The sequence below is a fragment of the Odontesthes bonariensis genome, chromosome 17 (genome assembly GCF_027942865.1).
Source record: "Odontesthes bonariensis isolate fOdoBon6 chromosome 17, fOdoBon6.hap1, whole genome shotgun sequence".
Lineage (NCBI taxonomy): Eukaryota > Metazoa > Chordata > Actinopteri > Atheriniformes > Atherinopsidae > Odontesthes > Odontesthes bonariensis.
The window spans coordinates 19,950,681-20,016,479 of NC_134522.1; the positions used below are offsets into that span (position 1 = coordinate 19,950,681).

Consider the following 65,799-nt stretch of genomic DNA (forward strand, 5'->3'; position numbering starts at 1 on the left):
TGTAGATATGATGTAGACACATGTATGCATTTTGTGAATATACAATAGTCCAGAGTATGGGGCCTTCCTCTAGAAAATTTTGCATTTCTTAAATCCAATTTCTGGTGGTGGGGACATAATTTGCCACTCCACCACCACCTAAGGTTGAGGGACACCTCATTTTTGTGGGGGGTCTGGGGGTCCTCCCCCAGAAAATTTTGTATTTCTTAGATGCAATTTCCTGCATTTTAACCAAATTCTGGGGTGAATAATGGCAAATCCCATCTGATTCACAGCCCTCTGATTTTTTTTAATGTAAACCATACTGGCAAGATTGAGAATTGATTTTTTTTATGCAAGTCACTCAAGTTTCTGGTGACTTCAACATCATCACAGGCCCAGGCAGACATTGCCACAGTAAGATGTTTTATTATTACAGATCCTGAAATTTCAGGATCTGTAAGTTGTAGTGCATTTTGTATAAAATATTAACTGATGAAGTTTTGAAAGTGCACACTGCAACAAGTGTGAAAAGTGTGAACAATAAAAGTGGAAATGTACAATTTTTTGAAAAATGTAGGCGGATGACTACTTAGCATTACCAACAAGCATTTGTTAGCTCTGCCCAGTTCCCACAAAAATAAAACACCAGTAGTCAAAAGATTAAGGTCCAGCAAACAATTATTAAAAATAAAGAAATAAACTGTCACATGAAAAACACTTTTCCACGGCTCACTTTTTCCTGGGCTCCTACAAACTATTAAGTTTGTAGCTTTGAGCCTATTAACTAGCCAAATCTTGTATGAATGAGCCAAATGCATGGCCGTCAGTTTTCTTTTCCTGCCCGAGTCGGACATGATGACTCCGAACCAAAGACCGGTCACCTCGTCAGCTGTTTTCCCGCTATCACCGCTTAGCAACCAACCTAGCAACAAACAACAAGCCAGGCATAGCGCTACAGAAGGTGAGCCAATCACAGATAGCAAGGCTGTCCCCACCAATGACACGCCGTCTTTGAGAGAGGGAACTGCGGAGGGGAAATTAACCCTTTGTTTCGCCCGTGCTCTGCTGTGGTCCATGAGTTTAAGCATTCGGAAATTATAGAACGAGAGTGAAAAAAATCAACACAGAAAGAAAAAAATATCTAGCGTGAGATTTCTTTGTTAAGTGTGAGAGCGCGACACTAAGTCTGAAAGAGTGAGTGTCACGGCAGATGCGTGAGAGTTGGCAACCCTGGATGCAGCTTCCTCAGGGCAACCCTGACAAAAAAGCCACACTGATTTGTTTTGGGTTTTTTTTGCAGTTTCTCTCATTTCCACGGTCTGACCTGGGGGTGCACTGGTTGTGAAGATTGGCAGCTGTCTTGAATGTTTTCAACCCTTCCCAGATCTATGGGCAGCAACAATTGCTTGTCTAATATCACGGCTGATGTTTTTCCTCCTTGGCATGGTGGTAACGCACACCTGAATCCTGCACAACCAGCAAACTTCCAAAAACTTCTGCTTTTATAGAGGTGCTCACACTCGCTGATGATCAGTTAATCAAGGGTAGTAGATTAGGAGATCCTGGCTGCTACTTAACCACCTATTTCCAATGGAAACAACAAGAGTGTACTTAGTCGTTTGCACACTCCTCCTGCATTTTGGCCTATAACAATATCATGGTGTAATATGTTTAGAGTTGTTGTTCATCCTAGATTGCCTTTCAAACGACTATGTCTTGTATGTGGACATCTAGTGTAGTCTACATCCATCCGCCCTGTCAAACTGAGCTGTCAGATTTATTCCCGGCCTTATCCAAATCACATAGGTGGGACGTTCTGGACTCCCCTGGAAGCCTCCATTTTCCACACCCTGAAGTAGAGAGGCATGTCTGAACTGACTGGAGTTTAAATACAACACTCTTATATGAGTATAAATCCCATATTTAGACTGATAAAAGGGGAGAAAAAGTGGAAAGGTGAAAGCACCAGAATATACAGCAGAAAAGGAATATAGTCATTATAAAGAATGAAATATGTCAGAGTAATTTACATTCTGTTATAGGACTGGATCGTAATGATTGATAATTCGATGTATGTATCAATTAAATTTTACAGCTGGCAAATAAGGAACAAACTCAACTATTTTGTGCAGGCTTGTTTTAATCTTAATAGAAATAGCTTTTGTTAATCATTTGTAAGTTATTTTTTTAATTTGCATAGTTACTGTGTTAAGGGCTTTGAAATAAACTAAGTGGATATAAACATAGAGTATCTGCCTTTCAAATGATGTTGTGTAACAAAAATGAAAAGGCCCCAATGTGGACAACAACTGCTGTATCTTTGCCGGATGCTGAGAGGTTGGTTTTAAATTTCCGTTTATCTCGCTCTCTTTTTTAAAGTTCTTATGTTATTTCTTGTTTATGTGAGATGGAGAGAATTTTTGGGGTTTTGCCATGAATATATTCCAGTGTAGAGTTTTGCGTTTAGTTATTATATCAATGCAAGCTCAAACATCAATTACATTTCCACACCATCCATCCATCCATTTTCTATACTTACTTTATCCAATTCCAGGATGGCTGGAGTTTCTCCCAGCTGTCATTAGGTGAGAGGCAGGGTACGCCCTGGACAGGTTGCTCGCCCATCGCAGGACTAACACAGAGACGAACGTAACAAATAACCATACACACTCACACTCCCCACTACAAAAGGTCAATTTAGAGCAACCAATCATCCAACGCCTAAGAGTCACCTCACATGCCTGTTTTTGGATGGCTCCCATCTCTGCTTGGGTCTCTCTGTGTTGAGTTTGCATGTTCACTCTGTGCGTGCGTGGGTTCTCTCTGGGTACGCCGGTTTCCTCAAAGCATGCGCATTAGGTTATTCAGATATTCTAAATTGACTGTATGGATGAGAGGTGAGTGTGCGTGTTTGTTTGCCTCTGTGTTGGCTCTACGATGGACTGGCGATCTGTCCGGGTTGTACCTTGCCTCTCACCCAATGGCAGCTGGGATAGGCTCCAGTTTTTGTTCTGACTTTGCTCTGCTGTTGGCTTTTGGATTGGAGACATATCCAACATGGTCGTAAAAATTTTATTCTATCTTGTCGGATGTCAGTGTTGCATGAATATATGTCTAATTCTGCCTCTTTTATGCACACATGCATCTTGATGTTTATCTGCTGGAGGAAGATATTGTACATATTTGTCATTTTTGCTTGAAATGCTCATAAGGGGATTCTGATTTAAGGTTGCTCTCTGTTTGTCTGCGCACCCCTAGAGTGTGACCCAGTATATGATCAACAGTGATAAGACATATATTTGATGTTCGACGTTTTGTGCTTCTGTACTTAGACAAGTAAAAATAACTGCACAATATCCCTGACTCCAGCCTTTGCCAACTGCTCATTTTGTTGGCTCTATGTATTTGTGGTTCGACTTAACTGCGCACCAGGTATTTGGGATTTTGCTGAAATGCTTTCTGGGTCTCTGACAGTGACTCTGAGTTTGTCCTCCTCCCCTTCTCCCATTCAAGTCAAATGTGTTTATATAACAGGACAACCACTCAGTGATCTGCAGAGAACAAAGGACACAAAACCAGAAAAAGATAAAGGACGTAACAAGTGCAGCACAAATTTTCAAGCCCAAATGAGCTCCAGTGAGTTCATGTGTGTGTTAGTGCATTATGTGTTTCATCTGTCTCTTCCTGCCTGTGTTTGAACACAGATGGTGGTCACAAGGCAGATGAGAGCTGTTCAAAGCTGACTCATATCAAAGGGCCTCTGGGTCTTTGTAGTGCGGTGTTTGCAACAGGTGACATTTTGGGCTGAAAATCGTTTATGACTTTGAAAGCTCGCCCTGAGCTGAACTTTTCCTCGATGCAGCAGGTAAGCAGAGGACATATCAGGACAGGGGAGCGACAGAGCGACACTCTCACATTATGCTCTTCAGTTACCGCTACATAAGGATGCTTCAGCCCAAAACCAAATGTTTTGAAGGATTACTGTAAATTCAGGAGGGAAAAATTCAGAATACTTCCCCACAGAACATCTGAATGAAGTCATGATAGTTGTTTTCTTCTCGTTTTGTAGAGGAGGACGAGGTAAATAACCATTCAAAAGGGAAGGTCCAGGTGAGTGATGTTTACTGTGTGTCCTGTGGATGCGTACTCACATCTCTACACCTATAACTTTTGTAATTTAAACATTTTAATTTAACGTAAGGGCTGACATCCATCTTGAGCTTTGTCTTTAACTCGAGCTTCACTTGCAGTCATTCAATGTACTTTGTCTGGTAGAACTTTTAGCACCTTTTTGAACATCACTTACAAAAGACTGACCGCAAAATGAAAAGTATGACTACAAATAACTGAAAAACAACCAGTAGAATTTAATTATTAACAGAAAGATAGCAAATAAAAGATATTCTCTGACTTAGATCTAGTCATAATAATTGAATATATACATGTATATAATTTAAATCCCATTATGACTTTCCTTTGTCTCCCATGAGATGGAGGACCCCCTGTCAGACTGCAGCCCCCTCATCAGTGCAGCCTCCTCTGGTAAGCTCCGCCTGCTCCGCCTGCTGGTGGAAGGTGGCGCTAAGGTGAACGGGTGCAACCCCAGAGGAGAGACGGCTCTCCTGGCTGCCTGCAAAGCCATGAGAGGAGAGCCGGCTGGGCCTGAGACTGTGAAACTCCTCACATACCTCCTCCAGAACAAGGTCGGTCTGCAGTGACAAGCATCTGTACTGCACGCATGTTTAATGGTCTACTGATTTAGGTGTATTTGCAATGCATTAAAACAACTCTATGACAGCCATAAGAGGGATATACTTATAATGCATAATAATAATGCACATGCATTTATATTGCATAACTATTTTTCTCATTTGTTTTGAATGGATTTTCCTTTAATACGTCCCCAATTCCCAAAAATTTGGGATGCTATGTAAAATGTAAATGCAAATGGAATGCAATGATTTGCAAATTTCACAAACCAATATTTTGTTCAACAATAGAATATGGAAAAGATGTCAAATGTTGTTTGAAATGATGTGATTTTTTCATTAAAAACATTTTCACATTAAAAATTCAATGGCAGCTGTGTGTCCTTATAAGGTGGGCAGAATAACATTCCTTCATGCAAAATGAAGAAGTTTCAAAGACTCTGTAGACATCTCAGTGCTTAAGAGACACATCAGAAAATCAACATCTGCTATGATCTTCGGGCACTCAGGTATCACTGCGTTAAAAGCAGGCCTGATTTTGTCCTAAAAAAAAAAATCACTGCACGGGGCCCAGGAACACTTCCAGAAATCATTGTCTGTGATCACAGTTTGTCCTTCAGTCCACAAATAGAATTAAAGCTCTATCATGCAAAGAAAAAGCCATTTGTGAACATGATCCAGAGACGCCACCTGTTACAACAGCATGTCTTCCTGGTAGAAGAGTTTGGGCCATTTCCCTTCCAGAAGAGCAATTTTATCACTTAATTTTTAATATATTTTGTTCAAATCAGGCAGATCCTAATGCCCAAGACCGGACTGGCCGTACTGCTCTGATGTACGCCTGTATGCAGCGAGCAGGGGCTCCGGTGGCCTCCACCCTCTTGGCTGCGGGAGCCGACCCCAGCATGGAGGACTTCTCTGGGGCCTCTGCTTTGGTCTACGCCATCAATGCGCAGCACCAGCCCACAGTGCAGGTCAGTCAGAAGGAAAAGGAATCCAAAAAACACAAAACTTGCTATGTTTTGCGGTGACAATGATAACTGGAGTTATATGTGTAAATCAAAAATGTGAATTAAAAAGCATATTTCCCTCTGAAATGTGGAATATGGAAAACATGGAATCTTTCCCAAAGGTCACCATGAAAACCATCAAAGTGCATCACTACCTAACAAGTCTCTGACTGTATCAATATGAGGCACCTTCAAAGCCTCAACAAGAGGTCAGCTCTGATCAATAACTCATCTACCTCAGGTGTTAATGGATGCCTGTCGGGCCAAAGGTCGGGACATCATCATCATCGCTACGGAGACGGGTGTGAATGGAGGCCGAGTGACCAGGCGTTACCTGAATGTTCCCCCGTCTCCGGACACCTCGCCAGTGTCTTGCATGTCCCCATCCGACATCGTCCTCAAGACAGGCTCACCAAACTCACCGGAGGGAGAAAACATCTTCAACTTCAGAGGAGCAGGTGAGCAAGGATTTATTTTACTGCAAACCTGAGGAAATGACGATTTTCCTCCGCTGTTTAGTTCACAATGTGTTTGACTAAAAAAAAAAAAAAGTACTTGATATAGGCAGCTACAATATGTCCATGTTACGGGGCTGAGGAAATAAAATGTTGCGGAAACTCACATATGTGATTGTGTTTTGGAAAAATGCACGTGAACCATCTGTGTCACCTGGATGCAGTTATCGGAGCCATCAAAGGTCCCCTCAGCATACCAGAGAGCTGAGATTAACAAAAGCAAGTGTAGACAGAAGACAGCAAATGCTATGTGGTTGAAATCATTAGTTCTAAAGTTCATTCCAGAGAAGAGACGACGAAAATGTGCGGTCGTGGTGAGATGAGGCCACGTGTAGACGGTGGCCGCAATGAAAGAAGCTACATCTTTTGCACAGGAACTGATGCAGAATTCATACCGGGGAGAAAACATAAATTAAGTCAGGTGGTTGCTGGTGAATAGATTTGAGGGTAAGAAATGGTTAAATGGCTGTAAAAGGTTAAATTGGTATAAATAGAAATGACTTCATGCCAGTCAACAGCAAAGGTAGATCCATGGACAAAGGAGAGCAAATCCACTTGTAAAACCTAACAAGTGAAACGGGGCAAAGTAGGGTTTTCTTTTTTTTTTTTTTGCATATCAGGACATAAAAGAAATACAATTAACTCGTCTTTACCAGGTCGTAAAATTCACCCTCAAATGAGCAGCAATTTGCCATGACTTGAGAATTGCCCGACTTGGATGCATATGTGGGATTTTAAACCAATAAACTGTCTCATTCACTTCTTTTATTAGGCAAACATGGAAGTGGAAGCAGCAGCAACAGCCAACACCACTTCTGTGAGCCGACTGCACAGAGCCAGGGTAGCCCTCCAGCTCCTAGACGGAGGGTATCATCTGAGCCTTGGCTCGCCATTCACAACCTGGCCTGTCTGAACAGAGCTTATGAAGAGAGCATGAGGGAGAGCGTCCTGAAGGAGGAGGGAGACGGACGGGATTTAAACTGCAAAGGAGGAGGGAAAGAGGGGGAAGACGAGGAGCAATACTTTCATCGCTCCAGGGTCGACGAGAGTAAGGAAGGCATGGCTCACAGGAGGGATGGCATATATGGAGGAGAGAATTACAACAGCTGCCTCGGGGATCTCACTCCGGAGGCCTCTCAGGCAGACCTCTCACTCCCTGAGATGAGCTCATCTCGTGCTAAGTCAAGCAGCGCTGTCCTCAAGAGGTCTACAGCACCTGGAGGGCCAGCTTTGGACAAAAGGCTCCCACACTCACAGCTCCGCAGGAATACCCTGCCCCTTGTCACGGTGGTCCCCCCTCTCCTTCACCTCCCACCCTTAGTGACCCAATCAGACTCTCACCTCCAGCTGCCAACCAAAGCTTCACCCTCTAAGAGCAGAGCCACCCCGTTTCTGCCTCACCCACCCACCTCCTCTCCCCCTTGCTCTCCATCTAAAGCATCAATAAGACCAGCGTTACTCCCTCCACTAGCCCCCGCTTCCTCTGCCACCTCCCTGGTGGCTCCTCCCGCCTCCTGTCACCGCGATAGAAGCAGGAAGTCGCTGCGTCGTCACTCGGCGCAGCTCGAACGGATCGGAGCTCAGAGGAACCATTTAGACTCCTGAGACTTTATTCTGTCTGAGCTAAAGTTATCCATTCTTTTTTTTAACCCTCCAGTGACACATAAGGATTCTTAGTAAACATCTTTTTTAGAATATTTTTTTTTCCCAATTTCCTTTAGAAAATAACAATGTTTTGTTTTTCCCACGGATGTTTGGGCTGATGCTTTATGGTAAAAGTGGCACATTAAAAAAAAGTGACAAGTGATAACTAGCATAACTTCTATTTCCTACTTACATTACATAGAGGTGGCTTAGTTTAGGTGTTCCTCTACAAATTCTTAGCCAAACTAAAGAGCATGACATTAATGGATTCACATTGTGAATTGAACAAAAATATATATATTTTCACCATATTTTTTCCTTTTGGATGTTTGGGACAAATTCTGAGTTAACTTTTTAAAACAGACTAAATAGAAGACTGACAGCGCCACCAGCTCACTTCGGTCCATATTCTCTGGATGAAGTGATGAACTCCAGTATTCTGTAAAACACAGCATTTTCCATGCGACTCAACATGTCGGTTTAATTTTGCAAGAAATTGCTTCTTTTTTTTTTTTAGGACAATTAGTAAAAAAAAAAAAAAAAAAAGTGAATATTCATGGCAAAAGGAGTGAAGTCATTTTATTTGTTTTTAATATGTATCTACAACAAGGGGGACACAGGCATAAAACGACTGACAAGTTGATGAAAATTAAAACAAAAAAATAATAAAATACATTAGTTATCAATGCAGATTTCCCACCTTTTTTTTTTTTTCCCCAAGAAGCAACATTTTTTATTTTTTTTTTGTCTAAAGAAACTTTACAATATAAAGAAACATACGAAGGAACCTCTTATTTTACTACACGAGACATTTAGGATCTGAAACTACCCTAACATGAGATACAAAGCAACTCCCCAAGGACAGACTGCCTCATATTCAATACTGCTTTGTCATCAAGAGGGAAAAAATGAGGAACTGAACAGAAAAATCTTTTACTTCCAACCCCCTCCCCTCCCCGCCCCCAAAAGTCCTCTTAACCCTCCCTTCCCCTGAATGTTACAGTATTATACATCAGCACAATAGAAATACAGAAATGATCGACGCTGTGACGGAGAAGAAGTTGGACTGGATTTCTTACGACAGTATTTCATAGCACAGGGGAGGAAACGCGCGTCCCTGCACTCTCTGGACCGCTTCTTTGCAACAAATCTGTCCCACGTGTCCTCTTTCCCGCTCTCTTCCCCAAACATTTCTCCTGCCCCGTTTTAAATAGATTAAAAATAATAATAATAATAATAATAATAAAAAAAATCCTTCATAGTTAAGCGTGTACTCTGGTCCCCGGTGTGTTGGGTGGAGAGCCAGTGTCCCGTGTGTCAAAAAGAAGCCGAACTGCGTTGGCGTGTCTGAGGCAAAGAGGAAGGAGTTTTATTCTAAGAAAAAAAAAAAAAACATCTTCTTCCATTTCGATTGTTGCAAATTCTGTCAAAAAAATATTTTCTTTTTTTTTTTTTTTTTTTTCCCAGACCTCCCTCAAAAACAAAATCGAGGGAGAGTCCTATCAAGGTGAATCGTCACGCAAATGCGTGCGACAGCGGGTTATCCGACACTTAACCACGGTTTCCTCCCTCGTCACGCTGAAACCCCCTCGACACAAAAACTCAGATGAAGTGTAAAGCCCCACGTCGGTCTGTGATGAGGTGAAACAGCGTAATTGTCTATAGCAGCTCCAGTTTCTCACGTTTCATATTATTTCTGAGTTAAAGACACACCATCTCTGAACAATTACACACAGTTGCCCACATCGGCATGTTTCTGATCAACCGTTAAGTTGTGATTTTGAAATATCAAAACATGTCAATGATATCAAAATGCATTTTACAGTATTTACAAAAAGAATGAGTCAGAAGATGGACAGTTGTACAAAAAAAAGAAGAAGAAGGGGAAAAAAAGGGAAAATAAATTTCAGAGGGGCGGTGGGTGTGTGACTGAGTGTCTGTGTGTGAATCCTGGCCGGATGGAGAGTGGAGAAAAAATTTAGGAGGACAGAGGAGGGGACGCCACTGGTTACCGTCAACGGAGCAATGCCTTACTGCTTCCTGACCTGCCGTTCTCCAACACGAAAACACAAAGGATCCAAGAGCGACCATAAAGAGGAACCACAGCGAACATGAGAAGTAAAAGTCTGCAATCTGAACCGACAGACGTGGAAAAGAAAAACTCCAATAAAGCACAAACATACATCACAGTGTGTTGAAAACTTATCAGCCAAAAAAAACAAAAAAAAAAAAAACAAGTGTCCACTATGGGTCAGAAGTAAGATGGTAACAAAACCTATTTATACGAAGGCGTGAAGATTGACCTAAGTGGGAAGCGTTATTGGGAGCAGCATGAGTGGGGTCCAAATGGTTGTTACTGGTGATGACTTCAGCACCCTCGGCGCTCGGATGAAGGGATCTAATGATCCACGACAGATGCTGATGAGCGGATCTGCTCATTTACACCGTTGCTACTGATTTCGTAGTTGATAAAAACCCGGGATAACACTTTTTAAAAATGTAACAATGATTCATCAACAAATTAAAAGAGCATAAATAAATAGAGCTGTGCATTTCACTGCAGGGAGGCTACTAAAGCAGGAGATGCTTCTGCTGGTGAACAGGAAGTTTAAAATTTAGATCTTTTAAAAAGCTTTCCTCTGTCAGAGATAGAAAAAAAAGCCCCAAATAGAACCAATCAGTACCATGATGGACAAACTCTTACCTGCAGGGGGCAGTGTGCTAACACAAAACCACGTCACACAGCAAATGATTTCTGACTTGTGTGCACATATACTGTCATTATGATAATGTGCCCGTGAAAACAGAAATTACAACCTAATCTGAAAATGATCATACCAATATCATTAACAACAATAATACAATAATAAAAATAGCAATGATACAATACATACACAAAAGAAAAAAAAAAGAAAAAAAAAAGAAAAAAAAATGGAAAAACATATTCACTGGTCATCACAACACCTCTGTTACAAATGTACACACACGAAAAACAACGTGGGGGGGGGGGGGAAAGGTGCCATTTCATCCGACCCTCTACTGAGTCCGTCAGTACAGCAACAACAAGAAAAAAAAAAAGAAAAAAACGACATGATGATTTTTTTTTTTTTTTTTTTTTTTAAACAGAAAAATCCAATGTTGTGGTTGAGAAGCTTCCAGGCAGCTGCAAAGAGAGCCGACACTGCGTCTGTGAGGGAGGGCTGTGTTTCTCAGTCTCCTCTCTCCCTCTGCATGTCCTCCTTCCCCTCGCTCACTGTCTCGACCCCGACAGGAAGCCAGAGAGGCTGGGGCCGGAGTCGGAGAGAAGGCTCTTCCTGTTGCTCTGCGACTGCTTCCTATTCACACCGGCAGCCATTTTGCATGCTCCAGGAGGGCCCGTCTTAATCAGAGTCCCAGCATGCTCTAGGGCGGTCCCGGAAGGCTGCGTGGCCGTACAGTTCCCGGGTGAGAAGAGGAAAGACAGTGGCGGGTTGGGTGGTCGTGGATCCCGTTGAGTGAGAGGGCAGAAGGTGAGTGTGTGTGCGTGTGTGTGTGTGTGTGTGTATATATGTGTGTGCACGGAGGGGAGGTGGTCCAATCCAAGGTGAAGTAAGGATTGAATTGAAGAAATAAAAAAAATTTAAAATTAAAATCAGGTACAGGGTGTAAAAAAAAAAAATAAAAATAAAAAAATAGGGGGAGGGAACAACGAAAAAAAAATAAAAAAAATAAAATCACACACTCATCGTCATGTTGGGTGAATACTGAAAAGAGAGAGAGGGGGAAGGGGGAGGAGGGCACAGATGAGTGGATATGTCACCGACAACATTTAAACACCAGAGGGCGCTCAAACCCAGCCCTGCAGAGCTAGAGGAGGCGCAGGCTTCAGGTTCCAGCCAGGCTCCAACACACCAGCCTCAAACAATCAGCTCTGGGATGATAATTCTGTTTTCTTTCTCATGGTGACGGCCGGAATGTCCCAGTTTTTTTCAGGTACAGGCAGAAAAAATGTATCCAAAAAAAACAAACAAAAAAAAACAAAAACGTACAGAGTTGGCACGTCATGCTCAGATTTACAGAGCAGATACAGCAGGCAAGCTGTCGGAATATTGAGAGATTTAAATGTGTTTTATTCAGATGATCCCAGCCCTGCAGCTGATTAGTTGAAATCGGTTATTGGAGCCCAGCTGTGACTCCAGCCTGCACGGCCCGTGGCTCTCCAGGCCGAGGGCAGGAGACCGTCACAGATTGACAAAATGCAAGAAGCAGTACCCCTTCACACATATATTATTATGTTCACTTTGTTTGAATTAGAAAAAAAATAATCCCCAAACATCTAAGCAATTAGATATAACAAAGCTCAGTCGACATTTATACCAATCAGCCCTGATCACATCACCGATACAGAAGGCACAAAATGAAATCAAGTGATTAGTAAGCGGCCACAATGCAAGCAGAACACAAGCTATGGTAAATATCGTCTACAGACATTCTTTTTTCCTGTTTGAACGATGATTTTGCTTTTGCCTGCTACAAAAGACTGAAGCACGCTTTTGCTTTTCAAATTTACAGTGCTGTGTCCCAGGTTAAAACGTATAGTATCATATACGAGTACAAAGACATGGAGATTCCAGCTAAAGCCACTGTTTTTAATCACATCTCTGCTTAATTCCTTGGGCCAAAAACATATTAACAGCTTAGCACTAAACTAAGTTTCCTATCTTGTGTCATAAAATGTGGTAATAAAATGTGTTTCTTTATCAAATGACCACCTGTGAACTTCCTCTTTATTTTGTCCTGCTATACCCACTCTTTGCATAGTGTTCTCATCTACATGGGTCTAATTCAACGAGGTCTGACCATCGTTGGATTGGGTCTTTTTTTTTTGGTGACGACCTCTGTTCAAAAATGCTTTTCAACTACTGCACGAGCATCTAGGGATGTCTTTAAAGACATAAAACATTAAAAACATTACTGTCCTAAACTGCAGCATCAGTTAGAAAGTAACGCTGCTGCCTCTCAACTAATAACGAGTTAAACTGATTAACATGGCAAAAAAAACAGCAGAATTACCATCAAATGCAATTAGGGACAGGACACAGATTTTTCCAGGACATTAATCAATGGTCTGAGGTCAATAGTGAATATTTAGTCTAACCCTCTGCTTGCATTCTTCCACTGGTTTATGTCAGGACAGCAAGGAGAACTGTTAAGGGTTGTGAGAGGTCATTAACACACTCTACTTACACTTTCGCTTTGGAATGGGTTCAAGAAGTTGCCGCCCATTTCGCCATCGTCCCGCGGCGTTCCTGGAGGGTTGTTCATGCCCCCCATATTGTTAGGAGAGCTCTGGGGAGAAAAGGGGCAAAGCAGAGTGATGATGGACTGCAACACAATGGCGGCGAGGACAGGATGTTAGTCAGATTCTTAATATTAGTTAGTTTTTGCACTCTGCAACCAAATTTTGTTACACACACAAAAAAAAGAAAGATGTTTACTCACCTTTGGCAACCCGTCCATATCCCCAGACCCTGCAGAAGCAAAACGAAGAAAAAAAAGTTTCTTTAAATTGGCTTTAATTCAAAAGAAAACAATGTGTCACATGATCCACACTGCATTTCCACCCACCTAGTGATCCATTCATGTGGTGTGGTTCCATGGCTCCCATAGCTCCCATAGGCCCGTCTGGCCCCGGCCCCATAGGGAACTGGTGAGAAGATGTGGAACTGACTGTAAGATTATTCTCCATCTTTGGCCTCTTAGACATAATTGCAATCTTTTCAGCTTGAGGCGAAGGAGAGATTATTTAATTCATACCCCAGTTCATTTCTAGTATATTCTTATTCAATGGAATATGGTGGCATTATGCTCCTTTAACACTGAATTGAGCCTTATTTGAGCTGGATAAAATGTCTGATTTCTCATTTTTAATCATCACAACAGCCAGAATCCATCTGTAATGTAACAAGCCCGTAAAACTAAACTTCCAAAATAACAAAGTACAACTTTTTGTTAAATATCTCGCAGAAGACTCACATTGGGTCTGTTCCCTCCCGGTCCAATAGGATTCATCATTGTGTAGATGTTTTCACTGGAGTTAGTCGAATCTGATCAAAAAGACGAAACAAACTTAAAATCAGTAACAGAAATCGGAGCGACGGTGTCAAACGTCTGAATCACTTTTTCAAGATATGAAAATAAAGAACACAGAGAGAGAGATGGGACTCGGTTTGTGAGAACACGTTCATGTTTGTCTCGTGAGGAATAAAATGGGAAAGACATTTATTTACTGAGACAAGTGTTAGTGCTGGGGACATAGTTAGGTGACGCACCACCTGGGCTGGGCATGATGGGAGTTCCAGGGGGACCTCCTCCGCCTGGGGGACCCTGAGAAACGAGCGGAGGCAAAGATTTAAAAATGACAGCCATACAGGTTAAAGTGATTCCTGAAACGAAGCATTGTTTTTTGTTTTTTTTTATTTCTTTATGTATAACTCACCACGTAGTTTCCTGGAGATGAAGAGGAGTAGGCTATCTGCAAGGCGGACAGAGGTAAACAAGCGCTTGAGTCATACGATCGTCATACAAACCAGTGAGCAGTTACAAGAAACACCAGCTAAGATCGACTGACTTAGTGTTCAAATTTTAAAAACTTTGAAGAATCCAGTTTTTTTCCAATGCTTATGGTTTGAGTTTTGCCCGGCTACTGTACGAGACCGCCATGACAGAGATGGGTGTCCATAGAAGTTCACCCACCACCTGCAGTGTTTGTGTTCAGTGTGTGTACATGCAAAGGCTTCTGACTCACAGAGTTAGCATTAGGCCCTGGCCAAGGCCCTCTTCCTCCGGGGCCCCTGAGAAAAAAAAAACAAAAAAAAAACAGATACAAGGTGTCAGAGAAGGAAGAAAAGAGGAAGAGGGGAAAGCACTGAAACTACGGTAAGAAGGTGAGAGCATGTCCAGGAAACTACAATGACTTTGAACATATCAAATAAACCTGTCCTAACAATGAGTCGGTACATATTACTCAAAGCAAAGGTGTAGCCACAAAAATGGATGTTGGGAACACCACCCGTAAGTGTCAACAATGGATGCATTCAGAAAAAACACGATAATCTGCAGCTTTCAGTCTTTGAAAACAAATATTATTGCCAGCAAGAAGTTCTGACAGGAAGCAGAGCAGTGGAGGAAACGGGACAGGGACACGGAAGAAGAACTACTGAAGGTAAATGCAGCAGGTCAGGCAATTCACCAGACTTACATGTTCATTCCTGGCATGGGACCACCCATGGAGTTTGGAGGAGGCCTCATGCCGCCATAATTCTGAGAGAGATCAAACATGAACAATGTCAGTTCTTTACTAAATGATTCTTAAGAGAGAACCACCTGATGTCCCGATATCAGTGACTGTAAAGTATGACGCGTATATAATCACTGGACTGGCACTGGCACCTGTGTAACTCAGAAAACACTGGAGTCATCTTACCTGTGGGCCCATGGCCATTCCTCTGGGAGGATTCATTCTCATTGGTCCGCCCATGTTAGGATGCCCTGCCAGAACAGAGCCCCAGAGTCACACACCGACACATCCATGCTCGTGTAAATTCACATCTGTTTAATCTCTTCAAAATAAAGAATTAACTCAAGCCACAAACAATTCTTGATCCAACCCTCTTGAGCTTCAAAGCTGTAATGTGAAGCTAAAATCCCCTCACAGCCCTTCCTGAGCTAAACACACCCACAGCTATTAAGTTAAATCAATTCTTTTTTTAAATTTGTACATAATCCCAGAGAAATAGATAACTTAAAAAAAAAAAAAAAACAGTGCAGTTTTGTGCTACCGTTGGTAATTGAGATACTTATAAATAATATCCTTCAAATCTACTGTAAAGGAGTCATGCTGTAACAAATCATCCTCACGCTCGACACACTTCGCTGCCTTACCTTGCGGTCTTGTTGGGTCCAGACTGTTTGGCAGGAGAGGCTGAGATCCTGGGATTCCCCCAGGAGGCTGAGAAGAGAGAAGACAAGAAAAGGCATGAAAATGCTGGCAAATTGTTGGCAACATGGGCTCTCAAGAGTTGTCAGTTTCAACATGAAATTGATCCAAAACTCTGAATACCTGATTTGGCATTCGCAGTGCGGGGCGCGGTCCACCTGGATACCGCGGTGACATGAAAGGCTGTAGAGAGAAATGGAAGAAGGGGGTGGGGGGTGGGGGGGGGGTGGTGGGGGTTTGGGGAGGGGGTCAAGGAAGGACACAAAAAAAAAGAAGACATTTCCATTATTGATAAATCCAAAAGCACTCAAACGGAGGTACCACTGGGAACACACAGGTGGACACAGCGTGGATGGAGAATGGAAGATGACAGTGCAAAACTGCGGGTGTCTTTGTCAACAATTCGTTTCAGTAGTCAAAAGGAAAGAAAAAAAGTTATATGAATTTTCAACAGCCTGCTTTTAAACACGAAATGCATTCAAAGCATGTATTTGTGCGAGTGCGGCGCTCCCCCAGGCTCCCTGCACAGTCAGCCTGCTCTCACTGTGGTGTAAGCTGATTCGCTCTGTGGTCTGCCTGGCGTAGTCTGAGACACCTCAGGCCAACAACACCGTTCAAAACCTTAGCGGAAGCATGTCCACACTCTCTCGCGCACAAGACGGAAACCAGAAACCACAAGAATGAAGATCTGAGCTGCCGCAGTTAAAGGCTAGTTTTACCTCGGCAGTGGCATCTGTAGCTACTGTTCTGGACAAGTGTCGAAACATGCAAAGGCTGAGGATGAAAGTTCTTATGCGTATGAATGTGCCGTTTTCTATTTGAACACTTTAGCAACCCAAACATCTGTCCTTTATCTGCAGAAAGCACACGTACATTGGTGTAGCCATGTGTTTTGTGCGTATATGTGACGTGTTTATACTGCTTGTCCTGTGTTTTATTTATAAGGTGCAAGAACAAGTAAGAAAGGGGGGGAGGGGAGAAGTGTGTGCGCATTCGTGCATGCGTGTGCTAAGAGTGAAGGAGAAGATAAGTGTGCAACCCCCCACAAGCTGCTCCGGGGGAGGGGCAGGGAGTGAATTATTCATCCCGCACAGGGACAGCCGATTCTGGGCCTTGAAGAGGAGCGGGCCCTGCTGCCTCTGGATGCTCGGCTTTCATAGAAGGAGCTCGTAACTGGAGGGGCTGACATCTACGGGGAGTTAGCCAGAACTAAACTAGAGCTCACAGGGCTCAAGGGTAGTAGAAGAAGAAGGAGGAGGAGAAGAAGAAAGTGTGCAAGTAGTGAATGGGAATAAAAGGCTAGTGTGTGGGTGAGGGAATGAGGGGAAAAAGGGGAGTTTGAGAGAAAGCTTTCGCCTCTTACCTGGCCATGGGGTCCCATCATGGGGTTGCTGGGGTTGTGTGGGGGGGGCTGTGCATGGGGGGACTGCTGAGAGCCGGGTGGTCCCTTTAAGAAAGAAGAGCGACATCAGAGAGGGGAGGGGGCAAAATGTGGGTTTACACCTGGAGGAATTACCCCGTCAAAATCATAAGAGAGAGGAAGATGTGTGTGTGTGTGTGTGTGTGTGTGGGGGGGGGGGGGGGTCCCATCTGTGGGGGGTCTTTAGTTTGAGGAAGGAGAAGAGAAGCAGGGGAAAGGAGAAAGCTGGACATTTTTGGGCAAATCCTCCTAAATCTGGAGATAAAGACACTCCTTCAAAAAAAACAAAAAAACCTTTATTTTAAAAGAATAAGAGTCTTAAAGTGTGGATATGGGCATCTATGAGTCCAACAGCATTAGCAGAAATCAGTGTCAAGTAAACCCTTCTTGCTGGGTGGCATTACAACAGTGTAGCTACACCATAAGAGGGGATCACTGAGACCCTCTGGTCATAGGATTCTATTTTTGTCTAAACCACATGAGGGCAGTATTATCAAGGGCTCACAAAAGCACGACAGGCACTGGTGGCAACTTCAAACCAGAGAGATGATACTGATTACAAAAGAAAAGTCACACTTTGAGGATTTCTATCTGTATCGGAAGTCAACCTCCTGACACAATTTTTTTTTTTAAAAATCGAGCTCCTGTGGGCAAATTCACCACCTCTCCAAAATGCCACTGCATTATTGCTGACTTCTCACATCGTGGTAAGAGGTTAACAACCTTTAATAAATAAGTCATTGTGCAACAGCCTCTTCTTGCGTTCCGTCAGCGACTGTGCCTTCAGTTCAGCGCTTCGCTGTTTTTTTCCTTTTCCACTGGTCCGAGGAAAACAAAAGGTGACCGATTTACAAATGGCAAATGGAATTTTCCACCTATCCCTCCTAGGCATCCGGACACTCACAAAGACAACACATTGATTACCACAGTGAGTCTGGGAGCGCGTGCTCTTACAGTTGACCACTGGAAACGTGCTCTTGGTTCTGACAGAAATAAACTGCACTGACATTTGTCTCAAAGTAACATCTGAGTCGCGCCCGTACGAATAACAGAGAAAAAGATGTGAAGACAAAAGGAGTTCACATTATTCTCCATTCAATTCATTAACACCTGCTCTGTAAGTAAGTGTATCGAATATCAGTACTTCTTTAGGAGTGTGGTAATGTACGAGTACAAAAGGTGAGCTGAGGTTAGTCAATTAACCAATTAGCTGACCAACAGAAAGTAAAGCAACTACTTTAGATAATTGATTAATCATTAGAATCACTTCTTCAGCACGAGGCTAATTTCAATTATACCGTTTTACACGGTTAGTCAGACAGCTATTTATCAAAAAAACCGACCGAGTTTCTGAAGCTGACATCACGTATTGGGTTTATAATAGGGAATGTTCCGCTGATGCATCAGCTGAGGGTGCAATGATGAGCCGTAACGTTCACAGCTGTCCAATATTGTACGGGACCCTCCGGCAGCCCAAACAGCACCGGCCTTTTGAGACATGGCGACAGGACCCGTGGGGGGGCACCCAGTGGCGTCTAGCACCGCACTGCAGTGTAATAAGATGGCCATCATTCTTCCATTCACCCGTCAAAGATTTTAAAAGTAGTGGCTGACAGTTGGACGTGTCAGCACAGATAAGGAGAGGTCTGGCAGCATCTAAACGCTGTGGATTTGGTGAATTTGCAAAGAAACGTTTTTTTAATGTCACTTCATGACCGACCTAAAAAGAGTAAATCTTTCTAAAAAGAGAATCTTAAACATTTGTTGTTGACAGGAACAACAAACCACTGTCTCTAACATACAACTAACTATAACTAAGGGTCTGCTGAGAGATTTTCAGGTGTTGTGATAAACTGAATACTTTTGGATTTTGAACTTCTGGTCTACAAAAACAGGACTGCAGCTACAAAATCATTAAGACCATTTGTAACGATTCAAAGCAAAAAAAAATTGTTCAAATCTATCAAATGGGTTTAAAAACACATTGCACAACACAACCAGAGGCAATGTAAACCAGTCAATCCAGCACTTTGAATAGCTCATGTGCTGAATTACAGGAAATGACGCTGTCGCCTCTCTCTGGGGAGGAAACATAAGAAAAATGGCGGAGGGTCTGTTTTCTCTCGGTTTTGTGATGGTTCGATGCAGCTGACCCTCTGACTGCCTCTGAATAAGCCGAAGCTTATTAGAGCGTCATGTACACACGGTTAAACCAATATGTTTGTTTGTAAATGAACCCAGTGTTGTGCACTGCTCTACCAAACTGAACGCAAATCTGCCAAGTCTGCACATTTAACAATACTTAACTGAAATGAATCAGAAACAGAAACTTGAGTCAAATACACGAGCATGTACTGAGTTTTATGAAACACGATTGTTGCCTTGTAGTTCGGTGTGGGTGCTTGTGTTTCAACTTTTTAATGTTTGAGCATTTGAATAAAATAAAAAAAATACACATATTCAAGCATTCAGGGCTGACATGAATGATAACGACACTCAGTGATGAGCCCCAGTGATGAGCACAAATCGTATTTGCAGCGAACAACCAAAGCTCTCGGTCACAATAACGTCCCCTGAACACACACAAACCGCCGCTCAATCTCACTCCCCCACCAATGGTAAAAATAGCCCTTCATGCGTCTCTCGTCACCCTTCTTCCCCACCCTTCCCGTTGCTTATTCATAGTCGCACTCTCGGTGCCCCCTTCCCCAGCACCACACAATGGGGCGGCGGGCGGCCACAGAGACACACACTGGGCAACAGTACCGGTGGTAATGATCTTTCGCATTTCCCTCTCTTCTTCCTCCACCACTCACCCTTCTTCCTCTCCGTCCTCCCCGCTCTCATATTGTGTCACTCGCTTTCTCGCTCCCACTTCGCCACCACCTTATCGTGCCTCCTGCCAAATGCCACTGCTGTCCATCACACCGCTGCCTTACAGAGGATGTGAGACTATGCGGTTTTTTGCTTTTTTTTGTTTGCGAATGTGTGCACGCACGCTTGCTTGTGTTTGTTTATGCTTCCGTGTGGGTCTCATTCTCTTCACTCTTCAGACAGCCATCTCCCACACTAAAACCCCTTTCCTTCACAGAGCCGGGACGAGTCAGAGGCAGACGGAGATGGAGATGGAGGGGTGGAGGAGAGGATGAACACGGGATGGTTGAATCAGAAGCGGGTTGTGAGCAGCCTTGTGAGAGCTGAGCCACAGATAAATGGACAGAGAGAGCCCCAGAGGCTCTGCTGGGAGGGAATGTGAAAAGTGGAAGAAGCACTTGTGTGGAACAGTAGTGTTGTGTCATCTGATAAGATTCAATCATCTATCCATCTACGTAACTCTGCCTCTCTCCATCTCTTGGTTATACAAAATACATTTGAATCATAGTTGAAGAAACTTTTAAGCCATTTAAGTCCTCACAATCCTAAAACAATTTAATAAAAGTACACATCTCAAGATAAAGTTTAGGAGGAGAAAATGAAAAAAATAAACCGACTGGATTGCACAAATTCATTCTTTGAAAGTGGGAATCAGGCTGGTTTTCTTTTGACCGTGAAAAAGTTTAGAATAGAAATGGCTTCTAGTTGGAAAGGAGCGACCATGAAACAACACAATAAAGAGCGCTAATTTCAGCAACAAACATGAATAAATATACTTAAATTAAGACATAATGCACTTTATGAATGGGACTATGCAACATCTTTTTAAGCTCGCCGATTTGTTGTTTCTTCAAACAATAAATGAAAAAGCAACTACTTTGAAAGATGTCTACCAGGCACCTCTCTGCTGCCTCTGCATCAGCAGCAGTTCTCTGTGTTTAGCTCAGCGACACCAGCTGTCACCGTCTCCTAAAAATGTAGACATTTGGACTTTTTGGGAGATCGAAATGGATGAATGAGAGACAGCGGAAAGGGCAGATCAAAGGAGAAGTGGGTGTGGAGGTGACGGACGGAGGGGCTGGGGTCATACCTGGAAGAAGCCTGGGGGCATGGGACCACCTGGCATGGCGTCGTTGGGGGGCATGTTGCCCATCACCGGGCTGGGCGCTGCCGCTGCGCTCTGAAACACACAGATACAGCGGTTAAACCTGGAGCTGCACATGTGAGTAATTATCAGTGTTTTTTTATTTCTGTATCATCTACAAAGATTATGCACTGGCCACCAAATTACTACAGGGGGCAGTGTGTGCATAGGCAATCATTGTAACCCCCCTCACCATAAATAAAGCAAAGGCACTCTTTAAAGTTTAAAAGTATCTTCCTTAACTGTTAACTCGTCTCATAGAACAGAAAGAGTAGAGGAGAGGACGTTAACCACCTCCTCTGCCGCACACATGGATGGAAGAGGAGGGCTTCCAGGAGAAATACCACCACAATGTTTCTCACATGCCCAGAGGGAGTGACATTCAGAAAGGTTCGCTGATACAAAAGCTGTAAAGAGACCGACGGCACCAGTGCCATTTACAATGCTGAGGGAAAAAAGTTTTTACGACAAGTCAAAACCCACTTTTTATTTCATTTCATTTAATTCCGTTTGGATTTTTGGGGAGGTTCATCACGTCTCAGATGCTCCCGCATGAATCTGTAACCGACTGATCTGGGAACAGCACTGCATCAGTGTTCGCTCGTTGCAAAACGAGAACATTCAATTGGGTTCAAACGAAAGAGGTTGAGCAAAAATTGGAGGACAAATTCAGTTTTTTCCTTCGTCTGTCTGTCATCTTGGTAGTAGACGGACTGAACGAGAACGTACTAAAAAAAAAAAAGCTCACAGGGAGTGAGTGACCTGTGAAGTTAAAAGGAACAAGCTACTATGTAAATATTCTCTGTAATTCTACAGCTAGATTTTCATCAAAAGTGACGACTCCTGTCAGTAATGGCACATCTGTAAGGGCACATCTGTAAGGGCCCCGATTTACTTAATCAAAAACAAATAATACGTGTTCATTTGAAATCAAATACTCCATTTCTATTTAGCAGAGGTTAGAATACAGACAGAGATACGATCTTTCCAAGAAGTAAAACAGCACTTCATTAAATACAAGATTCCATTCAACACCAACATAATCTGAATTTTCTAATAAAGTTTTATAAACCACATTAAGCACTCTGGAAAAATCACATTGGATGAATTAGTTGGAATCAATTCCTAATAAATATGCATGCCACTTAAATAAAGTAACAAGTCATCTGCAAATAAATTGATTTACAAAAACAAGTAAACTAAGAAACTTCAAACTGGATATTCTTTAATGTTTCGTCTATGAAGAAGAGGCCATTTTCTTTTTTTTTTATTTACAGTTTTGCTTAAATTCAAATAATCTAACTCTTCAACCGGGAGCAAATCAAAAGTATAATACAGTAATAACTTTAAATCTGTACACCTTTCAGTTTATTTTCCTCAAAGGAAGGTATATTTGACTTTGACTCAGATTTCCCATTTAATGCCTTGAGATAGAACTTTATGAAAATTATGAACCCACAAAGTATGTGATGACAGTTAAAGTCTGGAGAGCAAAGGCAGAAATGTTAAGAACTTTTCTAAAGCGCCTGCTTAACAAACGCTAATCACATCGACACATGCAACACCGACAGTCCCCTGTCGTTAAGTCAAATAATGCGGAAGAATTAAACTACAAACTAAAATAGAAGGGAAGGAGAATGAAGCAGCCTGGGAGTTAGATATGATATAACTGTATTCTTGACAACGCGCACAGAAGGAGATGCATGTTGAGGGTGCTTACATAAGCGAGCCGGAACAACCACACAGCAGCACCCAACCACATGAACGCAAAAATTGCACAAACACACAAAGAGTTGCATCACAGGCTCATAAAGTGCAGCCCTTCGGTGCAGAGAGGCAGACAGGGGAGGACCGCGGGCTTCAGGCCCGAACTGGGGGGGGGGGGGGGGGGGGTTAAGACCCAGGGGAGGGAGTCGCTCTAACAAACACACCCTCTTGAACATTCACCGATCCACCAGCAGGCACACCTAACGGACACACTGCATCCATGTGACACATACTGTATGCTTGGACAACGAGGCGTACGACCAATTACACGCATGTACACAAATACACTCTCTGCCCTTCTCCTGCTATCTGTTACCAACACACATAAAAACTGAAGAATCACACACACCTCCCCCCATCTTTATGCTAATTCTGCTTGTGAACATGAGCAGGCCACTGAATCCCTGGGGAAGAAGCAGGGTCGGCCGCCTCTTTCTCTCCCTCTCCGTCCTCCCTCCCTTCTTCTTCTGTACAGTTTTCTCTCCATCTTTCATCCCATCAATGACACCCCCCCCCCAAAAAAAAAAAACAACAAAAAAAACAACCCCCTTCCGACACATACACGCACTCAAATGTGCGGGTAATGGCACACACGCATACCTACCCTGTGCCCCAACCCTTGTACTATACCTCCCCATCACAACGTCTCCTCCTCTCAGTCCCCCCTCCCTCAGTAGGGTGTCAGCAGCTTGCAGAAGCTGTTGCTATGGCGACAGGTCCTATCTGCACTCTGTCCCCCTGGCATCCCCCGCTCCAGGAGCGCAGAGAGAGAGAATAAGAAGATGCAGGAGAGAGTGAGATCGAGAGAGTGAGTTAGAAGATACAAGAGTGAGACAGAAGAGGGAAAAATGAGGACGAGGAGGGAAACAAAAAAAAAAAACAAAGAAAATAAGGTAACAAAGAGGGAGATTTATCTATCACCTGGTTGGATTATTATCATGGACAATAACTGATCATTTATCAGCATATACATTCTCAAGTTTGCTGAGCTAGAATTGAATGTAAACTGAAAAGTGCGAAAATTGAGCACAGTTGCCACCGGCAAAAAGGAAGGTAGATTTTTAGTATGCAGTTGGACTTTATTAAAACCAACCGGCCTGGGGATATACAAAATAATCCAACAGTGCTTTTTTAGTTTCTTGTGGCGGCACACAGAACCCTCTACGTCAACCTGTCCATTTCAACTCCACACAATGACGTAGAAGGATGCCAGACAAATCTTGACAACAAAGCAGCCACAGACTAAATAAATAGCTCACCGGGAAGGTGAATCTGCTAAAATTCAACTAAAAATTTCAACAGGCAAACAACGACGGCTGATGTAGGAAGAACCTGCAGGTATACCTTTATGTTGAGAAACACGTCCAAGAAGACACAGCAATTAGTTGATTTTGTAGTCGAGTTCAATTCCCCTTTTTCTGGCTTTATGGAAAACTCAGGAGATGAAGGAATGCGCATGAGAAGAACAATGACGGGGCTTTTCATCCCCGACATTCAGTAGGAATGAGAAGAATATGTTTCTTTCATTGAAGGCAGCTGAAAGTTCAACAAAACCCACGGGACACCCTTTGAAATGCCTGGGAATATTTACACTGTTTAAACCGTCAACTACATTTTAATGGCCTTCCCCTGCAGCGCTGCACAAACACTGTGTCACAGCATTCAGCCGGCACATCTGCACAAGACATGTTTTTAATGTTACAGCACAGCACCTGGACTACGCAGTCAGACCGCATCTTATTGCTGTGGCTAAAGACCAGAGGTGGGTAGAGTAGACAAAAATTGTACTCAAGTAAAAGTACTGTTACTTCAGAATAATAGGACTCAAGTAAAAGTAAAAAGTATAGGGATTTAAAACTACTCCTAGAAGTATATTTTTTTTCAAAAACTTACTCAAGTAAATGTAACGGAGTAAATGTAACTCGTTACTACCCACCTCTGCTAAAGACACAACATCAAAACCCCTGACAGGTAAGATGAGTAATAACTGATAACTATGAAATCCTCTGCCATTTGTTGGCTGTTAGTTTGACAGACAGCTTCTACATATAGATTGCAGGAGACCAACACACACATTGCTGCTGCCTCTCCCTGTAGGACACTCTGCTCCCCTACTTGAAGGAAAAAGACAGAAAGCCTAACCCCAGCCAACAAATTCCCCGGATACCAATCCGATTGAGCATCCGCGGGCGTGTACCGGAGCGTCGCTGTGACAGAGATTACGGCAAATATAAGTAAAGCTGATTGTCTTTGACTGAGGCTAACTCCGAGTTAAGCAGTTTAATATTTTAAAAAGGACGGGATCCATAACTTTCTCCTTATGTAACGACACCGTACCAAAGAATGAACTGAGTGCACAGGTGGCCAGGGGACCTTTGTACGCATCATCCCAGTTTCTCTACTCATGCTTCCGGTTTCTCTCAAGCACACAAAGGCAACAATGGGCAACCTGGTGGACAAATAGCTGTACTGTAATCAAAAGTAAATGCAAGTCATCTTCTTTTTTTTCCCCCTCATACTATGTGTCCCGTCACCTCCTGGGTGTCCAAAATCCAGTGAAGGCAGAAAAATCTGCCCTGCCCCATGAAGTCAACATGAAGTTACATTAAGTTACAACGTGTGGCAATTAATTAGACAGAAAAAAATATATATATTTACATTTTTTTTGCATTTTTATCCCCCTCTGTCAGCAATGATTGTGGGAATTCAATTTTCTTAAGGCAGTTATTTTATGCGTTTCGTTGCACCTGCAGCAAACTTAAAGCTCGGGCATGATCTCCATGTGTGGCTTCATCACTGCATATCGCCTTCACCCCATCTTCCACAGCCCATGGCAGCTTCTCCTCAGCTCACTGTAACCGTGTTCACTTCCGTTTAGGTGTCAGCGATGGTTTACGTTACGATGTTAAATCCCATTTCCTTCAGCCCGTTCCTAACAGTCTGGTCATTCCGTTTCTGCTCTTTTGTTTTTAAATCTATACTGTTGCGCATTTACGATTTCCAAGACGTATGCTTTGAATTATCTGTCCATGCAGATGATGTCATCCTTGGTCGACCTATAGGTTTTTTCTTTTACCCTCTTCCCATTTTGTTTGTACCTTTTCTAAACTCTAGACAGAGCTGACTAACAAACAAACATCTTTTGCCACACTCTGAGTTGAACTACCTCCTTGAAAGAGTTATATAAACCTTTCGTTTGTTTCCACTGACAGTTTTCTTGCTGGGGATGTTTTCCATCAGCGAGGCAGGTGCAGCAGCTCCTTAAGCTCTGCAGGCACTTTTTAAATGTATTTTTTCTTTTAAATGCGGACTCATTTGCATTTCTAGACATGTGCATGGGGGCTGGAGCCTATCCCAGCTGTCATCAGGCGAGAAGCCGGGTACACCCTGGACAGGTTGCCAGTCCATCACAGGGCCACACAGAGACAAACAACCACACACACGCTCACACTCACTGATAGAGACGATTCAGAGACACCAGTTAACCTAACATGCATGTTTTTGGACAGTGGGAGGAAGCTGGAGCACCCGGAGAGAACCCACCCATACACGGGGAGAACATGCAAACTCCACATAGAAAGGCGGATTGGGGATCGAACCTGGAACCCCCTTGCTGTGAGGCAAAAGTGCTTTGTGCAGGTATTTTGTTTTAGAAATTAAATTGTGATCTCATATTTTTGTCTCTTCTTCTCAAAGTTTAAAGTTAAAATCAAATACACAAATTTTTGTATGAAACTTTCTTGGGGTTTGATTTACAAAAACAAACAAACCAAAAACACACAATTGAGCAAGAAAAAGCAGTTGAGCCAATTCCAATCGTTATGCCACAGAGTGGAAGGACTCAGTTGGCTGCTCTTGTGATATTTAAGTTATCTGGTTAAGTCTACAGAAAGCAGGTTTCGATCTCCTTTTGAGTAGAAAAGCTCCACTCCCCTCTTTGATTCGGATTATAAACACTCACTCAGCTTTAACTGAGATAAACCAGAAGATTGCATGAAAGATGTTCTCAACCACTTTGAGGCCAAAGACTTTAAACTCTGATGTGTCCTCGCGAGGACACCATGTCGCGCTTGCTGTCTGTACTCAGTATAAACCCGTGATGTTGATGAATAATCCATCGGAGAACAAAAGACTAAGGATCTGATTGGGTGGTATAGCACAGTATGTAGATGGTTTATACAGAATAGCATTGATCCCTACCTCTCCATTTCCCTCTTTCCTCTCTCTCTCGTTCGTAGGACCTACCGGACAGATCAATAGTGCTCAACACATTATTGACCTCCGCCTGATACCTTTCACAGGGATAAAGACAGAGACATAAACACTGGATGGAGAGAGGGGAGAGTCAGGAAGAGACAGTGAATGTATCTGTGTGTGTGTCTGTATTTATGCGTGTCCCTGCCTGGAGAGGTACTAATCTACATTCTGGTTCACACTGATATGTTCCTCATCACTGTCTCCTTGACCTGCTGTCCTTAGCACACAGAGGAAGAAGGAGAGGGGAGGGGGGGGTAAGAGGAGTAAGGATGGGATATGGGAGGAAAAATAGCTGACTGTGGTGATCCTGCTAATTTATCAGTCCGGTCAAAATTGCGTCTTTTGCTCGAGAGCAACAGGATATTGCTGCTTCGTCTCGCCATCAGGGTCTGACCGACAAATATATATGCACACAATCTCTGAAAACCCAGCTGGTCTTGCACGGTTAACACAGAATTCCACAAAAGGTGCTGCTGCCAAGGTAGCAGTACTGAAGCAGGCAGACGGACCTGTGCGCACACATGCACAAGCACTGGATGACGGTGCTAATACATGCTGCAGACACAACATCCACTTAGCCAACGCTCCAGAGGATAAGGCAGAGGGGCAGAAAGACAAGAATACAAAGTGAAGGAGAACAAATGTGAACCTGATTATCGCTGAAATTAATGAGTGCGATTGTTGATGGAAAAGCTCAAGATTAGGACAAAAAGCAGTGTGATAATCCATTGTCTTTTTCAAGAAATATCCTTTCGATATACCAGCAGGAATGCAAATACCGTGTTGGAGTGAGGTAAACAGTGATTCTGTGTAACCTGGAGTACTTTCTGTTGATTCTGGAAGTGGGATATGAACTCTGCTGCGTTTTCCCTTCTCCCCGCTCATCGGTGACAGTAGGGAGAGCTGCAGGTACACAGTTCTGCTGCTCCACCTGCACCAAACAGGATGCAGCAAGACAGGTAGATGGTGCCGACTAACATAAGGAAACTGTGCTCCGTCACCAGGACGACTCAAATGTTGTTGGTAAGCATATCGAGATCTAAATGCATCGTCAGCATCCCGTCTGCTACTCATAACTAGCTGGTCTGAAAAGTAGCTTATAATACAATAATTACAGTCTTCCTCTGTGTGCCTGTCAGTCAGACCGTGCTTTACAGCGAGCTGCACGGATTCCAGGACTGAGCTCCAAACACCTCCCTGGGCTGATCCCATCAGCCGGGTTACAGAACTTTTCTGCCAGACACCGAGAACATCATCAAAATATTGATGCAAAAAGCAATCAATTCTGTTCAGAATAAGATTTGAGATCGATGAAATGCAATGAAACAGTTCATGCCAAATGCGTTTTATGCCAAATATGTTTGTTAAGATTTTAATTCAATTTCCCTAAAAACAGCCCCTGTTTTCAGATAGCTTATTTTTTTTGTACCCGTTTGCTTCCTTTTCAAATACCTTAACCGTCTCCTGGTTTTTCTACTTTACATTGCTCACCCTATATGGCACAACTAGGCACTGTGGGTAAATAGCAAGATTAGTCAACCAATTTTCTCAAGGGACGGGGAGGGAGGAAGGGGTAGAGATAGAGAAAGAGTGAGACAAAAAGAGGAGAGACAGCGAGGCAGAGTGAGCGATAAGCCAAGTGAGGTGAGGGGGGCGGCGTGGTGCGTTAGGTGAAGGAGAGAGTAAGAGATGTAGTAGAGAGAGGGGAGGAGGGAGGAGAGATGCAGATGTGGAGGTGTCCCGGAGAAACCACGAGCTGCGGGAAAACATGACGTGATGAGGTCGAAGTTGCCCAAAATGCAAGAGCGAAGAGAAGTGGGGAAGGAGAGTGAGAAAAGAGAAAAATGAAGGCAATTGTCTTAGGAAGGGGCGAAAGGAATGCAGAGTAAGAGCCTCATGAGGGAATCTAGAAGGGACTCAGAAATGTGAAACAGGATAGCTGCTCTGCGATTACCATGTTTGTTTCAATCTAATCCAGCTACATTAAACTACAGGCAGCAAAATATTCACCACGTGCCCCTCTATAACCAAGCAACGTGTGCCTGAGACCCTTCATCTCAGGCTGAGTACATCTCGGACCCCGACGCTTGGCATCAATATATGCATCTTTGGTAATCTGATGAGAAGTGGATTGCTTAGAAGTCTCAGACTTCTAACCTCAAACTTCTAACCAACTACTTTCAGAGGGTAAGAATAACAGTTGCAACAGAAAAATGTTAAAGAGCGCAGCTTTTTCGGGAGTAAGGGCGTGTTGATAAACTCTTTAGCTCTTTGCACTCAGCAGACTGCAGGTGAGTGCTCAGCTGCCACATCTGCTTGGTAAAAAAAAAAAAAAAACCTGTAGCTAAATTTGAAGCTCATCCACATTACTATCAATACAGAAATTAACCAATATCAAGTCTATAAAACAAAGTAAATCGCAAAAACCGTCTGGCACCAGTATGACCTGCTCCTTCAGGGCGTGATGGTGCACTGACCCAGCTAAAGGGCTACTCAAAGCCTGCTGCAGACGCATCCTAAAGCCAGAGTGAAGTGAGACGCAGATTTGTTCACTTGTGATCGGATCACTAAGGATGCGTGGTAATGCAAGGTGTGATCAGAGCTTAGGAGCTCTGAGCAGTTTGACGAAAGGGATTCAGAGAGGGTAGAGTAGGAGCCTCTTTACGCAGAAAACTGTCTGCAATAATGCCAAAAATAATCAGCACAACTTTAGCAGAAATGTCCATTTGTACAGCACAGGCAAACGATTTGAGCCTGTTAACATGATCTGCTTTGAAGATTAAAACTTGCACAAATTAATTGACGCACAACATGATTGAATCTTTTAACAAACTGCATAATAAAGTAGGAGGTAACCTGCATGACAGGCAACAGTAACAGAGCGTAATAGGAGGTCGAGTAATGCAACACAACAACAGACAAAGCACTGCTGCCCACATGTGCTGAGGAAAGCTCCCAATTCATTCAATTTCTCTGGTACACAGAATGAACTGATGAACCATCATGAAACTGAGACTCTGCATTTAAGGAACTTTGGATTCAGTCAAATAAGCCATTAAGCTTTAAATAAAAGCCTGTATTAAAAGATCAATTAAAGCAAACATCAAAATAATTACAAAAATCTTTCACCGAGGGAAAATCTAGCTCAATCTGTTCTCCAAATGCTAAACCCCGTAAGCCGGCCTCTTTGGTGAATTGGTTATAAAAGCAAAGATCAACAATATGACAGCCTCTGCATTGGTTTTTAGCAGTTGCCACTTAGGAGGGAAAAAAAAAAAAAAGTGGCCCAGATAGTAACCGAAACACTTTACGGTGCGTTTGCACCCGGCATAGAAACCTGTGATAATGTTTCTTTAACGTTGAAGTGCAATCCGGCAATCCTCACCGGACCAAAAGTCTTTTGAGGTGAAATTTCTTTTTTTTCCTCCGTTGCCTCTAACCAGCTCATTCTTTTGAAACCAGTAGAGAGGACCTGTGCTCAGAGACTAGCCTCAGGGGGCTGGAGCCAAAATTAAACTGGTCCCGTCTCCTTAGCTTTATCACTGTTAGGAGCAGACAGCAGGAATTCATGTAGCACACCCATCTACATTTATACACAGGGTTAACTAGAAGGAGGGTGTGAGCCCCTCTACCCTTTTATTGGCTGGTTGCCAAACATGCCCCCCCCCCATCTAAACACACACTCACACACAAACACACACACACACACACACTCAAATCCCTGGCTTAGCCTCGGCCCAGTGCTGGGATTACCGGATTAGAACTCTATTCCATTATCTCCCCACACTATACAGCACACACACACACACACACACACACACACACACACACACACACACACAATGACACACTGTCTTGGTCAGAGAGGACAGGCTGAAGACAAACTACAGTGTCAATCACAGCAGATGACATTTACACACGAGAGCAGACGGTTAGTTTCTTCAGCATGAAAAAAAACAACAACAACAGGTCTTCAGATCATTAGACTTTCTTCAGCATAAATGTAAACATGGGCACAACAATAACACAAAACCCCAAGTTATCACCCATCTGTAGAAAGTCAGTGAAAGACCTTTGGACGCCATGGAGACTGAGACGTCAGAAGCTGCACTTTCTCCTCCAGCGTAAAAACTCCTGCTCATTTCTCACAATTTAAGAAGCTGCGCTTCCACACGCTTTGATGAAAAGCAGAATAACCTATCAGAGCATTCTTGGTTCTTTCGTAACAGCTGAAATAACTCAAACTTTGGGGGAGGGTATAGACCTAAACGGTCATTATTTTTTTGTGCTGAGTAACATTAAATATTTAACTGAAACACGGGACTGCGACAGGAATTTCTTTAAATTAGCAAAACGGCAGAGATTCCATCATTCTGACTAATTTCCTTTTTATTCTTTCCTTTTTTTATCTTTCTAGATGTTTTGGCTGTTTACTGATCATCCTTTTTTTTTCTTTTTAAAAACAGTTTGTTTACTTGCAGCTGTGTGTGAACTTGGGAGGGAGAATAATTGAATAACGCGATTTTGAAATGTTAAACAAATAACTAATAATTGAGTCTTTATTTTCGATCACTTTCCTTCTTTTTTTTGCATTTTGTCTTAATTCTATTATTTAATTAATCCAGTAAACACGCAGACACGAATCATTATTCCAATCAGAGTCACTGTGTTTTCAGACAGATCGAGGGGGAATCTTTTAGGAACGATTCAAGGGAAATGCCAAATGTTTCATAATATGTGGTAATATTCTTATCCATGTCACAATAAAGTGATTATCCTCAGGATTTGCTGTACGAGATGACAACATTTACAATTTCCCTGCAATTCGCTGAATGAGAAATTAATCAACAAGTCGAGAAAGCAATGCCGATTATTTGATAATCAGCGATACAAAATGAGCTCAGATCCCTGCTGAAACACTGCTTGTGGAGTTGCATAAAATAAAAAAAAATAAAAACATTAGCCACATAAAAATCCCTATTTGTGCAGAGAAAGTTGCTTCTGGTCACTTTGTTCCTTGAGCCAGAGGCTGAAGCTCATCGGTTTTTTCAGCTTGACATGACACTGACGAGGCTGACCGGTCACAGATATATCTCATCCTACGCCGGTCAGCGTTAGACCCGGGCCAAAAGACAGTCGCACACAAACGGGCAGTTAGCCCTCTGTTTGGTTTGACATTTCTCTTCCAAGAAACATACAAGATTAGAGAGTACAGAGAGCAGGCTTTTTTTTCCCCAAAAGCAAGAGGTGCGCTGCATCGTCTCAGGATTGCTAAATCATTACATCCATTTATGCTAAACACCACAGATCGCTCCTTTTCAACCACCATTCGGAACCAAACGGGCCATATTCGAAGCTGGACAAGAGCCGTCGGTATCAGTGTGTTGGTGGCTGTGAGATGAGCGCACAGAGTGCGTCTACAAAGTGCAGCACTTCTCTTATCTTCTGTGTTAGACAAAGTGAGAGATATCACAACTAGTTAGCAGCTGACCTCCCTCTTAACAAAACACTCCGTCCGGCTTCTCTTCACTCTGTGATCTGACTCAGTGGAGGAAGTTTGAGTCCCGGGACCTCGTACCACTTTTTTAAAGCTAGTTAGCGTCTTATCGTGAACATGCAGTTGAACTTTCCATCAACAAAATAACCAGGGTTGCAAAATTCCAGCCCTCGACAGCAATCTTTAGCATTCGCAGTTCTTGGAGAAATAATCACCATCAAGCAAAATAAACGCGTCCCCAGCACCAGACGAGACCCTCTACGTGTTGCTGTTTAGCGCCTCAACATTCACCTACAAACAGACATTTAAAAAAAAAAAAAAAAAGTTTCGTGCGAGTGTGTAAAGAAACAGAAAGATTGGCAGAGCCCATCTGTCACTTACATAGTCGTGGAAGGCCTTTGCCTCGCTGGAGTGTTCACATGTCTCCCTTCGGTCTGGAGCTGCACAATACAAATCCCAGAATACGCTACAATGAAGAGGGGAAGAAGAGGTCAGAGGTTACCAAACAGAGCAATACAAGCACATGTGTAACAGCTATTCATAACCCATTCACACACTCTCACTATCTCCACAGCACTCTTAAACCGTCTCTCATACACTTGAGCATCTTTGTAAGAGGGACACAATGCCAGTGTCACCCCCTCAATCAACCTCTCACTCACTCAACATACACACACATACTTACATTATCATAACCCCACAGACCTCTCATTACTTGCACCCATTTCTTGAATGCACAACCCACTGTTATAGTGGCTTGAAAACAGATCAAAAGTACCCTAAACACGATCCCAAAAACACTCGACAGACGATGCTGTGAGTAAATCTGATCCTGACCAGGATATGCCCCCCCCCCCCCAAAAGAAATAAAAAGTGGACACACATGTAGAACGTTTAGGTTTTTGGGGTTTTTTCTAGGTATCTAGGCACCGTAAGTGAAGTGCAACAAGGTGCTTGCTCGATCATTTTTCTTACACTGATTGAACAGGAGTGCTATGAAGCCACAGGAACACCAACAAGGGTAATTAGGCAGCCACTTCATATATCCTGACGTAAAATGCTCTCAGACGTGCTGAAAGCCAAAGAGCTGGATGTTTGCGTTCCCTTATTTACAGGATTCTACGAACTGTATCGCCATCTCATCCTGGGCTCCAGTTTTTGAGCGGAATAAAAAGAAAACATCCCAGAGGGTGAGTTTTTTTTTCTAATTGTTCCCCTCAGGAGGAGCATGTGATAATGATGTGTTATCATTACAAGCTGGGACACGGAGAAAGGACGAGAAAAGATAAGGAGGGGGCATTTTCTTTAAAAACAACAACAACTAAAGTGAACTTATCAAAGAAGAAAATACATACAGGGGATATTAATAAAGAGTTCTTAACACAACCCACCTCCTGCTACAGATGGGAACCCCTTGACCCCGAGCAGAATGAAGCAGGTATAGAAATTGCGTGGGCAGCTTAACCAAATAAAGAGGCTTTTTTTTTGTTTATGTTTGAATTGAATAGGATGTCAAACTTATCGAGATTTATTTTGCCTTGTAAGCTTTTAAATGACTAGTCTGGTCCCTCATTTTGTTCTTATTAAAACGAGTCCTTGGTCTAATATTGCTGACAGCGCTCTATATGTCTGATGTTCACTCTTCTGATTCAGCAGAGCCACTCCAGCGGGGTAAAAGTTACACTAAGTTGTGTTCATTTTAAGACCATTTAAGGATATATAACAAGTCGGTACTTTGGAATGACTATTAACACATTACGTTCAAATATGTGCATTGCTAGTTTCAGCCCGCTCAGGGTAGGTTGTTTAACCACTGAAACAAAGACTTGCTCCCTCCGTTTAGTACATCTCGATTCAGGCATTCATTCGCCGTCCTGCTAAATAGTTATAGGAACTGAGGGAGATAGCCCCGAGTTCCTGTATGTCCGAGCACGGGAGAAAACGGCCCCGCGGATTAAAAGGTTATTAGAACTGCCAAAGGTTCCTACAGTCCGAAAGCGGCTATTGTGGTGTATTGTGTTGATGAAAAAGAAACTCAGTTCATTACAAATGAGGGGAAAAGGACACAATGGGGTGATGCTGAGAGAGATATGTCCGAGTACACTGTATGCTGCAGTGCCTGTAAACAGGAACGGTCCGAAAACAAGTGAAACTGCTGATCAGTGCTTAAGGTGATTTGACCCCGGAGGTCGGGGGGGGGGGGGCAAGAGAGGGAGAGGTGACACAAAGGAAACTGGAATGCAAAGGGTTAATCTGCTAAGAAGCCCTCTACCATGTGAACAAAGGGGGAAAAGCAGGAGGTGGAGGGTGATGCGGGGGGAGGAGGGGGAGGGGAGATTGGGGCTCCATTGCCAAACCATCTGGATCTATTGTTTCAGAAGTGGCGAAGGTTGGAGAGCTGGAGGAGGGGAGAAGACGAGGGGGGGGGGTCACGCCCTCGGCGAGTCTGGTCAACCCCAAGGCTGAGACTCTGCCACACCTTCCCCTCATGGAAGTCATTTTTAATCAATACAGTCAGACACCTTAAAGGATAAGACCGGTTTTTTGACATTGGGCCCTTGATTTCACATTATAACATGATGTTCTACTCACCCCTGCTTGTTGTTGGTAATTTGGAGCTGTTAAGAAGATATTCGAGAGGCGTCTGGCTGCTCTCTTGAGATATTCGGCCATGAAACAGTTTCCTATGGGCAACGTTATAGAGGCACAAACTATGCTGTTTATAATTTATTAATTACTGTACACTAGCACTGATAACGTGGAGGTGCGTCGCTTACTTAAAAAAATCCGGGTTACTGTAATTTTGAATCTTTGTCGTAAAGTGGGTGTTACTGACGTCATCATCGTGCTACTACCACAGACCTGCTGCCTATTTATTCATTCGGCTAAAATTCAAAATTACAGTAACCCGGATTTTTTTAAGTAAGCGACGCACCTCCACGTTGTCAGTGCTAGTGTACAGTAATTAATAAATTATAAACAGCATAGTTTGTGCCTGTATAACGTTGCCCATAGGAAACCGTTTCATGACCGAATATCTCAAGGCCCTGTCACACTGTTGCGTATGAAAGAAGCGTATGAGTTGCGTATGAAAATTAATAATATAATTTTCATACGCACGAAAAGTCCTTGAAAATAAAGAATGACTATCGTATGAGTAGCATATGAACTGCGCATGCCCAGCGTACGTTTCAACGCGCCTATATCGGCAGCCTTTCCACATTGCTCCATTATTGCAGTAGACGACGCGCTATCAACATCTCTCGAGACATTCATCTCGATCATGCCTCCCAAGAAGCAATCGTCGTTTGCCCGGGCCCTGGGCCGAGGAAAAGGCAAAAAAACACAAGAATCATTCTCACCCAAACCTGCTGAAATGCCTGATGCACCTGCGGCTGATGAGTTACATGCTTCTGAGTGATCAAGATCCCCAACTCCTCCTCCTGAACGCTCCCGTGAATCGTCGGTTGCCTGCCGCCTCCATCTCCGCCCGTCTGGCGGAGATGGAGGCGGCAGACGGGCGGAGGCTATAAATACGCTAGCTGTACGGTACACCTTCATGCCAACATATGGCAATTTATGTCCAGCGTTCTCGACCTATCAGTAACGTACCTATATCGTACCTCTAGCGTATTCAGCGTATGCTTAGCGTACTAACCATACGCACAAAAGTTTTGAGCATGTTCAAAAATTTATTTCTGCCTCAGCGTATGCCAACGTATGCCAACGTGCTTGAAACGTATACAACCTATGCCTAACGTTCCCCTGGCGTATGTCAGCGTATACCAGCGTATGAGTGATAATTTTCATTCGCAACTCATATGCTTCTCTCATACGCAACAGTGTGACAGGGCCATCAAGAGAGCAGCCAGACGCCTCTCGAATATCTTCGGAACAGCTCATTGTCTCATCAGAGACAAACAAACTAAGGATATGGATTGCTGGAACCATGTCCTGTGATCTGATGACACCAAGATGAACAAATTTGCTTTCGATGGTGTCAAGCCTGTGTGGTGGTAAAAAGTGATTTGTACAAAGAAAAGTGCCCCATGCTTAAAGTCAAGCATAGTTCTGTCAGAACCACTCTCGTCAAAACGAGACGAGAACAGAGATGAATTTCAGAAGCTTATTCTGAATGCATACAATTTATGTTTGGCGGTATGGCTCTGTTCGGAGGAAGTTCCCGACTTTCCCATGAGCTCCATGGAAGCCAAGACAGGGAACAGCAGCATCCTCAGGTGGAGTGCCTTCCATTTGCTGTAAAGGCAACAAACCCCCTAGAACAGAGCAAGCAACAATGAACAACAGTATGACATTGTTTGGCAATGAGAGTCGGTGGAGCAGGGGAGGTGGTGGGTGCAAGCAGAGAGCAAAAAAAAGCAGTGACAGCAAACCAAGTTTAAATGAAGTGCCCCAAATGCTAGCATCCAATTGCGAGCATCAGTTGATTACCCATTGAGCGCAGCTGGCCATAAGGGTTGGGTCGGCGTCAGCCAATAGGCAAAGGGCGCGTTGACTACGTGGTCTGCCAGAACTAACGCGATGCTCCATTAGTGGGAGTGACATGGTTTGGGGCTGTATGGATGCCATCAACAGTAGGAAGCTGAATTTCACCAAAAGAAACATGCTTGTCAACATGTACTGTGACTACTGAAGCAGATCATGATACTCTCCATAGGATTTCAGTCAAATCTCACACACGTCTCTTTTAGCCTGGTGCAGACTCAAAATGTAAAATTTCAATGTAAGGCAAGGATGAAACGCACAACGATGACCTCCCTTTTAATGCCTTTTCATTTCATGACATTTCGGGCCAACACGGCCCATTCTCAGGGAGTTTAACATAGGGGTGTACTCACTTTTGCACCAGCATAATTTCACAAAAATGGACAAATATGTCATTTAAGTTATATTATTGATCTTTCTTTTCTGTTGTAAGCTGAACAGATGTTGTATTAAACTTACTCTATGTACGTTTTGGGAATAACTTGTGTGTGTATTAAAATATTGTTCAAAATGTTACTTTTCAACAGGGGTGTACTCATTTTCACTGTGCACTGTATTTATATATATCTATCATGAGAATGTTTTCTAAAATCTGAACATGGCTCTCTCAGGCTAACACAGCTCAAACGGGGACAGTACTTGTGCATATTACAATATTGGTTTATGGCAGTTCAAGATACACACCACAGCCTTATCAAGTGTGGATGTGCCGGGATGAGGGATATAAAGCTTAAGACATGTACAGCAAAATCTGCTTACGCAGTCAAGCAAATGAAATGGACCTGCTTTTCAAAATAAATAAATATCAATCAAGACATAAAGGGAGAAGTGGCCGCTGATCAAGGTGAAAGTGATACGTACCACCACCATGAATGGAGGAATCCGGGTGGCTCCCCTAATGTAATATTCTTCTCCCATCGAATCTGAGAAGAGAAGAGAAGAGAAGAGAAGTCACTATAGAGAGGATTATGTTTGCTGGTCATGGGGTTAAGAACATATAATCAGTCAGTCTGAAAATGTCAATGTCCTCTGATGTGAAGATAGACATCTTTCTATCTCTGACGTCCATCATGCTGCTTTTCCGTTATTGCCCTGTCCCGCCTCCTCTTTTTACATGTGACAAGCGTCCATGATTGTATAAAAATACAAATGCCGAGCGTGTCCTTTAACGAGGACGTGTTGCTCTGTTTTCCTTCCCCACCTCACAAAGACTCTCCATGGTGGGCGCTGAGCACGATCTGGTGTAACTTTATAGGATTTCCTTCTGAAAAATTGATGCAACACCTTGCGCCCGGTAATCATGTTTAGCATGTTTCCACCGACAATGGATGCTGCTGTAAACATGCACTACAACTGATACGCCGCATTATATGAAGCTTAGGAATGAAGAAAGTTGTTTTTGCATTCAGAAGTAGTCACGGCCCGTCTTTCAGGCGACGTGTTTCAACAGGAGTTGGCTGAAGTTAAAGCAGAAACTGCAGACAGCTGATTTCCACAGACAGACGAAAAGAACAAAGGGCTCTCTAACCTGTTAGTTGGAGCATAGTGCTTTTCGAGCTAATGTGGAGACGTGGATGCCTTCTTACCTCGGACAGGAAGGTCTGTGCTGACTTCTGTGCTCCCACGTGTAGCAGGTACTCGTACACATATAACGCTAACCTGAAATTCAAAGAGGACAACGTTTCAGCAGTCATATTCACCTTTCTGAAGATCAGAGCGAGGTCAAACTCATCCTTAAGGTTAAGAACGTGAAGATTAGACATTTACAGGACAATAACAGATTCGGCTGTTTGACGGTTTGGCTAAAGCATAATCAACACAGTAACCTACTGTTTCTAAGTGTATCAGTTAGTGCTGTGATGTTGGAATGCAACATGCAAAGATGTCGAGAGTGATTAAAGATAACGTAAGACGCCCCTCTCCAAAGCAGAGAGGATGAACTTGTGATCTTTAGTCCATAACCTCTGACCTGTGCAACCTAAGAATGAAATGCAGAAATCAAATGGCTGAACAGACAGAGCACTTATTCTTCATTATTAGAAAAAGACAGTTGGACTACATCCTCTGAGACACTTGTTAAGACAGGTTAAGCAGTTTGGAGTTGCCTCTGTCACACATGGGTAACGTGTGGCTGGTCCCTAGTCTCTCCCTGCAGCCTCCGGTTACCCTCAGTCATGTCTGAGAGGCAACCTCACGTTCTGGTTCTGCCACTTTGTTAGCTCCCTTCTCCAACTCTCCACTCCTTTCTTTTTGAATCATCAGCTGAATCTGGCGGCATCCATTTCAAACAAACAGTAGATACCAAACCACTTGGTGCGTGCCGTGCGTTTCATCATCAGGTAAGAGATTTGGAAAATGTAGGCGGAGAAAGGGAAAGAGTCAGTGAAGGACCAAAAATGGACAACTGCTTTTCAACAAAATTACTTTCCAAAGTTTTTTTTTAACTCGCAAATACCCTAGTAACAGTCTGCAATCCAAGATTATGTAAACCGCTATCGACTTATCTGTGCTACAGGCTGTTTTTAATATTGATTAAAAAAAATAAAAAAATACTACATGCATTTGTCTGGACAATTACCAGCATTATTGACTCATGGCAGACATTCCCAAGCTGGCCGAGAAAACTCTTGTAAATATCAGGTGGACAGATTCAGAAAATGATCTTCTCAACTGCATCTCCACCACAGAAGCTCTGTGAAGTTCCAGCACTGTCATCGAGACAGCACCCAATAAAAGTTTATGAAAGTTTTTCATTCTAGATTTAATCTCTGGGCAGTTTATGCACTGAACACGGGCTGAGCTATTTGCTCCTCAGAAAGTTTCTGAACATTAGGCGACCTATATATTTTTTTCCTCCAACTGCTACAGTGCGATGTATCAGTCTTAATCCTTTAAAGCCCCTGAAATCCCAATAGAACTCAAAATGACTCAGAGTGAAAAAAAAAATTCTGCATTTGACTGAGAGCGCCACAAACTGCAAAGAAACACCTGGATATAACACAGCCCCACCGATTCCAGCAACATTTTCAAAAGCTCTCGTGTCACTCTTTCTTTCTGCCAGTGCTTTTATGAAAGGTCAACAACACTTGAAATGGCACCACATTTCAGTCCACCACAGTCTATTAACAGACACAAGAACCACGCTGTGGAGTGGGAAACCCCCACTGGCCCAATATTGTACTCCTAACTCCTTCACTTAGTCATGTTTAATAGGCTGTTAATGGACCATCAATCGACCCGCAGCGTGGCTATGACAGCGCCCTGTGTGCCCAGTGCAGACACTCCTCTGACAGGCCAATAAGGTCCTAATGAGAAGGACAGTAGCTCAGTGTCATAGTCCCCATCATTAGTCAATGAACTGATCAATGAAACATGGTTTTGAGACAATTGGGCTGTTGTGCACTATGGTTTGAACCACTGATAGCTCTTTAGCTTCTCCAATGCCAGCCCTCCTTTGTACCGTCGCTGAATAGCGAGATGAAATTAACATCTATTTAAGCACATCTTCTGCATTTATGCCTCTTATGATGAAACACGGTGGGACAATAAAAAAAATTGGAACGGAAGTTGATAAGCTCTGTCAGGATGTTCGGATAAATGAATGGGACACCGTTTAATAACTGGGCACTTAATCTGCTGAAATCACCTGCATCACCGTGCTGCTTTGGTGATCACTGACAAGGTGAAAGCACCGAGTGCCTCTATTCAAAAACAGAAAAAAAAAAAGAAATTCAGCAACTAATTGAACATTAAAGTAATTTCTCATGCAAATACGCCAGAAGCGTGACAACTTCAGGTTTTCACATACGAGCTGCAACTCTTTGTAACACCAAATGGGATTTTAATATGTTTAAATAAATCTAAATATTTGAATGGAAGCTGCGATGGATCATTTTAGTATAACAAGCATGTTAGCGATTGATGGACCTAACTGACAACTGTGGAAAAACCAGCCATAGATGGGCATTGATTTATCTACTTCAAATTCTTGTGGAAGTTCAGCTCAGAAGCAGAGTGGCCCAGTGTGTTGTGTTAAAGGGATAGTTCACCTCTTTTGACATGAAGCTCTATGACATCCCATACTAACAATATCGTGCATGAAATCGTTCTCCTGGAAAAAGTCAGACCTCACAATCGCTTGGCGCTATTTTCTCTCCCTTTGTGTCACGGTGCGCTGCCGCCTGCCGCACCTGTTTCACGGTGTAGACCGTGTAGACCGAAGTGCAGACCAAGCAGTCCCCTGCTTCCGAGCAGTGAACACCGTAACAGGCGCAGCTGTCGGCAGGCGTCAACGCGCGGTAATACGAAGGGAGAGAAAATAGTGCCAAGCGATTGTGAGGTCTGACTTTTTCCTGGAGAACGATTTTGTGATGCAAATGTATTACTCTATTGAACGCATATTGTTTTGAGAAGCAAAACGCTTTATTTTTGTGTCCCCAGCCAACTAGCCGGACTACTTTTGTCAACACCAAAACAAGGCCGCAACTCGGCTCACAGGACGCAGTGGGGGGTAAGTCAATGTTCATAAACAATATTGCTAATATGGGATGTCATACAGATTCATGTCAAAAGAGGCAAACTATCCCTTTAATATGTTGTCTCCAGGAGTGGAGAAACAGCCTGGCTGTTACAATGCTGGCAAAGAGAGAAGTTGTTAAGTCTGCAGCCTGCCTCAACACTCGCCTTGCTTTAAAAGATTAACCAACTACGATGTACAACATCCAGGTGTTACCCCGCGCACACGCCGCCTTCACATTGGACGTGCAGCTTTTTCATTCCACCAACAGAAAGTCGACAAAAACTGCAATGCCAGTCAATTCCCTTCACCCGGTCTTGCCAATGACAAGCACAACCATCTGATCACACTCTCTGCAGCAAAACATTTACTACTATATGTGATCTATTTTTTAAAAAGTCATAGATAAATGTGCTTTAGATACATATCCACAAAGGGTAAATCAACGCGCAGGTTTCTGTAATGCTCAAGTTTAAATTGCGTTCATGATGGCTTACTATTGCTGCTTTGAGAGAAGAGAAATGACAGCCACTCTAGTGTGTTGCTGTAGATATGACCCGTGCCTGACCCGTTTTTACTACAAATGCTATGCAAATGCTTTGTTAGTATGCAAATGTAGTCTGCAGTCGATTTGAATAGGCAAACGGCGAGTGTAGTATGGAGGCGATGATGCCTAAATGATCATACATCACTGTACAAAAGTCCTCAGCTGTGTAATAATTCTTTGTAATTGCCAGTAAAACAGGAAATAGGGGCAGTGGTTCATTGAAACATGCAGAATGAATATACTGTTTATAAGGTAATAAAAAAAAAAACCAGTTTGGACAACTCTAACGAGCTTGAAAGTCAATATTTGGTAAGGCCACTTTTACTTTTCAACACAGTCTGAACCCTCTTAGACAGGATCTCTTCTTATTCTTTAAATAGTCGTCGGGAGTAGTTCTCCAGGCTTCTGGAAGGACATCCCAAAGCTCTTCTTTGGATTTTGGCTGAACTTCTCTTCTGTAATGTTGACCTCCAGGCTTCGGGGAGGATTCCCCATTCCTGAAGATCTGATGCCACTGATTTTACAACCCAGTTCTTGTATCGTGTGGCATGCCTCCGATTTTTATCCCCATTTCCCTGCCTTGAGAATGACCTCTTAACAGTCACCCTTCGCTGGAGTTTGATCCTATTTCTTAAGGGCATCGCTTTTAGATACTGTTCACCTGCTGTAGATCCTTTTTTTTGACCCGACACTTGTTCTTTTGTCTTCCACTTATCCACTTTCTTAAAAATGTTTAAGGACACTCACAATGTCACTTTGGGAATCAATTTGTTAGTAGAAAAAATATTTTAAGTCTGTCAAACTGTCATAGAAATTGGAGCAACCTGTGTGTTGTTAATTATGTGCAGGGGACACTGAGAACTTCTGCTCAAGACCACTTAAAAAGATTACTAGAAAGTCAGTTTAGGGTGACACAAGATCTCGATGTTTTAAACATTGTCAACATTAAACAAAAGAGCTACGTCGGAGGAATATCATCATGCCTTTGTTTATTGAACGGTGTGGAATCTGCACTCAACACATCAATGAATGCACACTACCTTTATGTGACATTATTATTATTTACACATTAAAAGAAACAAAGATCATGACATCAAATATAGACAATAAGGGTTAGATTTTTTTCAGTGTATCTATTCAACAAGATCCCATACATCATAGTCACCTTTTACTCAATCCGGCTTGTCATTATGGGGGCTCTCTGCTGTCCTCCTACAGTGTACATCCCTAGAGCTGTTTAATGCCCAACAACGCATAAGCTCCAAAAGTGACGCTGCCTGTTGACTGGATGCTGACTGGTTGAATGTTTGCTTGAGCCTGCTACAGTCAGGAAGGCCCCAAAACAACAGATTTCATTACACAAAAAAGGAGGATGTACAAAAAAAAAAAAAATCCGTGAATAGCAAAGATGAGCAGGTGAGAAACAATGACAACACCTGCACTAGGCAACCTTCCTTATCTTAACACTTCATTCCACATCAACAGAAAGCAGATCTTTGCCCACTTCTGTTCTTTCCACCATAAAAGCACAGCTAAAAGGACCAACAACAGCGCTAAACCAGCCAAGAGCAGCCCACAACTCACACTGTTGCACATGTTTATGAGACTGCCCCCAAGTGGAAGCAAAATGCTATAACATGGAGACGTGCGTTTGGGACAACAAAGTGCATACAGAGAAATATGTTCAGCCTGCCAGAGCAGCTGAATGGGTCAACAAGAGGCCCCAGACGAGGCCTCCCACTGACCTGCAGGTTGGATAATACTTTGCTCATCAAGTCTTATGTTATGGGGTAAGACATTTATACTTTTTTTTTTTTTTTTAATATCTAACCCCCCCCCCCCCCCAACTAAACTGAAGCTTGAAGGATCATGAAGTAATGGTGATTGTAGACTTTATTTGTAACGCGCTTCAAAGTCAGAGTTGTAGACATGCGTCAAATCACATTTTAACATGGGACACTAGTCTTTCACTGTAAACGATTCAGTCCAGGTTGGACCTTAGTGAGTCACAGCATCTTCAGTAACAGGCATAATAGTTTCAACATGTAGTGCATCTGTTTCTGTTTATACATTTAGTGGACTGTCCTTCTCCGAAAGTAATAAAACAGTAATGGGCGTTTCCCTCTTACCGATAACCATCAAGATAAGAAAACGCACACGAGCAGATAAACATATAGATGAACAAACAGAAAAAGAAAAGGCAGCCTGCGACTCCCCTGAGTTGTCAGCTACCCGAGTGATTTTTCTCTGATTAATACCTGTAAGTGAATTTAACACCCCACAGACCAATAACATACCCTACAGACATAATACATCCTGGCTTAATTCAGTTCATTCAACAAGTACAATGGGTGATACCGGTTGTTTTACAATTGGCCAATGTGCTTAGGCTGCTAAAGACTGCACTTCTGCTGGGACACACAAACACTTGACCACTTTAACAGGGGAATCTGACCACTTTCTGAGGCTCCCAGCAATTTGTAGGTCACAAAGCTCTCTGTGACCGCTGGTGTAGAGTGTAAGTCACTGCCACTTGCAGGTCAGTCTCGTATTGGCCCACACACACACACACACACACACACACACACACACCAGTCACCTACATCACAGCACACATAGATACTACACAACACACAACATTTTATGCCTGTAACTTAGCTGCTTAGCAATCTTATCTAAACACCTCTAGATCCATACAGTTTTTGGAAATTGCATACGGCAAATCTAAAGCTAAAAGGAAGCTGTGGGATACAGCAAAAGCTTCAAATATTGACACACACTGCAAGCTCAAGGGCTTGCTCAACAGAAATGCCTCCTTAAAAGAAGAGTTTGATTTGCTGTAGGAAATGGTTAAGGACTTGGTCTCATGTCTGGGGATGGGAGGATCACACTGCAGATGCCCCCCCTATGAGGCCCTCAATGAAATTTTTATGTCTGGTGGTGTGTGTGTGTGTTTTTCTGTGGGTTGCAAAAGGGGCTGCCTGTGCATGCACCTGGCCTATTGCATTATTAAAGCCCAGAAGCTAGCTCATTGAAAAGGAGGAGAAGTTCGAGAAGTGGAGCCACTATAGGATGTTTGAGAACAGGCAAGAGGAGATGGATTCCCTTTGAGCAGAGCTGGGAAGGGACATACCAAGTTTAACAGAGGAAGAAACAGCAGGTGGTGCGGGGGGGGGGTCAAAGGAGGAGCCGAGTGAAAACGTAAAGCAAGAGCACGGTGTTGGTTTCTCTTAACAGGCAGAATGTTGCAGCGTGTTCATCGGGAAAGGTGAAAGAACCTAAAACGCTGCACTCGTAAAGTGAAGCCCGGTAACATCTGAACTTTCCCTCGTGGAGCGGGAAGCACTCTTTACGTGAACAGCATTTCTCCACTTTCACCACACTCTGTCATGCTTAAGCAAAAACTCCTTCCTTCTTCGCACCTTGTGCGGTGGCCCTTGACCTCCCTGCTCGCCTCTGCCTCAAATGTTCTTAGATGGGACATCAGTGCGTGCATACGCTTACTTCCATAGAGAGAGAGAGATGTCCCCGGCGTGCACACCCGGCACACCTGACATCCTGCCTGAGGCTCTCGACAAAACCCCCTTTTTAAACATGGATGAGTCTGCCCACCACATCTCCCTCTTTTCTGTCCCTTTCTTTCCCCTCTGTCTGTCAACTCTGACGCAAAGCTGAGAGCAGCTGCTTCAGTCCGTCTCAATAATTCAACACTGAAGTGAGGGGATGAGGACTGAGGAGCAGCGATAGGTGGGAAGCAAGTGTTAGGAGGCAGATGAAGGAAGATGTTAGAGGAGCCCTGCGCAGAAAAGCACCACAGAATGAGGGTTCTCAGCACGGTATGGAGGACATGTGAGGAAATAAGGTGCCTGATGAGTCAATTCCATCCCACTTCAGTTTCCCAACCTGAGGACTGACTATGAGCTGGTGTGTCCACCTCATAAGCTGTGAGCATTCAACAGTTTGAATCTCATTTACTTGCTAGTTGATCAATTGTAAAAGAACCAACTGTAAAAACTACTAAAACGGCAAAGAAAAGGAGATGGGTCCCAAAAAAAAAGTTCATTAAAAGGTCTAAGCTGGCTTGTGATTATCAACAGAGGAAATTCGCAGAAGATAGCGGCCCCTGCTTCGTTACTAATACACCGATGTTTGTGGGATACGCATTTAAAGTTGGTCAGGCAGCTCTGCTGCTTGTTTAAGTGTTGGTAACCGTGCGGCACGTATCTCCTGTGCGAACAACAGGCATCTAGACAGAGGCATGCAGACAAAGGGGCTGGAGGGCTACAGCTCCACATGCTAACACCGTCCAAGTTTCCGGACAAATCAGCCACAGATAAGCCTATCTCTGGGACTCCCACATCGGGAGGTGGCAACAGCAGCGAGCGGTTTACCCCCAACGGTGCTTCGCACAGCTCGGGGTCACGGAAGACAATCTGGACGGACCACAAAAGTTACGAGGCGAAGCTCTCTCCCGGTACAGTGAGCCGCCGAGCGCACGCGCTGGATACAATGTAACCAGCGCGTTCAGAGCCGCCACTATCACCGCTCAACGACTCTCCGACACGTTCCTGCGCTACTTTGTGACACAGCCCCAAACAGCTGTATCCTATTTTTAATCGGCCGCTTAAGCGAGGCGACACAAAAGCCAGCGAGTTACAATGCACAGCGTCGCTACAATGCACAGCGTCACTCCAAATGCATTGTTCCCTCACGCTGGGGCGAGGAGAGAGGTGGAACTCAAGTGGGATCCCCATCAATGCTGCTCACAGCCACGAGTGCACATTTAAATGCATTACAGCTCGAAACACGTGCAGAAACACTCCCGCTTGGAAAAGTGGTGCAACTTTAGCGACCGGAGCTGCCGCTCTCTGTTATGCATTTGGGAAGAAAGAAGAAACACAGGAGTGAAACTGCCAGTGGAGCTAGCAGCTTGGGCTAACTTAGCAGCCATGCCTGTAAGTTGGAGGATGCAAAGGAAGAAAGGCAGTAGCTTCAGATGTTTACAAAGTCCTAAACACAAGGCGCAAACTCTCCCAGCTTAACTTTTTGCAGCATGTTTGTTTAAATAAATAAGCTCGTGCATGACTGCTGAAGTAAGTGAACAGTTTCACATCAGTTAGCAAGTTTAGCCACCTAGCACACTCCTCTTTCTTTGCTGGATATGTGATGTGACACTGCGATAATTTACTTACTTTTCTCTTGCTTGGCTATCGGAGGGGACCACAGCTCCTTTACCCTTGCCGTACATCTTGGAGGCTGTTCTGATACTTTATTTTATCCCACTCGACACCTGTCAAAGAAAGCTACCAGGAAAACCTACTATCTCCATAGCTACCCAGTTAGTGTTGTCTCCCTATCTCTCCCTTGCGCTCTCTTTCCTCCGGTTTCTTTTTTTTCTACATCCCCAACATTGCCCACAAATCAGGCAGGGTTTCAGCCGGGGGGAACTTGAAACAGTCCAGTGGTGGAGCTTTTTTTTTTTTTTTTTTTTTTTTTTTTTTTTCAATCGCTGTTCCTGGATTCAGCACACGCCCCCCCTGTTGTGAGGCGGTGGGGGCTTCTTAAAGCCGCAGTGCCAGAATTTTTTTTTGTAGACTTTGCCTAAGTTCAAGTTCTCTTTTGGAGGTGTTCAAGTTCAGGTCTTACGTTGTATTTGTGTTCATGTACTGTACAAAGTTGTTAAAACTAAGTGCTATTACTATGTTGAAGCATTTTCAAACAGTAATATGTATGTGTGTATCCTACTGACATGATTCACGGTGTTGTTTTTGCCCTAATGTTACACCAGATGGACATGTGATTAGCCACCTTTGTTGTACCATGTGTACCTCGGGAGTGGGTTTGATCTAAATACCTATCCTGTAGTGACATCTTAGCAAAAACATTTACCCAACTCCTTATTTCACACACAGAAAAGGCTCCGTCTAATGACCTTTGGCCAAATACACCTCAAAACAGTCCATTCACACCACAGATGGATGTTATTATATTGCCTAATTTGATTACTTAACTGCAAATTGGTGGTCATCACAAGTTTTTATTTTTTCCACTCTCATGTAATATGTGGATACTGGTTCCCATTGTGGGTTTTGGGGCAACCAGAGGTCCTAACTGAGGTGAAAACTAATTGAGGAAAATTATTATGCTTTAATTAGATTTTTTTTTAATTTTCTTTTTTGCAAAGGCAGCTGCGGATTTCAGTCCTTGTGGATCGATATTCGATCTGATGTCACAGACGTGTCTATTTTAGGTGTTTTGACAGATGTAGAGGAAGTTTTAGGATCTTTAGCAGACAAGTACACACAGACTAAACAATCCTAACATGTAGTAGTAATTTTAATTTTTTGTTAAAAATGCCCTATCCATCTTCTTTTTGTGGCTCAAAGTTTTTCTGCTTTTGCAGATTTTCAGCAGGTTCAGAGCAGCGTTCCTTGTCTTCAATTAATAGGAGGCTCACCATTTAACTGACTCAAATGTAAGAATTTTACTCCTATTTAGTCCTTATTAGCACAATTGCTGGCTAATTACATTTGTATTATCCTTGGCATATCAGCCTTTTTGCACAGTGCTCATTTAATCTAAACAGAAAGCATACAAGCTGATGATTTGATTAACAGAGTGATGAGGGCATAATGTATTATGCAACATTAGGAAGCATTCCAAGCAAACAGCCACTCCCAAAAAATCCCTGCAAATGTTTCGTTGTTCACACTTTGAATCATTTTTTGGTCATAGATGCAAAACCATTTAGCCACATTTTCATAGAAAAGGGATGTTAAAGCCCTTGCTCATCTACTTAATAAATGTCTACACAGGGTACCGGCACTTAGTGGTGAGGTAGAATTTTTTGCGTCATGTCCCTTTAAGAGTGTGTAGAAGGCTGTTGCAGAGTTTGCGTGTGCACATGTGTGTGTGTATATATGTGTGTAAGGCAGGGACAGGCAGTGTGGTCTGTGTTCGTGCTACTAGCTGTGGGAAGGGCACAGCTGACTGTCTGCGCTCGTGTATGTCTGTGCGCACACCGGTGTGTGTGTGTGTGTGTGTGTGTGTGTGTGTGTGTATGTGCGGGGGACAAGCGCATGTATTTCAGCATGTGTGAGAGCGAGGCAGAGAGAAAATACATTTCTGTATGTGTGCTAAGGCCTGATTTTTACATGAGGATACAAACACCTGCTCTGATGAGAACAGCGTTATAAAAGAATAGAGGAGCGAGGAGGCCAGACAACAGACAAAGAAAAAGGAGAGATGAGCATCATTTTCACGAAGGACAAGCGTTTTCTTTGGTGAACTGGTTTAGGCGACGTATAACAAACGTAGATAACCTGAATTTTGCAAACAGACACACTGTAAAAGTAGTAGGATCTCACAAGTGAGACACTGTAAATGCTAACAATATGCGTAAACTGATTTGTACTTCAACCAACTCAAATACAGGCAAGACAGGGTTAAAGAAATGCCATGAAATTTTTTCTTCTTTCTGCAATTTTGATGTGTTGGTCACTGTATTTGGAATTACCTAAAAACATACGGGCACACAATAAACAATATCAATATCGAACAATATCTTGCTGTGCCTGTGCAGAAATGAGCACTGCGTTAATGATCTCCAAAAGCTTAATTTCCCATTTCCACACTAGATCGAGAGGGTGGCAATTTCTACATGTTCCCTATACAAGTTGCACAGCTGGAACATTTAAAAGCACACACATTTCATATGTTTCCTTTTCAAAAGTATATTTTCCATATCCGCTTCCATTTTTACTGGACATTTGTTGTTAATCAATTGTAGTTCTAAGCAGTGTTTGTTCTTTCTCTCCTATTTCCCAGTGCCATTTTCTCTCATTGTTATCGAAACCCAGCCCGCCATAGTGTGAACATATAGAGAAAGAGAGGAAGAGAGAAAGCGATGGTGCACGTATCTTTTAAGCTCTAGACCACAAACTCTATCACTGTCTTATCATAGCACCACTATTGATCCAAGAACCCAATGATTCCCGGGAAAACCGGCTCTTCCTCTTCTGCACAGAGCAAACACAACCAGCAACATTGTGTCCTTTCTCCTTCTGTTTCTGTTTTATCAAATGCAGATAAGGTTGTTTGTATTTTGCTCATATGCTGTCCATCTGTTTTTCATCCTTCTGTCTCACCCTCCCGAAATAGTTTATTTTCCTTTTTTGAGATGAACAAAATCATCATGTCTGAATGGTATGTTTGTCATGAATGACATGCATTTAAATGATAATCCAATTTCCAATCCCAAAGAAAACCCCATAATATTTCATTTTGGATTATCAAAGGTCAGACATATGAGACGATGGCAAAAATGGTCAGCTCCAAAACTGTCTTTGGAAACTTTTGTCCGTGAGTATCATCGCGGCCCGGCTTCGCATTAAAACGTGTCACGGCTTTGTTTGTTTGTTGTGGTTGACGATGAAAAGCGTTTCCTTCACTTTCACCAAGGGCTTGCCAAAACCTAACCAAACAAAAGCAGGAAAAAGTAAATCATGCAGAAACAATGGTATCGCTTTTAGTTTCTGATTGAAAACGAAACAAAGTCAAGAAATCAAAGAGAAATTAGGTTTATGTAGAACCTAAAAAGCAGAATGGTGATCACCAGGGCATGAACCCAGGTCTCCTGGTATGAATTCCACATCCTCCTACTTCCTGTTTATATTTGTGAAGCTAAAACCGCAAGTGAAACAAAAGCAAAATGTATAAAAGAAAAGGTGCTAAAAGCACCGGCCTTGGTGACAAATCCAGGTCTCTTTGACCAAAGTCATGTGTAAATTCCAGCCTCCTCACATTGACTTTACCTCTAAAAATTGGAAACACTTGTATATTATTTGTTGTTCGTATAAATGTAAAAAAAAAGATGAGTAGTGCATAATCTAAGGACAGTTTCACAAACTGCTGTGAGGCTGTGCTGAGCTATTGTATCATATCTTTAAGTTTTCCTTGGCATGGAAAATTGTTTCTTTTCTCAAGTTTTGTTTGGTGTATTTCTTTGGTTTTTCGGCACCCAACAGCTCTGCCCTTCAAGTTATCTTCTCTCTGTCCGGCCCATCTTGTGTCCATCCCTTATTCGCTTGTCTCACCATTATCTCTTTCTCCATCTCACTCTCTTCTTCTCTCTCCTTACTGTCATCCTCTCCTCTGACCCACTTTAATGCCTTCTTGCCACTATCTCCCTCTGTTCCTCCTCACGCACCAACATCCTTCGTCTCTCTCTGTTTCTCATACTTTCTCCTCCCCCCTTTTCTCTTCTTCCTCCATTTCATTTTTCCCTGTTCATGCTACTCCACCTTCCTTCCTCTCCATCTGCTATTTCTGTTCCATCTTCCTCTCTCATCTATGTCATCCTCTCACCTTCTTCTGCATCTTCACTCTTCCCCTACTTTTCTCCCCAGTGCATCCCTGTATTCGTACATAGTCTCATTGAATATTCGCAGTTTAGCCACTTCTTCTCAAAGCCTCCCTTTCCATCTTTTTCCTTTGCATCCTTGTTCATCTCTCACGCTCCCCCCTTCAGCCCTACTCCCCATCTTTTCACCTTGTCTCCTCCCTCCATCTCCCCCCTTTCTCCTTCCACCATGAGTCATTTTGTGCTCTCTCTGCTTCCCTCACTATGCAACAGAGCCATTCAGGACAGACATTCATCAGCAGCCTGAGATGATAGATGCTGCTCACCACAGCTCCAGCAGCCAGTTAGCCCGGAGTGATGCCTTATGCATACAGATATCACCTGGCTGGCTGTAGGCTCTTGCCTCAACCAGGATCGAATATGCGAACGCTCTGAAGTTCACACACACACACACACACACACACACCACACGCTGCATGGTGTCTGAAACTGGCCTTTGGATGGAATGGGAAAGTTTGATTCCTGCGAAAATCAACCAATAAGTACATTTTTACTTTTATGTATACTAATAAGTGTACACGTGCAAGCAGTGATGTTTGAATGGATTTTACGTGTGTGTGCAGATGTGTGTGGGTGCTGGAGATTGTTAGGTATGTAAATTCCAGGGGAGTTGGGTTAATTGGGGCTGAAAAAGAAGTGGGTGTGTCTCTCTCCATTATGACAGGCTTATTTACATAGCAAAGCTGTAATTACCCTAACGAAGCCCCTTTCCTATCAGGGAAAGTGTACACACACATACCCCCACACACACACATGTGCAATCCCCAAACAGGTTTGAGCTCAGTCATGCCAAACCTGTATTTTTCATCACTCCAGATTCCTCTCAGAAACATTCCATTCACATGTTCATTTCTAAATGAATGGCATCTTTTGCGCTGCCAATCAGTTGGTTTGTTGAAATTTATCTACCGGAGCTCACTAGCTTCTTAGAGAGATGTGGGACTCCTTCCAGCTCTTTGGAATCACTTCCTTCCTTCTCCTCTATTCTTTTGTAAAAAACAGGCTTCCCCTTTATGAGTTACAGCAAGAAAAAAAAAAATCCTGAACAGGATAGCAAGAGCCTATTCCAGGTGACATTGGGTGAGAGGTGGGGTAAACCTGAAAAAGTTTGTTAGTCTATTACGGGGCTGACACAGAGAGACAGAACAATGCACGTTTATAATCACATCTCCCACCATTTTATAATTTATTGAATAACCCATCATGCACGTCTCTAGGTTGGGACAAAGAGCACAGTCCACGCAGAAAGGCAACCAGATGGTTCAAACACAAAACTCCCTCTGAAAGGTGACAGATGCTTCATTGCATCATCACCTCTCCATTCAATCAACTGAAATCTAATAAAAACTTTTTGTCTCTGGTTATGTTCAAGCAAAGTAATTGTGGAAAATTTCAACCACAAATCTCCAACTCTCTTTAGTTCCTGAGGTGCTATTTCTGAAAGAGGTGCTGGTGGATTTATTTCAGCGGTTGCCAACCTCATAGTAAGGACCACACTAAATGAAATAGGGGTTTCAAAAGGATATTGAGAGCGTTATAAATCATATCTTTGCAATACCTGTTTGCGTTGTTTCATTTTAAGTGGCTGTTTTCCTGAAAGTTTACTGTTCAAACATTAACTCAGCGGGCCTTATAATAACCTGTAGACATGAACGACCTGCATGTGGCAAGCTAAAAAATGTGCTGCGTCGGCCTTTGGCTAATGTGCACAAACTTGCTGACATCAGTGCATGTGCAAAAGCAGAGATCAAGGAGATAAGCTGTTGCTTTTTGAGAAGTAATTTCCAAAAATCTATGGCCTTACGCTTAAAGCTTTGTAGCTGTACCAAGTGAGGAGTAGAAAGAGGTAAACACAATTAAAAGACAAAAACGCTTTTTATTCTGGTCAAAAAGCAAGTAACACCCACTAGCACTAATATGTAGCTTTTAAGACCAAGGGAAAATTATTTAACTTAAGTCCCCTGCCAAATCATGCTGCAGTCGTGGCAGGTATTTATCAGCTACGACTGGCATCGATGAGAACACAACACCCGGGCGCACATTTTAAATTTGAACAAATGGGGCTGCACGCTAGGCTGTAAGAGTGGGCACTGCTAACATGCAAACTAAAGACAAGATTGACTGACTGACTTTCAGTCTCATTGGTGAGGCTGACATCTGCACTTCAGTCAAAAATAATAAACTAGACAATATAACTCAGTAAGTTCTGATTGTCAGAAACCTTTGTCCACAACAGCCGGCAGCATAAAGTGTAAGGCTGTCCCTTCATTTTGTTGTCTAAACACTTCCTCTGGCAATGGAAAAGGATATCACCGGCTGGTTTTAGCAGATCTAACCACATTCAAAAGGCACACTACTTTTGGTTTAAAAAAGATAGAAGATATTCAGCAAGTGGGGGGATGTTATATTGCAATGTCTTTTCTCTGAAAATGGTTCTCTGTTCATCAACTTGTTAAGCTAACATTAGTCAGCTTTTTGTTGGTTCATGCAAACTAATTCTGCTGAAGGCAATAACACGTTTCAAAGGGAGCTGAGCCACCGTAATATAAAATAAAGTACTGAATGGACTAATTTGTTAAAAATACATTCGGCCTTTTTCTATATCCATTACCACAAAGAGAGCAATTGTAGGAGTTTGGATTATTTTTTTTTTATTCAACTAGTTATACCTCTATGAAGAATGCATCACACCACACACTGGGTTTCAACACACACCCTCACTCAGTTCATTCAGCATTTCCTACAACTGTACAGACTTCACAGGCCACTGATCCAGGTCAAAAACCAGGTGAAAAATAAAGCCATATATCTGACTCCTGGCATGACGAGAGCACCTCAGCTTCAAGGGTGTCATTTAATTACTGTGAAGCAAGGTACTAAAAACCAAGCCATACGAACACTAAAGCGAATACCAAATGTAAACAACAGAAGCTCACAACACCAACACGGTGTGCGTTTCCTCGTTTTTTTTTTTTTTTTTCCACAGGTCCAACACCAGGTCTGAAAAAGAAGAGAAACACTGGTATTCTCAGAATGTTGGTGAATAAGGCCCCTGATGCTATCCATTAGATAATTGCATGTACTTAAAGGGGTGGTTTATCCAATTAACAAAGAAAGATCATGTTCTCCCTTTCATCTACTGGTATCTCGCCATGCAGACAGTTTAAGAAGGGAAGTGTTTCTCTCAGCAATAAGATCACAAACAAACTGTCATCCCGAAAACACATGAGAAACAGACATCAACAGATGCCAATTCGCTCTGTGGGCAGCTTACTTTGGGTATTATGCAATGTACGCTGCTGTCTGGTTGCCTGGTACGTCACTTTGGTTTCAGGTAGATTATTGTCTGTGCTGATCGTCAATTTACTGATCATTTATGAAGGCAGATATATTGACAGCACTTGAGTCCGAAACAAAGTTCCCCAACGGGGGACAAGAAAGCGCACCATATTTTGACAGATCGCATCGTACCATATTTGTCCTATAACCTGTTATTAAAGCAATTTAGCTTGAGTGGAACAATGCATTCGCCACCCAGCATTTTTCACTCCACAAGTATGCAAGTATATACAGTACAGCACAGTGATGTGAAGAAAAAGTCTAAAGTTTGGTGGAAAATAAAAGTTCCTGATGAATTTCAGCTCTACGAGCAGATCAACACACAGTCAGAACACACATCTGTGCTATACGAGCTTAAGGAGAGAGTTTATTTTGTTTGAACAAATTGGATTGCATTGCTGTACCATTTAGCAGAGATGGGGACTCAAGTCACTGTGACTTGGACTCAAGTCGACACGAGTTGCTGTTTTGATGACTTGTGACTTGACTTGACAAAAAATAAAAGACTTGAGACTCGACTCGGACTTGGAAGTTAAAGACTCGGCACTTGACTTGACTTGACACGATGACTTGAATGACTTGAGTGTTAAGCATCTAGCATAACTTGGAACTTTGTTCGTCATTTGAAGATCCATTCTGACCAGTAAGTGCTTGTCAAATTAGCTAATATTATCCTGTTAGCCTAGTCGGTAGTTAGCTAACATTAGCTTGATATGATACGGGGTGGACAGGTTGGACACATTGGCCAATGATGTTTACTGACAGTTACTTATATCTTTGTGTTTTCACTTTATTAAGATCAGATTCTGCAGGTAAAATTGCAATAATAAGGTGACTTGACTTTAACTTGACTTGGCCTATTACAGGACTTGACTTGCCCGAGAAAAAATTACTTGGGACTTACTTGAGACTTGAAAGCTAAGACTTGAGACTTACTTGAGACTTGCACATGTGGGACTTGGTCCCATCTCTGCCATTTAGATGCAAGTGTACAAAAAACTCTGGCTGGTGACTATCTGAATGTGGGAATATCAACAACTGCATCTGTAGATTTTCTTCTTCTCTATCTCTCCCTTTTTTTCTTCTTTTTTTCATTCTAACTTAAGCTCATCTTCTCATAGTATCTTTAATAATTCATGTTAAACATCCAGTTTTGCCCAGCTGTTAATTGATACCAAGGCACGCAGCATTCTTGGTGGTAGAATTTGAGAATTTCAGTCAATCTATCCAAAATTCTGAAGGCAAAAAACTAATGCCTTCACCCAGTTGTCCCATCTCCTCCCTCAGTATCTGCCCTTCCCTCTCAATGCACTTCCTATTCCAACAGGAATTTAATCTTTCAAGCCATCGTTGTTTTTCCTCTCCCCTATTTTTACTGCTCCTGCTTGAAAGACCACAGACTGCCTCTGTATGCTGATGCCCCCCCTCCACCCCACCCCCCTCCTGCTCTTAGCCTGTCTCTCTGTTTCTTTCTGTATCTCTATTTGTCGAACTCTCACACTCGTATCTTTCTCTTATCCTCTCCTTTCTGTCTTCATCTTTCCTCCTTTTCCTTCTTCTCTTCACTTGTTCTCTTCTCTACTTTTACAGTCCGTCCCCCGCAGCACACACACTCACATCCACTTTTTCTTTTTTCTCCCTCCCTCCCTCCCTCCCTCCCTCCCTCCTGTCTGTCTATCTGCTGTTTCGTAGCTCTGTTGTACGTGCCACAGATTCAGATGGCAGTCAAATGGTAGACTGAGACAAACACGGAGACACATGCATGCAATTACATGCTCTCACACACACACACACACACACACACACATGCATATGCAGACTGGGAGCTGCACGCATGAAAAGAGACACACACCTGCACACACCAATGTGAGCACTTCTACAACAACATATCAGTGTCATATGAATTCAGGCATTTCACTCACTTCCCTCAGTCACTTTAGGGAGAAGAATATTAGTATTGGAGCACAAAGCTATCAGAAAACACAATGCAGGAAATATTAATGAGAACTGAGACTTTTGTGACAGATTAAAAATGAAGAGTGGAAGACGTCGGGAAACGCTGCAGTGAAACATAATCAGTGTGAGAAGTAGACTTTTTAGTTTTCATATTATCATAAACACATGTGATAGTACTTTTGTATTGACTGTTACAATGTTTAGGTGAAAGGCAGGCGGCAACGCCAAGAGACAGAGAGAGAGAGAGAGATGGGGGGGGGGTATAGAGGGAGAAGCAGAGAGGAAGGAGGTCAGTCTCAGCTTATGAAACATTTTCTAACCTAACCCGGCCTATTTCTGACAGGGCAGGACTGTGGACTTACAGTCAGACACACAAGTTCCCATGGTTGACAGCGACATGCCTTCAGGGGCTGACACAGAAATACACACAGGGAAAGAGATTCACACTGTAACCAACCACATAAGTTAAAAACCTTTCATGTCATTCAGATGCGACCTGTTTGAAACAGTAACGTCAGATGGATGTTTGACCAACTTAAAGAGCGTGGATACAACAAAATAAAAAAAATAAAAAATGAAAATAGAAAGATCTGTTTCCAAGATTCGCATAGATTGTATTTCACATTATATTCAAAGTCTGATAATTACATATTCACCTGGTTTCCCTGAAAAAGTAAGCTTTACATTTTGATTGTTCAAGTGTTACATGCTATGTGAAGAGGCTGAGCAGTGCTGCCCTGCCTTTGATTGCATGTGGTTCGCTTTCATGTCAAGATGACAAATAAAATGAACAATGGAACTCCTTATGTGTCACAGAGACACATAAGGACACATAGAGAGTTCCATCACATCTACTATCCACAATGCATTTATTATCAGATACGTGTTTTTCTAAATATTTTTTGGGCTCTGCATTAATCATTGGGTCACTGTTATTCCATTGCTTTATGTGTTTGTGTAGCGGCCTCTAAAAATGCCCAGTCAGAAACAAAGTCTCCTAAATAGTCAACAGAATCATTGCAACACAAAATGGGATTATTAATAACTATACTAACTAGCAATGTTAGCTGTTTTCAACACAGATACTAAAGCACTGGGGACATCAAGTCTGCTGTGAACCATCATGGATTCATTTTTTAAAGTCTTAGAAAGCCTCCCCCCACTGTTTAAGGCTGATTTATGAAGCTTTTGAATAAGTTCATTTCATTCTACTGCCCACATTAGCACAATAGTATCCTTATGGGCAAAAAAAAAAATGTTTCGAGTGTGATATTAAGTATGTCACGTACAATGTCTTTGACCTCAAAGGATCAGTTCACCTTAAAATCAAACCACACGCTTTTACAGAAAGCAAATTACTTGGATATCTTTCGAGGCTCAAACAAACATCACATGAAACAAAGCAAAATATAACAGGACTGAACTGGATTTAACTGTGTTCGGCGGGAGGTTGGAAAACAAAGGTGGCTGGCAAAAAATAGAGCCTAGGATTCAGGTAAGGTCAAAAAGAGGCCGGTGATACAAACAGGCTGTGGAATGGATGAGAGCAAAGACATAAAGAAAGAAAACCAATTCAATATGACGCGAGTGGTGAACCACGAGTCAAACCACAGTTACAGCTCAACTTGGCTATTTAAGTGGACCACCATCCTTGTCCGAGTATACATGCGCAGGAGCAGAATTAAGCTGTAAACCAAAGGTGCGGCGCCACAACGTGGTGGACCGTGTGAAAAAACGTTCAAGATATCATGGCGTTTCTTTGTCTGTGAGAGATCATCGTACATGAAAGTACAACCTAATTCCCTGCATATGACTAAGATTTCATACAATTTCGGTTGGATGGACATTCAAAATGCAGGAACAAATGTTTACATACCCATTGATTGTCAAGTTTTGGTTTCATGTGACGTGTTGCTGTTGATGAACCTGTGCTTTTGTGTCAAAAAAGTGAGCTGCGCCCAATCATGCAGCCCTGAGCACCGCACCCTCATTATAAATTACTGCGCACATGCGGTTATTGTTTTCCAATCAATGCTGATCAGAATCAGAGCCAATAAACGCACATCACTACTGCTAAGTAGTTTGGCACAGAATGCATAATTAAACACGTTCCTGTTGCACTTAAAAGTCAGATGCTTGTGATTTTTTTTTAGCAGATTTTTTTCTTTTGTGCAGTGAGAAAGAAGAGAGAAGAATATTTTTGCGGTATGAAACTAGTTCCTGACAGCTAGATGTTTTCAGCTCATTTAAACAACATCAAAAATCAGAAATCAGTATTGTACTGTATTTCAAGTATTCTATTCTTCTCCAGGTACCCCAAATCCTCAGTGCTAGGTTGGAAAGGTTAAAGATTGCAGAAAAGCACAGTTCTTGCATCCACCTAAGTTGCTGAACTACACGATAGGGACCTTTCCACCTATTACAGGGAACTTGGAAGTTCGGATTTGAATTTCTCTTTGGTTTGTGAATGAGAGAAATTACTAACCCACGCTCTCAATTTGAGTTTGAAACCAGGCATATGGCTGGTTTGTTGTAGTTTTTCAGTTGTCCACCTATTAATCAAAATCAAGCTATTAGTGAAAATCATGTATTAACCAAGGTTTTCAAACTTCAGTTCAGATCCCAGTGGGTAATGGTCACAGCTGTATCACTGTTCTTACTCAACTTATTATTAGACAGCCCATATTGTACTAATTTAAAAGCTCATTGCTGTATTGTTACAGCACCTCTTGTCAGCTTCTGACTTAAGTGCTGTTTTTCAAGGGCCCTCCACCCAAAAAGCCCAGTCTGTGCTGATTGGTCACCTAACTATTGATTAAAAATGACAAAGTGAAGCAGTTTCTCATTCATTATGGCAGACATTATGTAAATACGTTACCTGGTGATGTCCATCGGTACAAGAAGACTTAAAGTCTTACGGTTACACCGTAAAGCACACTGTAACAAAGAGGAAAAACCTGAAAAGCATAAGCATTGTAAAGATTAGCTTGTCTGTGGGTATCGAGAGGCCACAAAGGGGATCCATAGTGGAATATTTATGCTCCTTAACCTGTTCAGCCCCAGGAGTCTGTCTGGGGTTCCTGCTCAAAAAAATTGTATTTCTCTGCAATTCTCTACAAACTGTGTGTAAATCAGCTTCGGAGCCCAATCAAACTGGATACCCCCCCTACCCTTGAAGAGAGTTAAGGAGATATTGCATGCTGTGGCTATTTCTTTACAGGCAAAGGTTTTATGCATCCCTGAGCATCTTTACCAATGGTCATAGTGAGCCGTCTTGACTTATTCTCTTATTCAAGAAGAAATAACAAGTGGTAACTATTCTAAGAGACAGCCCTTATCTTTTTGCAATATGTCACTTGAATATTTTCTGTTTCTTTTGTCTATGTTTTCATAAATTGGTGTGAAAAACGTCCATGTGCCATCAGCAGTCAGTTCCAGTGTTCTAAAGAATGGAATGTTTGCTTGCCGAAACACTGTGCTTATTATAATCAGATAGTGTGATGATTCTAACAGATTGGTATGGCAAGTGATTCTTTGCTACTAAGAGTCAACAGCCAGAATTTCTGCTTGTGTGCGCACTTCTTTAACGACTAAAGGAACGAATCGGGGAGAAAACTTATCTAAAACAAAAACTAGTGCACAGTTCTTAGGTCAAAGCAAAGCACTCGAATCAGTCAAGTAACAAAACCAAAAATGAGAGAATGTATTCTGTAGTTTCTTTTTTTTTTTTAGCATTTAACTCTTCACTTACACCTAAGGGCAACACTTCATTTAAAACTGCGTATAAGCATATGTCATACATTTGGTATGGATTCAGCAATGTGCCAATTTTCTTTTTTCTTTTTGCTTTTGTGTGAAGAACTCACAACATAAGGGGCTCACAGTCTTTTATTTACATTTGACCTGAAACCTTGCGACAGAAACATATGTTGCCCTGGATGTCAAATTGGATCCAGATTGCGTGTCCTCTAAAAAACGTTTGAACAGTTACAAGATCCTTTTACTTTTTCTTTTTTTTTTTTACTTCTTTTTTTTTTATTTTTATCAGAGACACAAACTGAGTGTGTGGTGGTATAATTGGCTGCACAGACAGTCTACAGATGTTATTTTCTTTCAACTAGTAGAGTAATTTCAGATGCTGTTTTGCTGTCACCTTCTGAGATTGAGAATGGGAGTTCAGCAGGCATGTTTTAAGTGACCTTGGCGACGTTTCCTTTCACAGGTTATTAACAACTCTTAATATATAAACAGCGGCTACCGCAGAAGAGTGTTGATGATTCTAAGCAGTTTTTGGGGATGCCTTGTGTTGTGATAGCTTAAGACTACCTAATGAACTGATGAACAAACAAGTCATTAACTAGGAATCTCTCTTTTTTTGAAAATTCTTTTTCAATCTTCAGTTTTTGTTGCTTTTTAATTTTTCAATTTTAGAAGCATCTGTTTTAATGATTGTTTTCCTGATAAAAAGTCATATTAATTTTCCACCAGTATGGTACGCCTGGTTGCTCTAAACACTTCAATGTCCATCTTGGTCTGATGCTTTTACTCTGGAATTTAAGAGGCGCAAAACTAGACAAAGTAAATTCCCAATCCGTCGTTGTCAGAGACTGACACAACGGCTTGTTTGATAAGTCTATGAAAAAAAAAACTAAATCAAAACTTACATCTTCACCTTCAGAAATTCTTGTTGGCCTCGTAGTGGAACAGCTCAAGCATTAAATGTTATTTCATAGTTCATAGTTTTAATATAGGTGAGTGGAAAATGTGAGCTGACAACATTTCTGCTCTCCTTATTAGACTATATCAACAGACTGGTGGTAACTTTAGCTTCACTGGGCTTAAGGAGTAAGAATAGTCACAAGTTATACTTTGCAACCTGCCAAATTTAACCGAAGCTACACCTGTTGTAAACAGACTATACAAAAACACAAGTGGCAGCTAGCTTGCTCTTGGAAAGAGGCTGGAGCTCATTCTCAAATGTTCTGAGAAATGACCAGATCCTGTCACCGTCCTTGACAATCAATGGATAATGTTGCTTGGTGAGTCATTTCGTGCCCTTTACACATATGCCATGGAGAAGCTACATGTTTATACAAAGGAAAATCTTTGCACATAATCCTTAGATGCATATAATCATGTTATTTGTGCTGTTTCAAGAGATAAAGCCTCCTGACAAGAGATCAGAGTTTTGCATTTTAAAACACAAAGTGGGCGCTGCAGAGACTTCAATGCCTTTGGGACTTGTGGGACCTCAGTCTGCCCTTTTTACTAGCTGGGATTCACAATCTTCTTCCGTTGTTGGCAAAGGGCTGTGATCCCCTCAGAATAACTGAATAATTTCTATCCGTCTTTTGCCTTGTCATGTCTGCTTAGGAGCCTGGATCAGCCCAACAAACCGGGATGAGCGTGGCTTTCTGCCCCATAGTTTTGCAAACACCTCTGTAATGAAGTTGCACAGAAACTCATCTCTGTTTATGCCAATTTTAGCTTTTGCCTCATGTTCCTGGCGCACACGACACAGTTTTGAGCTTGGTGATTCTTACAGGTCAGTTAACTTGAGTCTTTTTCATTTACACAGAGAGAGCCAGTATACCACCTGCTCAGCACCAGACATGCAAAATTAGGTATTACCTTGTAAACATGATAACCATTTAAGCACCCTCAGAGCTACTTTTGTTTCTCAAATTGGGATACCAAAGTGGGAATAATAGGCGCAAACACTAGACTCCCACTATTTACCCACACACACTGGTCCTGAGTAAAGCTATCCGCAAAAAGGCAGCTGTTTACCTCAGTGTTAACTAGCATCAAACGGTCATCATATGTAGGATTTATTCTGTTAATTATCTAATTAATCTTCTAACTCATTTCCATCCACTGGCACCAACATCTGTAGCCTGAGAACCAGATCATTCTGGGAGGTCTCGTTTCATTTGCTCTGGCAGAATGCTTATCCTCCCCCTCCCGTACAAACAGATTTCCATCCAGCCTTTCCCAAGCTTGGCCAATTACAAATTTATCTAATATGGTGTAGTTTTGACAGGATGAGACTGCACAAAGGAGTGTCATCGGGTGAGATTGCTCAGCACCACTTCACATATTTTGTTCAGATGGTAGGTGAGAGGTACTGGGTTGTTGTTTTTTTCCAGAGCTGACAACAGCATCGATTGTTACTTAAAGAATCTTAACTTAAAGCTGTAAGCTTAAGCTGTAAAAAAGAAAAACGTATTTTCAACTGTTCAGTTCCAGCTCTGGTATATTTGACTAAATCACTGCATTTTTCAGGCCAGCATGAATTTTCATGGTAACATTACAGTTTGGCTTTAATATGTTAGATTAAGAAACCTCATATCACTTGATATAGTGTCCAATTTCACGCAAACGGCAATTATCCCACCAGCACCATGACTCTCTCCGTCACTGTTGTAGGAATGTCTGAATAAAGTCACGAGGAACATCGAAACAAATGTGAACCATGTCTGGTCAGCAGAATGATGTTGCTTCAGCAGACTCATGAAGCCTGCAATGTTACATATTCCAGATCTGGAAAGAGATCACAACTAGTCTTAGCTGTTCTTCCAGTCCAATGTTCAGGCTTGGTTGATCATTACTTGAAAATATTTTTCTGTTTTGTTCGAACATCAATTTCATGTGAGGTGTTATTCTTGCTCAAGGGTGTGTGCGAGTCATCGAACAAACCCCTGATCGTTCAGGGTGTATTCGGATTCCCACCAGTAATCATGACGGCAGCACTGATGCTTCGAGGGGTCAATGGGAAGCATTTGCCTTATCAGAAATTGACAGAAATGACTATGGGTAAAGCGTCCTAGTGATTGTCAGAATGAAGAGGTTTGTTTAAAGGTTTGGATACATGTGTTGTTGACTGTCTTGCCCCTTGGCCAAAACTACAGGGCCTCCTCTCCCCCCTGCGCAGGGCCCCTCAACCTCCCTGCCTTTCTCTCCTACTCATTCTCGGCCACTCACTCTATCCTCCCTGTCGATCTTCTGCTTTCTCTCCCTGACTACTCACTTTCCTTCTCTTTCTCTGCAGTGCACACACACACACACACACAAACACACACACACTTCTTCTATCCTTTTGCCTTTGCTCACTGCCCATATCTTTCTCCTTTCTGTTTTTGCCCCCCTTCTTCTTATTCCCTCCCCTCCCCCCTAGCCCCTCCACCACCACCACCATCCCCCACCCCTCTGAAACTGAGTGTGTGTTCTACCACACACGCACACACACACGCACATGCACACACACACGCATGCTCACAGAGAGAAACTGGTCCTTTACCTCCCCTAGGAGTTGTTCTTAACTCGCTGACAAAGGCACGCTCTGTGTGCGTATTTACGTGCACGTGTCAGTGTGTCTGCTTGTGAGTACATGTGTGTGAATGCGGACTGTGCATGGGGGGTGGGGGTTAGCATGTTTTTGTGTGTCTGCATTGCTGACTCTACACATGATCCCCATTAGAGGCTGGCGGGAGTAGACACAAACACACACAGCACACGTGCTTTTATCTTCACCCGCGCACACGCAAAATATTCATGCTCACATCAATACACACACACACACTTTTAATGCACGCATGCACGCTCGTACAGGTATATGTGCATCCACCAAAGACACACTTGCACGTTGAGGTTCTGCAGGGCCTGATTCTATTTCACCCCTGAGGCTTTTCCACCAGTGATGGAATCAGTTTTTTACATTTTTTTTTAACGTTTTCGTGTGTGTGTGTGGGGTGGGGGGGGGTGTTACGACACCTCACAAAATACAAATAGACTCTAAAATATTAAAACTGACCTTGTTCCGGCAACTTAAACCTTCTTTCCAAGAGCCAACACTGAGGAGAGGGGTTTGGAGTGGGGGTGGGTTGATGTCATCACCAAGTAAAACATTACTCCTAGGCAACCAAAAGTGTCCTAGGAAACCAGATGTGCCATGAAGTTGAGTTCTAAAGATTGCTTCAGTAAATCTGAAAAGACCAATGCTTTAATGGAATATAACAATGACTAGCACTCAAACGTTTGAAAAGATAAGATGAATACAAACTTAAATATAGTTTCAAGTTTCAAGTTTATTTGTCATATGCATGAACACACAGGGTCAACAATGCAATGAAATGTGTTGGATGAGACCAACGTGCAACTCAACAGTGCAGTCAATAAGAAATAACAACAATAGTTTTAAAAAAAAGAGCGATATTAATATTGAATAAAACAATAAAAGAATGTGCAAGTTTCGAAATATAATACAAATACAAGTCTATTTGTTGATGAGCCTGATGGCTCGGTGGAAGAAACTGTCCTTGAGTCTTGTTGTGCGTGCAGTCAGGCTCCTGTACCGTCTGTCCGACGGTAGCAGTGAGAACAGTCTGCGCGCTGGATGGCTGTGGACCTTGAGGATGTTGTGCGTCTTCCTCAGACACCGACGGTGGAAGATGTCGGTGGTAGTCTGTCGGTGGTAGGGAGTCTGCTGCCGGTGATGTACTCAGCCGTCTCCACCATTCTCTGTAGTGATTTCCAGCTGTGGGCAGAACAGTTCCCGTACCAGACAGTGATGCCGCTCGTCAGCAGGCTCTCGATGGTGCACCTGTAGAAGTTGGTAAGGATGGTTGAGTTCATCCCAAACTTCTTCAGCCTCCGAAGGAAGAAGAGTTTGGAAATAATGTGGATTACATGCATACTTTATATTCATAAGAGACTTA

The 65,799-nt window shown here is 42.6% G+C and overlaps 1 protein-coding gene and 1 long non-coding RNA gene across 4 annotated transcripts; one reads left to right on the plus strand and one right to left on the minus strand.

Annotated features, from left to right (window-relative positions):
* The first annotated feature begins 4,013 nt into the window (after positions 1–4,013).
* On the plus strand, positions 4,014–5,555 carry LOC142366443 (uncharacterized). Its single transcript, XR_012766817.1, has 3 exons — positions 4,014–4,092; positions 4,473–4,685; positions 5,483–5,555. It is a non-coding gene; the product is annotated as an uncharacterized LOC142366443 (long non-coding RNA).
* Positions 5,556–8,413: 2,858 nt separating this feature from the next.
* LOC142402550 (single-stranded DNA-binding protein 3) lies at positions 8,414–47,825 on the minus strand. 3 transcript variants are annotated; one of them, XM_075488077.1, is made up of 18 exons: positions 47,559–47,825; positions 38,890–38,962; positions 38,165–38,226; positions 33,179–33,263; positions 21,223–21,312; positions 17,202–17,285; positions 15,962–16,021; positions 15,784–15,850; positions 15,326–15,390; positions 15,101–15,162; positions 14,648–14,693; positions 14,339–14,374; positions 14,175–14,226; positions 13,876–13,946; positions 13,468–13,546; positions 13,342–13,370; positions 13,087–13,188; positions 8,414–11,603 (listed from the first exon to the last, which is right to left on the minus strand). In XM_075488077.1, the coding sequence occupies exons 1-18, from the start codon at positions 47,612–47,614 to the stop codon at positions 11,574–11,576; spliced, it is 1,149 nt and encodes a 382-aa protein (XP_075344192.1). In that variant the 5' UTR covers positions 47,615–47,825; the 3' UTR covers positions 8,414–11,573. The 3 variants fall into 3 exon arrangements, with proteins under 3 accessions (XP_075344192.1, XP_075344191.1, XP_075344193.1); XM_075488076.1 differs by having other exon boundaries at positions 14,172–14,226; XM_075488078.1 differs by lacking the exon at positions 17,202–17,285 and having other exon boundaries at positions 14,172–14,226.
* Positions 47,826–65,799: the final 17,974 nt, after the last annotated feature.

Excerpts from the sequence above, each read along its gene's own strand:
- LOC142402550 (XM_075488076.1), bottom strand. The coding sequence starts at position 47,614 with ATGTACGGCAAGGGTAAAGGAGCTGTGGTCCCCTCCGATAGCCAAGCA. Across the intron at positions 21,313-33,178 it reads CAAAGGCCTTCCACGACTAT|AGCGCAGCGGCAGCGCCCAG; the intron begins GTAAGTGACAGA and ends TGTGTGTTTCAG. Across the intron at positions 13,371-13,467 it reads CCACATGAATGGATCACTAG|GGTCTGGGGATATGGACGGG; the intron begins GTGGGTGGAAAT and ends TTGCTTCTGCAG.